Source organism: Rosa chinensis, chromosome 6 (genome assembly GCF_002994745.2).
Source record: "Rosa chinensis cultivar Old Blush chromosome 6, RchiOBHm-V2, whole genome shotgun sequence".
NCBI lineage: Eukaryota > Viridiplantae > Streptophyta > Magnoliopsida > Rosales > Rosaceae > Rosa > Rosa chinensis.
The window spans coordinates 38,734,234-38,791,672 of NC_037093.1; the positions used below are offsets into that span (position 1 = coordinate 38,734,234).

At 41.2% G+C, this 57,439-nt stretch overlaps 4 protein-coding genes and 1 pseudogene across 4 annotated transcripts; 4 read left to right on the forward strand and 1 right to left on the reverse strand.

The window, feature by feature from the left end:
- The first annotated feature begins 10,070 nt into the window (after positions 1 to 10,070).
- LOC112170196 lies at positions 10,071 to 14,458 on the forward strand (annotated as a pseudogene).
- Positions 14,459 to 14,866: 408 nt separating this feature from the next.
- On the forward strand, positions 14,867 to 16,309 carry LOC112170197 (protein MITOFERRINLIKE 1, chloroplastic). Its single transcript, XM_024307392.2, has one exon. The coding sequence runs from the start codon at positions 14,896 to 14,898 to the stop codon at positions 16,024 to 16,026; it is 1,131 nt and encodes a 376-aa protein (XP_024163160.1). The 5' UTR covers positions 14,867 to 14,895; the 3' UTR covers positions 16,027 to 16,309.
- Positions 16,310 to 21,930: 5,621 nt separating this feature from the next.
- Positions 21,931 to 22,956, forward strand: LOC112171302. Its single transcript, XM_024308505.1, has 2 exons — positions 21,931 to 22,290; positions 22,432 to 22,956. Exons 1-2 carry the CDS (start codon positions 21,931 to 21,933, stop codon positions 22,954 to 22,956), a joined length of 885 nt encoding a protein of 294 aa, XP_024164273.1.
- A 17,392-nt stretch (positions 22,957 to 40,348) lies between these two features.
- On the forward strand, positions 40,349 to 44,508 carry LOC112171937. The gene is made up of 3 exons (XM_024309055.2): positions 40,349 to 40,469; positions 41,353 to 42,269; positions 42,346 to 44,508. Exon 3 carries the CDS (start codon positions 42,667 to 42,669, stop codon positions 44,347 to 44,349), a length of 1,683 nt encoding a protein of 560 aa, XP_024164823.1. The 5' UTR covers positions 40,349 to 40,469; positions 41,353 to 42,269; positions 42,346 to 42,666; the 3' UTR covers positions 44,350 to 44,508.
- A 370-nt stretch (positions 44,509 to 44,878) lies between these two features.
- Positions 44,879 to 56,517, reverse strand: LOC121050006. Its single transcript, XM_040508530.1, is given in 4 exon segments — positions 44,879 to 45,579; positions 45,679 to 47,363; positions 47,366 to 55,853; positions 55,981 to 56,517. Coding segments are annotated over 3 exon segments (7,713 nt in total). The 5' UTR covers positions 52,767 to 55,853; positions 55,981 to 56,517; the 3' UTR covers positions 44,879 to 44,952.
- Between the last annotated feature and the right edge of the window lie 922 nt (positions 56,518 to 57,439).

The following is a 57,439-nucleotide window of genomic DNA, read 5'->3' on the forward strand; positions in this document are numbered from 1 at the left end:
ACCAACTTGCGGACATTTAAATATCTCATTATGTTGGTTGACACGTAAACACGCTGGTCACGTGTTGTTCCATTGTCCACTTGTAAATGCTGCTTATGCTACACTCCTAGCACATATCATATAACAACGAGCTCACTCCCCTGATCATCCTATTCAGTCAATTGGATTTGACATTTCTAGAGAGTTTACATCGAAGACTTTTGATGGTTATTACATTAGGACTGATGTTGGACATCATATTCCCATGAACACACCCAAATGGTCTCACGGAAATGACTACAATGGTAGTCCGGACATTGGTAATGCGCACCGATCTCCTTACATCTGCTTGGGGTGATGCAGTATCTCATGCAACTATGCTCATTCGTCTACGACCTACCACCACTCAATCTACCTCTGCGTTACAGTTAGTGACTGGGTACAAGTATCGTACTTACGCATATTTGAGTGTGCCACTTATGTGCCAATTGTATCACCACAGCGCTCTATGACAGGTCTTTACAGACGAATAGGCAACTACGTTGGATTTAAGGCTCCAACAATCGTCCGCCACTTAATGCCCTTGCTAGGCAATCTCATTACTACTAGATTTGCGGGTTGTCACTTTGATGAGACAATATTCCCGTCGTTAGGGGGAGATAAGAACACGGATGTTCAGCAGGAATGACATGAATTTTCGTGGCCTGTCCTTACTATGTCTCATCTCGATCCCTATTAAAGTGACGAGATCACACAAATATGCTGCAAACATGTCTGAAGGAAGGACGTCCCTACGAGGGGACGTAGTGCCACCCTACACGGAGGTAGGCATGGTGCCAACGCCATAGAGAGTGGTACTTTGGCGTTATAGGCCATGGCCCCAGGTTGTATGCCTAGTAGGCCCGTGGGTTCGAAGGATACTTTGACACATTCCAATCATTTTGTAACGCCCCAAACTACACCTCACCAGCTTAAGTATGTTAGAGTGCCGCGAGTCTCTAAAACAGAAACCAAAAATTCGATTTACATTCTAGAAATTCGCTAGGCAAATTTGTTCAAAATAAATTTTGACAAAAATTAGCAACGGAAGCTTTTAAATTCTTTTGAGGTGAAAACCTTTCTAAACTTTAAATTCAAATATTAGTCCAGGACTTAACGTTGCAAACAACCGAGGGATAAAGGACTTAACATATAACAAACAAATTGTGACAAGTTCCGAAAATACAATTTTAAGGAACAGGAATAAGATTGGAACCTAGAACCTGACTTCTATTGAAATCTGCACACCCAGCTCCGTCCTCTCCAATCCCGTTCCTAGTGCACAGTACCTGCAACCACACTATTGTAGGGGTGAGCTTTCGTTCTCGCTACTCAATAGGGGCTTCACCCGATTAGGTTAGAAAACCGACACATAAGATAATAATTTGGGATCCCAATATGAAAAAGTTAAACCATTTCTTTAAAGAACGACAAACTTTAAATATCTTTCGGACTCAAAATCCAATGCATGAAACTCAAAGAAATGCATAATACCTGATGGCCAGTCCCATGGACCAACTACACGGCCTTACCTCAAATAAAATCATCACCAGGTAAGCGTAGTGAGAGTGTCCACTTATGCCATATCACTTAGAAATAGTGCCACACCTCAGAGGATGTCAGATACCATTCCGTCCATACGACCCCTTCGGAGGTTTAGGGGATCGAAGCCCAAGGAATCGCTATGTTCCACTCACTCTCAAGACATCAATAACCAAACCATGCAACTTAAATATGCATAAACATTTAATTCAAAACGGAAAACAATTAACCGAATGAGTCCCGAGTCCCCTACCTGGATTCCGATGCTTTAACCTTTTACATCGTCCAAGATTCACAAACCTTCTGTTCCTCGAGTAACTGGAAATCCTAGATTCCGACATAATTAACGTTAATAATCCGTCGAACAAATATTTAAAGCCAACCCTTACTGGTTTGACCTGTATTGACCATGCTTTAACCGAAGTTGACCAATCACTACAAGTTCGATAACTATCCCAACTACCAAACATCTTACTTGAGATTTACGATATCGACCAATAATATTAGGTGCACCCGAATTTACTAAGGTCACCCAATATATTAATTCATTTTCTTTACTTGTTATCATTTCACATAATGCTCAAGCAAGCGAAAGTTATATCAAATTCTGAATATCGTCAACGAATACGATCAAGTTTACTTAACGATTATTACTATGGACACCCAATTTGAAATCCACACAACCCATTATAGGTATTCCAGCATAGGCACATCCTCACAACCAATTCAAATATCCATACAACTAATTATTCAACATCACAATATCAATTTATCAACTCATCCAGATTTTCCAACTAATCCAAATACCTTCTTAATTCACAAAAAACTCAATACACCTCCCTCAAAACATGATTTCACAGTAAGCACACTCAACACATGCAACTATTTTCTGCACTCGTAAGCAGTCCAGAACCCGAGTTTACCTTTGCTAGTACAACTCGTAGATGAAACTTCGGGCTTCGATTCGACCAGCTACGATCCGTGTTCCACCTCCTAATTTCTGAGATTGAACACAACTGAGGTTCAGTTCCAAGATTCAAGTCTAACTCAACACGGCAGTCTCACAAGGAGTTCAAAAACAGTCGTCACGCACAGCAACGCTGGCGGTGATCGACTGAACGCAGAATGCCAAAGCTTGAAACTTTAACCAGATTGGAGAAATCACTTACCTAGACGCGTAGAGCTCGAAGACCTGATTGTCTTTCGGGTAGCAAGCACGCCCAGAAGGGCCGGAAGAGTCACTGACATCGAGGAACTGCAACGGACCCGAGAGCACCCAGAAACCAAAACCATCAAAACTTGATCCAATTTAAAAACCAAGTATATAACCGTGCAGAGCATGACGAGGGAGTCGATTTTCATACCACTTGCAGCTCAGACGGTGGCTGGAGTACCCAAAAATTGCAGAACTCGCCGGAGAAGTCTTGGAGCTTCTAGTTGTCGAGTCTCCTTCTCTGTTCAGTGCATGGACGATCAGAAGCTACAGGGAGGTAGGCGACGCAGAGACGAAGGGAATGGAGCTTGTGCACCGTCGTGGGGTGGCCGGACGTGAGGGTTTCGATTTTGTTCCCTTGCGGGTCGTTTCCGGGTCGGAAGACTGTAGTCCTCTCTCTCGATTTTTGGTTCATTCCTCTGATCCCAGACCCATTTATAAACTCCCTTAGTTAATTTTCGATGGCTGTGATCAAGCGGTGGCTAATGGATAGCCACGATTGCACCTTTAATTTTCCTTTTTACTTAAAATGAATTTCTATAACTTTCCAACTTTAGAAATTCATAACAAATAGTTTCCATGTCCGAAAAAGTTCCCGAAAATACTCACGGATTCATGACATTGTGTACTTTAATATCAAACCCTTAAATCGAAGATTCAACATTGTGAAAAATTTCAAAAAATAATCCCAAGCATCTTGCTTATCATCGGGATTATAAATTAAATATCGAATAACTCCACTTTACAAACTTAAATATTTTCGGGGCTCACACCTTTGATCATCAAGACTCAAAATCTGTCTCATGAGAATCTTCCGAGTTAGGGTTATCGTTGGGGAACGCCTCAGCGTTGGAATATATTCTTGAGAATATAGAGCTCTATGAAAATTACACTAGTGTACATGAGATGTGGGATAGAAACTCCATCATAATTGATGATGTAGTTACGCATGAATTTGTTGAGTCTGACGATATCGAACCACGCTCCATTGATGAATGAATGCCAACGTAGAGAAATCTGGCCTAAATGGAAAGATGCAATCCAGGTTAAGTTGGATTCTCTAACGAAGAGGAAGGTTTTTGAGCCAGTGATGCTAACACCTCCTAACTTAAAACCTATTGACTAATGGGTCCTCATTAGAAAGTGTGATGAGAAAAAGAGATGACAATCTCGCCTTATGGAGCAATGCTTCTCACAAAACGCCCTGGAATCGACTACGATGAGACATATTCTCTCATAATGGATGTCATTACATTCCACTACCCTGTCAGTTTGGTAGTTTCCGAATAACTGATTATGCAGCTTACAAATGTGGTCACTACGTATCTCTATGGGGATCTAGATACAGAATATACATGAAGGTTCATGGTGAACTTCATTTATCCAAATCAAGTGGCTCTAGACCACGGAGCGCGTTTACAAAAAAGTTGAAACGCTCACTAAAATGACTACTTAATTGGGAAGGGATATGCCCACGCGTTTCCATAACAAGTTTCGGATTCTATCGCGGTTCATGTTGGACAAGAGCTTCATTAGAAGCCCTTAAAGAGTTAAGGGAAACCACTGAACACTTGAAATCCGAGTTTGAGATGAAGGATTTTGGGAGAACACGATTATGTCTTGGTTTGAAACTTGAGCATCGTGTTGATAGATGCTTAAGCATTTTGACAAGGTCAAGCCTCCAAGCATCCCCATGATCGTCCGTAGTCTTGATCCTAAAAAGGATCATTTTCGTTCAAAGGATGATGACGAAGATGTGCTAGAGGCAGGAGTGCCTTACTTGAGTACAATAGGCACATTATTGTACTTAGTTCAATGCACAGGACCGAACATCTCATTTGCAGTGAACTTGTTAGCTAGATATAGCTCTGCACCAACGCGACGCCATTAGATTGGTGTAAAAGATATATTTCGGTACTTGAGATGTACGATTGATATGAGCTTGTTCTATCCCTACATAGAGATGATGGATTCAGACCCATCACACACCAGGATCGCCGCCAACACTGGCCTGCGTCCACTATTCCCATCCAAAAACAACATGTGTTTTGGAAGGTTTTGCTGATATTAGGTATCTCTCTGACCTACACAAAGGTCATTCCCAAACTGGTTAAGTGTTCACTATGTAAAAGACTGTGATATCTTGGAGGTCTACAGAACAGACCTTAGTCGCTACATCTTCAAACCATGCAGAGATTATTTCTCTTCACGAAATGGTTCGTGAATGTAAATGGTTCTTGAATGTTTATGGACTGGATCTATAATTACGCATGTTCGAACAATTATGGTTTGAAGTCTACCACAGATGAGACTACGAGCATTTTGGATAATGCTTTTTCGTTTTGAACAAATGAAGCAATGTTACATCAAAAGCGACAACACCAAGCATAATCAGCAACAACAGACTCTCCTCAAGATCAAAGTGAACGAGGTTCAATCTGAGGACAGTATGGCAGACTTGCTCACTAAGTCATTGCCTAAATTCCACTTTCGAGAAACATGTTGATAGCATCGTTTGCAGAAGTTATCCGAACTCCAATAACCGTAGTCATCAGGGGGAGATGCAGACATCAGGGGAGGTGTCTACATGTATGGTCTCGAAATGTGAAGGGTGTGTTGTGCTCTTTTTCCCCTTCGACTGAGGTTATTTTTGTCCCACTGGGTTTTTGTTACTCGGCAAGGTTTTTAGCGAGGTAACGAGAGAAGCACCGCGTTTAGGCGACACAAGGGGGAGTGTTCAAGTAAATCCTTATTTGTGTATTTGGCCCAAACTCTAGGTTACTTGATCTAGTGGTAATAAGGTTTAATTAGAAGGATCTAGATATTCCTATTCAATGTATGATTACATTTCCTTTTATGATTCGGATTCTATGCATTGTAATTCTCTATATAAAGAGGCCCCTATTATCAATGAGAATATACTGCGATTTTCTCTCAATTTCTCGTTTTCCTAAAACAGATTATGATTTCCTCTGTATTAATAGAAATTGGAAAAGGAATGTATCAAACATTAAAACCGGAAAGTAAAGAGATAAAATTATGCATTTAATTGGGCTTTGTAAAGTTGAAAAAGCATTATTGTCATTTGTTAGGACTTAATTGGGAGGGTCATTATAATATTATATTATATTTTTATATAGAAAGTTCAACTAATAAACAATTAAGATGGAAATATGAGAAGCGTTAGCTGAGTAGCTGACCATTCTCGCCCCCCTCTCCCTACGCCCTTGCTCATGGCTCAAGTAAGCTCATGCATATAGCATTTGAAGGTTCTTAAATTGCCACAAAGTTATGGGCTTTTCAATGGCTTCCATTCTTGTGTCAGCCATGATTAAGAGATTTGGGTGTTGGTTTCTAAAATTGGTTCTTCCAATTGAAATTAGGGGTATGGGTTTACCTTTGCAATCTGAAATTAAGGTTATGGTTTTACCTACTCCAACTGAGTTTAAGGGGCTCTTATGTGAATTGATTTTCTTCCTCCTCTATATATATGGAAAGTTTGTTCCATCTTTGATTTATTGAAAATAGTTTTGGATTTCAATCCCTTTGTTATTCAAGAGTTATTCTCTCTGGTTTTCTGTTTTTAAAAGTGTCCTGTTCCATGTTGAAAACAATTTGAAAAACACAAACCATTCATTCATGCATATTCATCTCTTGCATCTTATTAGGTAATTTGGGTACTACAAACTTCAAAGGTGAAATCTCCAAGAAGAACTTGCTGCATTCATTGTTTATGTCTTTGCTGAGATTTTTAGGTGTATCGATTCACTTGTGTAAACAGTTACTAAGGAATGAGTTCACACGGTCTAGTAAGGATTGCAGCGGTCAGTGCAATCCTTGTGTTGTAAACTTGTAATTTGTTTTCCATTAGTGATTTAGTTTTAGTCTTTCAAGAGTTGAAAGCCATGCAGATGTTTTCCCTCGATAAGGTTTTTACTGCATTAACAAAAACTTGTGTTTATTACTGCTTTAGTTGGCTTGTTTGATTTAACGTTCATTCTAATCAATATCAATACTCATGATTGATCATCCACTTGCAATCCCTGAGAAAGTATTTGAATAAAAAAATTAGTTGTGAGCCTATTCACCCCCCTCCAGGCTTCATCTAGGATCCTTCAAAAGGAATAGAACCCGTGAAGCAAGAAACAACTTAGACTACTTGATACCAAATGCTCACACTGGTTTTCTCTGGTACATGGCTCGATCGAACGTGTAGTGGGTGCACGATCAGTGATAATGAAAGTATATATGTTGTGATGAGAAATATCATTGTACACCGACTTAATTATAGTGAATTATATTAATATTTAGAATATGGTTAAACAATGGAAAATGAGTCGATATTCCCCTCGTAACATGCACATTTTCCAGATCGAGGCAAGGAGGACAATATTGACGAGTTATGAGTAATTAGTCGGGCAGCAAACCTTGCTAATTATTTAACATGAAATGTTAATAAGTTGGACAGTGAGAATATGAAGTGTTGTTCTAAATTGGTGTGTTGATTTCACGATCTATCAATTTTCAATTGATTTTATGTTGGATAGCCAAATTTCTTTAGCATGTATTTGAAAAATTCAAAACATGACACGATGTTATGCTAAACAATTATTAGACTTCAAACATTAATAAAAGGATAGGTACATGTGATCGAAACATATAACTCATTAGTTAGAATTCCCTAGCTCCCACTATACATGTACACATGACAAAATAAGACTCGAAAAGTTATAATACTTGAACAGTGCCGCATGGAAGGATTTCTTTGTTCTCACTTAGAAAAACTAATCTGTATGAAATCCATGCCCCATAGTGAACTTAATACACCACCATTTAAATCGATCAACCACATATATTCTCCACTCAATTACTATTGTATGATTTTAATGATACAGCAGATCCCACACTAGCTATCTGCTAGTACGTACCACATATATTATGTGGTTTCTAACATACTTCGTAACACATATCTTTCGTCCATTGATTCTTTTCTAATGGAGACTACTGGCAAACAGAATTGTCGAGTTTTTGTTGATGTCCATATGTATAAAACACAATATTGATCAAGAAAATAATCAAAATATATAACCTTGGCATCGAGTGATTAGGCCTCACTGCTTACCAGGGTATATTCGTGGGGATATAGCATTCCCTTTTATTGAATCCCGACTTGATCTTGATTGGATGTTACCATAGTGATCTAGTAATTTTGGAAAAAAGTATGAATGTATTGGGAATCCGAACAACTTGTGAACTTCTGGAAAAATAGTCATATTGGAGCCACCAACTATGAGTTAGTACGTTGCTCGGTTTTCTCTCAACTAGCAACCATGAGTCTCAACTTTGGAGCTATATAAAGTTTTCTTTCATCGTGGTGACGGTCAATGGAGTTTTGTTTGATGGTTTGGGACAACGCGCGGCTACCTGAGACGGTGATGGTTCCAACAATCATTTTTCGTGGTCTAAGGCATAAACGTGGATGTCCCAAAGGTGTTTCTCTTCATCTTTTTTATTGAATCTTTTCACAACAACGTTAAGTTTTGGACGTCAAGGTGCTTTTGAGGTTGGAGGTAATCGAGGTACACGTGTTGCCTCTAAGCTGTGGTTGCATTGTTGTTGTTAAAGGTGCACAGTCGACATCGATCGCACATTCGCACTCGCTCAGTTTGTTAGGTTGAAGATATGTCTATGGATCAACAAAACCAAAATATCGGCCCATATATGGCCATCACAAGTCCACTAACAACATCTAATTACGCTATTGGGTTTAGCCTAAATCACACCTTGTGCACTCCGTACAGGTGTACAGCAACAGAAACGACACCGTATCTATCCCATTTCCACGGTGCTTAAGATGACACCAAGATAGAGAAGGAAAATCGAGTCCAGCCATGGAGAGCAGACTCTCCGCCTCTCTAGGCCTCCCCTCTCCAAACCCAGACCACCACCACTCTCAAACCTCCAATGACTTCCACAACCTCTTCACCCACTTCGCCTCCCCAACCACATCGGCACAGTTTCCAAACTGACCTGGGTCACTTTGCCTGTCTAGGCCTCCCCTCTCCAAACCCAGACCACCACCACTCTCAAACCTCCAATGACTTCCACAACCTCTTCACCCACTTCGCCTCCCCAACCACATCGGCACAGTTTCCAAACTGACCTGGGTCACCAGGTCAGCTTGTAGGTCAGGAAAGTGACCCAGGTCAGTTTGGAAACTGTGTCCGTGATACAGAGGGTGAAAATAGACACTAAAAAGCAGTAAATAGTGGGTAACCCGGTGACCCAACATGTGAACTTGCTCTAATGGGATAGAAGACTAGAAGTAGAACCATTACCTTAGGCCTTGTTTTGTGGACCTGATTGTATTCAACTAAAATCATTTATTCAATTCTAAGGAGCTATGGTAATCTTTGTAGAATTACTAACCTTAACTACCCCAGATCGCCTCTATGGTGCTAGCTATAAGCCTATAACGTAGGTGGAAGAAAAGGTCAAGATAGAAAACACGTTGCTACTGCTAGGTCCAAGACATCTTATTAGATATGGGGAGTGAAATTTGCACTCCCCATTTTGTAAACCACACTCCCATTATCTCTTTTGTTTATTAAATTTTCTAAATTACCCTTACCATCTTTCTATATTTTCCTTGCCCCTCATTGCCTTATGCAGCTCCTCTCTCTATAATCTTCTCTCTCTTACTCCCATATCAACTCATAGACCAAAAAGATCATCTAACCACCGGTGGCCATCACATTTGACTTGCCTGTTCATGTGAAGCGACCCTGAGCTGCTATACTCAGAGAGCGAGAAGCTTGAACCAATTTGCTCCACGAGGGCCTTTGAGGCTATTGCATGTATGCAACGGCTAACTACTGTGAGCTCATCATTTAGAGGAAGTAGAGTCTCAATACGTTTGTTATAATCACACTTTACACCCTCTAAGTAGCTTGGTAGATCCATGAACTCTGGTTTCGATTCGATCAAAACCGGGGTTGATTGAAGTTCATCAAGTTGGGAATGAGGTCATTTCCAGCTTAAATTTAGGCTCATTAGTGGTCTAACCATAAATTAGAAATTTCAATTGTTAAGCAATGGCAGCAGAGCCTTCATGATTGAAAAGGACAAGAAGAAAATGTTTTCCCATAGAACTCGATCACAATGTGAGAACTAAAGAAAAGAAATGAAAAGAAGAAAAAAGAAAAGAAGAGAAGAGATGAAGAACTAGATGTATTTTTGGAATAAACAATAAAGGAAGTGTGGTTTACAAAAAGGAGAGTGCAAATTTCAGGGAATATTCCTTCAATATATTCCTTCAATTTCAATTCACTCTTCTCAGATTGACTCTCTCACTTCATTTCCCTTCCTACAATTTGACTTTCTTGGTCTTCTCCTCAAACCTCTCTCGGGGGTGCTTTTTCAGAGTGCTTTTTTCTTGCTTTGGCTGGTTTTTCAATGGCGATGAGCACCCAAAGAGCCTCATCATCTTTACTTTTAGCTGAATCGGCTCCTCGATGGAAGCACGATGTGTTTTTGAGTTTCAGGGGTGCAGACACCCGCGTGGGGTTCATATCCCATTTATACCATGAACTCCAGTACTGGCAAGCAATCAGGACTTTCAAGGACGACAAAGAGCTTGAAGTTGGAGCCAGTATTTCGCCTGAGCTATTGAGTGCAATCGAGCAATCACATCTTGCCATCGTTGTTCTCTCACCAAATTATGCTTCTTCTGGGTGGTGCTTGGATGAACTTGCAAAGATATTTGAATCCATGGAAACAAGGGATGACACAATCCTGCCCGTTTTCTTTCATGTGGATCCGTGCGATGTACGGTATCAAAGGGGAAGCTTTGCTCAAGCCTTTGCCAAGCATGAAGAAAGATATGGTAAAGACAGAGACAAGTTAAACAAGTGGAGAGCAGCTTTAAGAAAAGTGGCCAGTCTCTCTGGATGGGATTCAAAAAATTATGAGTAAGAATACATAACCACTTCATTGCTATGATTTGATTTTGAAATCGACTTATGTATACAACTAACTAGTTACATTGATCGATACTTTGATTTTTATGTACATGTGTATTATTTTGTCCTTAATTAGATCTGAGAGAGAGCTCATCAAGGTCATCGTCAAATGTGTTTGGAGTAAGGTGCGTCCTACAATCACATTGTCACATTCCACAGACAAGTTAGTCGGAATTGTTTTTGGACTCGGGGAACTGGGTATTCTATTAGCTCCTGAGGCGAATGATATCCGATTTATAGGGATATGGGGTATGGGTGGGATTGGCAAGACAACCCTTGCTAAGCTAGTATTTGAGAGAATTTCCCATCACTTTGAAGTCAGCAAGTTTCTTCTTAATGTTAGAGAGGTTTCTTCAAAACTTGGCACTCTAGTTGATCTTCAAAAACAGCTTCTTTCCCCAATCTTGAGGGAAAATACTGCACAAGTTTGGGATGAACAAGAAGGAACCTTTTTCATTAGGACATGCTTGTTTAATAAAAAGGTTCTTCTGATTGTTGATGATGTTGATCACTATAGGCAACTCGAAATATTGGTCGGAAATAAGTCTTGGTTTGGTAATGGAAGCAGAATCATCATTACAATTTACAACTAGGGATAAACGCATCCTTGTCCAACACGATATAGAAAGATCATATAAAGTTGAGGGATTAGATCCCAATAAATCTCTTGAGCTCTTCAGCCAAAATGCATTCCGAAAAGATAAGCCTGAGGAAGATTTTTTACAAATGTCAGAGTGTTTTGTAGATTATGCCAAAGGGCTTCCATTAGCTCTTAAAGTTTTGGGACGTGCTTTGTATAAGAGAGATCTAGGTGCATGGACTAGCACATTGGATAAACTGAAGAAAATTCCTAATCCAACAATTTTTGATACCCTCAAACTGAGTTATGATGCACTAGAGGAAATGGAGAGGAGTATTTTTCTGGATGTTGCATTTTTCTACATGGGAGTAAGGAAGGAGCGATTAATTGAAATACTGGAAATCTGCGACTTTTCTGGCCGTATTGGGCTAGACATTCTCATTGAGAAATCTCTCTTAACTATCGGGAGTTACAGCCAAGTTGAGATGCATGATTTGATAAAAGAAATGGCTTGGGAAATTGTTCGTCAAGAGTCGATTAAAGAGCCTGGTCTACGTAGTCGTTTGTGTCATCGTAAAGACATCTTTCATGTATTCACGGAAAATACGGTAAGAAGTTAAGTATAATTTTTTGTTTTTTTGTTTGTTTGTTTTGTTTAGCAGGATATATATTAGACGTGAATGTGTAGTTAACTTTTCATTATTATGAATTAATATTAGGGAACAGAATCAATCAAAGGCATCCGCTTACGCTTGCCTAGATTAGAAGAGGCAGGCTCAAGCTGGAATTGTGAAAACTTCTCGAAGATGCTCAAACTAACGGTTCTCGAATTTAATAATTTAAAGATTAGTTCGGGCCCCAACTTCCTCCCTAATTCTTTGAGAATTCTTAGATGGGATTGGTATCCTTCTAAGTTTCTTCCAGCAAGTTTCCGACCACATTTGCTTACTGAACTAATTATGACGGATAGCAAACTTGTTCAGCTTTGGGACGGAAAACTGGTAAGACTATTGTACAACTTTTTCAATATTAAGGTTTTTGGAAGGTATAGTTCTTTACATTTTTGCTTTTGCTTTTGGTTTTTTAATTTTTTGTTACTTTTTTCTTTTTTTGTACAGGACTTGCCTCACTTGATAGAGATGAATCTTACTGGGTCCAAAAACTTGACGAAGACCCCAGATGTCAGTGGTATTCCGAATCTTGGGAAGTTGTATCTCACTGGCTGTACGGACTTAGTTGACATACACCCATCCATTGCAGTTCACAAAATGCTTACAATTTTGCAGCTTTTGGGATGTAAAAGTATTGAGACTTTCCCAAGTGAGATAGAGATGGATTCTCTTGAGCTGTTTGGACTTGATGGTTGCTCAAAACTGAGAAACATTCCAGAGTTCGGAGTTCATATGAAGAATTTGTTCCGTCTTGAATTAGGTGGGACAGTTATTGAGAAACTTCCTTCATCAATGGAACATCTAGTTGGCCTTCGATTTCTGGAGATGACTGGATGCTCCAAACTTGAGAAACTCCCAGAATTCTTGGGGAAGATGGATTCTTTGCAGGAGATTTTGATTAGTGAGATGGCTGCCATAAGGGAGCCACCACCTTTCCTCTTTCTTATGGAACATCTGAAAAAACTACATTTTGAGGGGAAATCAAGTATGACAAGGAAGCGTGATGTGGGATTTTGGGGATTATTTGGAAGCAAGAGTCCAAAACCTTGGGGCTTTGTCTTGCCTTCACTAAGGGCTTTACGCTCTTTGGAGTCATTAAATCTTACCGATCATGGTCTCTCTGAAGGAGCTATTCCTGATGATATCGGCTACTGCATGTCATCTCTACGATTTTTGACTCTGAGTGGAAATAATTTTGTTAGTCTTCCTGCAACCATTAAATTCCTTTCTAAGCTTGAGAGGTTTCACGTGGATAGATGCCAAAGGCTTCAACGATTGCCAGCTCTTCCATCGAATCATCTGTTACACGTAATAACAGATGATTGTGCTTCCTTAAAACTGTTGTCAGAACCATCGAAACTATTGAACCCATCTTCCACCTCGTTTTCTGAGTTTATTTTCAGTTCTGTCAATTGCTATGGACTCGTTGACGATGAAGGCTGGAATAATGGAATACTTTCAATAATAAGGCGATTGGCTAATCAGGTACTTTAATATTTTCTTTGTTTTTGTTTTTTCCCTCGGGTTGGTGAGTATATATAATTCCTTCTAAATTGGTACAGGGAATCCCTCCGGTATTTGAGAAATTCAATATTGTAAGTCCTGGAAGTCAAATTCCAGAGTGGTTCAGCAATCAAATAGAGGGTGATTCACTAGTTGTGCAGATACCTCCGAATTCATGTAGCAAATGGATGGGGATTGCTTTTTGTGTTGTTACTGCTGATCTGGGAAATCCAGCCCCCCTTGGATGTGAGTTTCTCGAAATGAGATGTTTTTGGGACGGAAATTGCTGTAACTACTGGGGTTTTAAAGTAACAGGTCATTTGGTGAGAGCACACCTTTGGATATTCTACATGAGTCGTGAAGATATTGTACACACGTTTACTTACTATAACTATAGCAAGAGATGGCTCACAAACATGGTAGATGTTGTGTTTTCATTCCAAACAAGCTACAGAAGCTTTGGGAACGAAAAGATGTTGAATATGAAGAAATGTGGAGCTCGTTTGGTGTGCCAGCAAGATTTGGAACAACTCCTCCACGGAACAGTGAACAGACTCGAGCGGACTCGCAAGTACAGCGACGAGGCAGGTCCAAGTGGAAATGGTGGCTCTAACGAAGAATCACTCTTCAAAAGATTGAAAGGAAGACTATTTTCTTAAGCTCGATTGAATCTCTCTGCTCGAACAAAAACTCACTTTGTTGTAACATTAATATTGGGATGCTCTTCTCATTTCGGAGGTATTTTTTGTGCTTAATATTCTCTGTTTGAAGCTTCAATTAGTCAATCTCCATATCTAATCTAGCATCCTAGCTACCTCAAAATAATCATGGATTGGAATAGGTAAATCATGGCTTTTCCTTATTTTCTTTTGCGTCGTGCGCTTTTTTGGCACTGTCATTTTTAAATTATAATCGGTTAATCGGTTGGATGTGAAAGACATCAATTGTTTAAATTCAATTGTTCTTTATTATATCTCCAGCTATCTATTCTCTAAATTACATTCCTCTCATCATATAAAAAAAAGAATAGCCTATTCCTCTGTATCTCATAAGGGTTTCATAATTATAGGAATTAGTTCTATAAGTGATACAGGGCTCAATGGGGTCATTTTACAAATAATTTCTCACCGATTTATTAGTGTTGCGCTTTTATTCTTGGCCGGAAAAAAAAAAAAAAGAACCCAAAAAACATTGGCCCATGTTTGGTCAAAAGTCCAGTAAGGTTTAGCTAAGCACACCAACCTTACTTTGTACACTCTGTACAGAAACAGAAACGACACCGTATCGATCCCATTTCCACGGTGCATAAGATGACACCAAGATAAGGAAGGAGAATTGAGTCCAGCCATGGAGAGCAGACTCTCCGCCTCTCTTGGCCTCTCCTCTCCAAACCCAGACCACCACCACCACCACCACCGCCGCCACCACTCTCAAACCTCCGATGACTTCCACAACCTCTTCACCCACTTCGCCTCCCCAACCACATCTCACATCCCATTCTTCGCCTCCACCACCACCACCACCAAATGGGCCTCCAACACCCGCCCGCCCAAGGCCAAGTCCATAATGAAGAACCTCTCCGTCTTCGAGCGGGCCCTCATCGGCGCCGGCGGCGGCGGCATCGCCGGAGCCTTCACCTACTTCTGCCTCCACCCCCTCGACACCATCAAGACCAAGCTCCAGACCAAAGGCGCGTCCGAAGTCTACGCCAACGCCTTCGACGCCGTCCTCAAGACCTTCCAGACCAAGGGCGTTCTGGGGTTTTACAGCGGCATCTCCGCCGTCATCGTCGGCTCCACCGCTTCCTCCGCCGTCTACTTCGGCACCTGCGAGATGGGGAAGTCGTTTCTCTCCAAATTACCCAACTACCCCCCGATCCTCATCCCTCCCACCGCCGGCGCCATGGGCAACATCGTCTCTTCGGCCATAATGGTGCCCAAGGAGCTCATCACGCAGCGGATGCAGGCCGGGGCCAGAGGCAGGTCCTGGCAGGTGTTGCTGAAGATCCTCGAAAACGACGGCGTTTTGGGCCTCTACGCAGGCTACTCCGCAACCTTGCTCAGAAACTTGCCCGCCGGGGTCTTGAGCTACTCTTCCTTCGAGTACTTGAAAGCCGCGGTTCTGAGCAAGACCAACCAGGCCCAAATGGAGCCCATTCAGAGCGTGATTTGCGGCGCCTTGGCCGGAGCTATCTCGGCCTCCATTACGACGCCGCTGGATGTTGTGAAGACGAGGCTGATGACTCAGAATGTGAATAAGGCGGCTGCTTTTGTGCAGAGTGGGGTTTCGGAGACGGTGAAGCAGATTCTGAAAGAAGAAGGGCTGGTGGGATTCACAAGAGGAATGGGGCCGAGGGTTCTTCACAGTGCCTGCTTTTCCGCATTGGGGTACTTTGCTTTCGAGACGGCTAGGCTTGCGATTTTGAATGAGTATATCAAGAGGAAGGAGTTGCAAGAAATTGGTGATGCTCCGGCTTGATGTTTTTATGGGGTTTGAAATCTTCTCTTCCATTTTCGTTCTCCTTCCTTCTGCTGGTTACATTTTATTCATAGTAAGTGAATTCTTGTTGCAATTTTCACTATCGGTTAATTTTCGTTTTCTATGAGTAATGAGTAGAAGACTAGAAGTAGAACCATTACACCTCATTTTGTAATTCCAATAGGTACTATATATATAAGTTCCTTCTTTTAATGAAATGTTTACGGTAATAAGGTCCTAATGCCTATCAATAATTCAATCTCATTACATTTATGACTGTGTATGCTTATTCATGTTTAAGTAAGAAGCTTCTTTACTTGAGTAGCTTTGTCCATAGATGCTTAATTTACCTCAGGGAATGTGACTTTGTATTTCTGGATTCCTGGTTATTTTAGTAAGAGAGATATGGGTAAATGATTATCATGGCAAACGATTGAATTCGACCTCAGGGCCTTGTGATGTGCGGACTGTAGATGTCTTATAGGGAACTAATTAACTTGATTATATTCAAAACAGTTGTCAATGGTACAATTTCCTCATTTTCAATATAAATGGTATATTATCTTCAACTAGTACTACAACGCATCATTCTAAGGAACTATGAAAATAAGCATCGTAAGTGTTTCATGCTGTAATAAAAGTACATTATAATAGATTATTATCTTTAATTTGCCGTACCAAATTAATTCCCGAACAGAAGAAGAAAAGAGTCAAACAGAAGAGTCTTCAGTTTAATTGATTCCTTAGCTGATCTCCTGCTCTCCTTTTTATATTCTCTACCTCTTCCCATTAATCTGCATTATATCTCTAATTACATTACCCTCTCAAGGAACACCTTTCTTTTCCAGTTATGTACTTGTCTGCCATTTGTTATGCATGTAGAAAATTTAATATGGTATTTGTGTAATTTTTTAGATCAGTGAAATAGGATTCAAGTATTTACTATCTTTGGGGAATATTGCTCTCAACCAAAAGTTTGGTAAATTGCTTACATAGTAATTTGGACAAAACAAATTGCAAGTAATCAGTTTCTAATGGCTCTGAGTAGTTAAAGAGCATCATAGTCTAAGCTACCTGATTGTGTTATACAAACAACTATATATAGATAGGCCTACTGTTGTGTACGGTCAATGTCTTATAGAAAACTAATTAACATAGTTGTTTGGTACAATTTCATCATCTTCGATGGTATATTTTATCTTTTATTAGTAATGCAGCACATATTTCTGTGGAGCTATGAACTTTTGTAGGATTTGATACTGTAATAATAATAATCAAAAATGGAAAAGTAAAATTTATTTCATTTTCCCCGCGGGAATTTTCCAAAACTTGAAAAGGCTGAACTCTTTTTCCAAAACTGGAGCTCTTTAGAAGAACATGGACTTCCTTCACTGTCCTATTGTTAAACTATGCTTCTTCTATCTGGTGCGTGGATGAATTTTATTATGTGCATCCCTCCTACTCCCATCCCAGAAAACAAAGAGGGCCTATGATGAAGCCTTCAAAAAAGCACTCATAGTGCAACGGTGGGGAGCTGCCTTTACACAATGACCCAGTATGGCTATAGGAGGTATTCTTGCATGATTAATTGTTGAGTTAATTTATGTCTTATAAACCTCGCCTGATGATTACTTTCTTTCTTGGTTGTAGGCATGAAACTGAGCTTATCCAAGAAACTATCAAGACAGTGCTGTAACAAAATACTCCTGCATTCAAATTGTGGTCGTTCTAAAAAGAAGTCATTTGAATTGATTTCAGTCTAAAGATGGTGCATTTTATATGAGGAATTGTGGTACATTTGGGGTAGGTATCCCCTTGCTAGAGTTCCTTGTAACCAATTTCCCATAATTTAGAGTTTACTTGGTAATTTCTTGCCAGCGTCAAGAGAGGTTTTCTGCAACACATGGTCATCTGCAAAATCAACTTCTTTCCTCAATCTTGGAGGAAATGTTATGGAACAACTAAAAGGTTCTCGTTGATCAATTAAAACAGCTGGGAAAATTGGGTAGAAAGACTACTTGGTTTGTGGGGAAGATTCAACCAGAAATAAACATTTTGGGGAAGGTGATATAGAGAAACCATATTGTCAGCTAATCAATTGGGAAGCTTTCAGAAAATCTGCCTGCGGAAGGTTGTGATTTGGGATTGTGTAATGCTGCTGCTTGAGGGTGTGAATTTCAACAAAAGGTTGATGATGAAGAATCTGCCAAACTAGTCCAGTCGAACAACAATGTTGTTTGCCAAAGTACAATCCAACGAAGATCAACAACTTGCAAGGGATTTTCAAGTTTGAACGTGAATTCTTCTCTTAAATACATGCAAGTACATTGACTACATTCTGACCTAATTATGCTCCATTCACGGTTTCTGCTGGCTGCAGAAGGGGGATTGACCACGCGCATCTTCCCTGCTGCTTGGTATCCCAAAAGTCTTTGTTTCTGTATTTGCCATCTTGCTTATTCTTGCAGTTACTGTTAAAATGCTTTGGGTGGTTTGGGGCTCATCCTTACTGTAAACCCTGCTATAAGGTACAGGTTGGTTTAGAGAACACTCTAAATCCTCTCATCAGCATGACAGGACTCTGTTATAGCACTGCAAGAGTGGAGCCAGGGAACACAAGATAGTTTTGACTTGATGTTGACCGAAATCTATGTCTTGTGTGTCACGAATCAGCAACTATGGATACTGAAGGAGGCTAATTTCTATACCTTCAAGTAAATTATATGAAGAATATGAAGTAGAGCAGCAAATTTATGTACAGTTGGTCGACAGACAAACATTTAACATGATCACGGAGTGAGTAAATAATGGTCACCACCACTGGCTGGTTATTAGAGCGCTCTCTGATTGTCGGAAGAGCGGATTTTTATTATTTCTCAGAGATAGAAACAGGGTGTGAACGAACAGGTATTCTCATATGGAATGGCCTTCCTAGGTTGCTGAAATGCCATACATGGGTAAGGTTTTGATAGGAGAACAAAGTGTGACATTTTTAATATGTATTTTTCCTCATTTGGCTAAATTATTCTCTTAAAATTAATAATTATAATATAGTTTATGTTTTTAGCTACTTCATGGTCGAAAATGGTGAAAATAGGTAAAAAAGGGCATAAATGAGCATAAATTAAGGACATGTCATTTTAGAAACTTTCCTCTTTCATTTTAGGAAATATTTCCTATTTTATTTTAGGAAACTTTCTTCATTTGAACTTTTCTATTTCTGATTTTCCTATTTTAATGAGAGTCCATCCCATTAGAAACTCTTTAGTGATGAAATCAAGAAAAAATTGAAGGATTAATCAGGAAGAATTCGAGGAGTTAAATGGATTGTTGTTAATCAATATTTATTCCTAATTATCTTATTTCTTATTGATTATAAACTCTAATTAAATTCTGATTTTTCTCGATTGAAGGAGTTTATTGTGTGCACAATTCTTGGAAGAAATTAGTGCAAATCAAAGGAGAAGAATAAGTGATGTATCTGGTCACTATTCAAGGCATATACAATGAGCCATTAAGGGGAAAAGAGATCAGAAAATTCATGACTTTGTCAAGAGAAAATCAAGGAAATTTGGAGGAGAAATCACCTCTTGATGAATGGCCATGATTACATCACAAGATAGGAGAATTCCACTATAAATAGCAGCCATTCTCAACACCAAGAGCATCACTTCCTGACCAAGATCACTTCCTGACCAAAAATTATTCCATAGCTCTGTTCAATTCACTTCTCAAACCTCCATCACATACAAGACTGTGACCATCATCCTTCCATCAATCTACGAGTTCTTAGGGGCTGAGTCAAGGACGCTCCACCACCATAGCAGAGACGAGTTCATCACCTTGTTGCTAAGTCGCTGAGGAAAGCTTCAAAAGTGTAACTATGACTCTACTTATAATTATTGTTTCGGTTTTGTGTGTTTGGATTTGTAAGTTGTGTAATTGGAGACATGAGATTTTCAGAATATTTTTATTAATATTTTTGAGATTTTCAGTTTATTATTGAGTTAATTTCGAGAATTCTTTGATGATGCATGTTATAATCTTGTGCCCTTTTAAGTGTTTAGGTAATTTTCAGAGTTAGGTTAATAAGTTTGCATGCTAGAATCACGCTGAGTATTCATGTGTGTTTGCTTAATTTGTCAAGAGTAATTATTATTTGTTAAGGCGCTGAGTTAAACAAGTAGTAATTAGTTCTAAAGAGTGGTAAAAATCATGCTTTAATGATTAAATGATTCAGGAAATTACGTGTTAATTGTTATGAGTAATGGTTAATTTGCATGTGTGAGCTGATTCAAAGAACGGATCAGATAAATGGATTGGACCGTGACAGCTTTTCATTTGGGCTCTTATCTAGCATTTAAGATGGGCACGTTTTAGTAGCATGTTGAAATGAATTTTCTGTTTTTATACTTAATAATTTTCAGAGTGGTAGTGGTTTAGGTTAGGGAAGTCGATCATTGTAAATAGTTTTATTTGTTTGTTTTTATTTTAAGTAGATTAGAACCAAATTTCAAAACCCCCCATTTTTATTCTTTTATTTGTTAATTGACCTTTTAGTGTAGGTGTACCCTACAATCCCCGGACTGAACGATCCCTGCTTATCCTATACTGACAACTACATTTTGCAGGGTTAAATTGTGAGGCTGTTTCAGCTCCATCAGGCTTAGCCGCTGTTTGAATTTGAGACCAGATAGAGGACTCATAATCTCATATGTTGCTCAAGTCTAAGATGTATTCTGGGTTTGAACAAAGGTCACTATCAGAAAGAGTGGGAGAATTTTAAGAAACATGGAATGCAGTCTTCAGTTTATGGGGCGAAGCATTGAGGATAACTGGCAAAGCAGTGGTGTTGACGATAATGCTTGCAAAGAGAAGAAGCTTGGAGTACAAATAGCAGATTAGTATTATACTGTTACCACATCAGTCCATCCTTGGCCTGTCAAAAACCAAAAAAAGGAAATAGAAACTCAGAAATGCTTGTATCTTGGGTCAATTCCCAGTTTCTTACTTGTTCTTTTTTTAGTTCTTGCCTTCTTGGTTATTTTTCTATCTTGTACCGAAGTCGTCAGGCCTTATAGCCTGTACTGTAATTTGCATCTTTCGTGCTAATAAGTGTTTCTTATGAAGTTTGATGTGAATGGTTCCGTCTAACTTATGAAGTCTCTCGTTTTTTTCCTTTTGTTGTGCGACTAAAGCTCGAGATGTTGCAGAAGATTGAGTTTTAATGTGCCTTTTCCAAACGAGGTTGTGTAGCCTAATTGTAATAGGGCTCTAATATTCTAAGATTAATTCTAGTAGGATTCTGTATACCAAGCAAACATGTGTAAACCTCTATTTTAGAGGTCTTTATCATGAATGAAATACAAAACGAGGGAAGAAATAATCATGTTCTCTTAAATACGTTATTAGCAACCCCGCACCCACGTCCAGCCTCGCCCTGCTACCTCCTTGCTGCCTAGTCTCGCACAACCCCTGCCCAGCAGTTAGCCGCGGTCCCAGCATACCCAGCACCCTTGCGCTAGTCCTGCTCACACAACAGCCCAGCAGCGCACAGCCCGCCTGCGTCGCATCTGCACGCTTCCCCTCGCTGCCTCACTGTCGACCACGCTGCTCGCGTACTGCACTCCTCCAGCGCCCAACACCTCGCTCAAGCAGCCCAACGCTAGCAGCTTCTGTAGGACACAGCCCAGCAGCCCCTGCATTTATAAACATCATTGTTTGCCTCGCCAGCAAGAAAGAAATTTGTTCCTGACCATTTATAAACATCATTGTTTTGGTTTAATCCAATAAATTCTTGGAAATCAATTTCTTGGCAGCGAATTACGCTTAGAAATTTATTTTGTTTTTCGAGGAAGCTTTTTTGAGCTCCGAAACTAACCTATTCTTGTTTCCCTTCGCAGAATGTCAAACTTGAACAAGCTCGAATTTGCTCCATTGAACTCAACCGGTGTTGGATATCACAAATGGGTTCGTGATGTCCAAAATCATCTGACCACCCAAGGGATCTTAGCATCGATCCATGCACCTAATCCTGATGTGATCGCGCAAAATGTCCCACCCATGGCTGTAACAAACAACGCCAAGGCACTCATTATGATTACGCGCCATATGGACAAATCGCTTCAACTTGACTACATGAATGAGTATAGTGCTAGAAACCTATGGGTTGCGCTTCAAAAACTTTTTGGGAATGTTTATGACTCCCTCCTTCCGGATTTGGAAGTGCAATGGCCCAATCTCCGTTTCTTTGATTACAAGACTGTTATGGAGTTCAATTCGAAAGCTCTCCGCATCAGAACCTTGATGCACTTATGTGGAAAGACTATCACAGAAGCTCAATTGATTGAGAAGACCCTCTCTACCTTCCCTGTCTCTGCATTGATGGTTTCTAAGATCTATCAGATTGAAGTAAATGCGAGAAGGATCACAAGGTTTCATGAGCTGATCACAACTATGTGTGTTGCTGAAAAACATGACAACATTGTTGTGAAGAATTATAATTCCCAACCCGATGGCACTAAGGTTATCTCGGAGTCGAATTATAATGACGCCTCTAAGGGAGGCTGTCGCGAGCGAAACCCTGAACATAAGGGTAATCACTTAGAACGTCCTGGTCCATATGATCACTCTGCTCAGGAAGGAAATCGCCGGAATGACCAGCACAACAACCGCCGCTGTCGCGGACAGAGAGGAGCGGATGGCCATGGTGGAGTCGCCGCCAGCCTTAGGTGCCATGGTTCTCGCGCAAATCCGCCTCAACCAAGGGAGAATCCTCCAACTCATAATGAAGTTTGTTTCCGATGTGGAGCATCTAATCATTGGGCCAAAATTTGCAAAGCACCTGAGAATGTAGCTGCTGCCTACAAGGCATATAGAATTGTAAGGGAAGCTCATCTCATGGAATATAAGATGAAGATTTCGAGCTGAAGGTTGGCGACTTCAAATCCAGCAATGAAGACATGGATATGGATCGATGTCGTGGATTTTGATTAAAGTCTATTTATTTTCCAAGAACTATTGTAATGACATTTGCCATAGTTTTGTTGTTTTGTTTTGTGTTTTTTTTAAGTTGCCATTGGTATGAACTCTTCTTCAAATAGGCTCATCCAAGGGTGGATACGATGTCTAGGCTAGAGGTGACATATGGTACTTAAGCGAGCCTCGCTCCACCAACATCTCTTCTTTCTTACCTGGTCATGTTTAATTTGGAGTTACCGAAAGAAGTTGAGTGACTACCTTTGTTTGCATAGATAGTTATTTTTTTTTGGATTAGGTCTTGTTTCAGAAACTTTGATATAGTTTGTTGGCCTTATTGTTGAATAAAATTTTAAGTTTTTATTCTATCTCTCTTGATTCTACTTTAATTCGAGCATTTATTTATAGGAATGGACTCCAGAGAACTAAAATGTCTCAAGCGGATAGTGCAATTACGCACACTATATTTCGCCATTGGCAATTATGTTTAGAGATGTTGCATGCACATTCCTCTGTGACAACAATGGTAGGAGAATCAACTTGGTTTAAGGTCATGGAATGTCCCAATTCCTCTTGCCCAACGACAGCTTGATTGCTGTCACACATACTCTCTATGCTCCTAGAGCTGGAAGAACCCTCTTGAGCTTTAGATATATTCAAGCCAACAAATATCATGATGAAACGCATAGTGAAAATGGGAATGAATTCCTTTACATAACCTCTAACGATTGCGGACATAAGCGCCCTTAGAGAAACTTATGTGTCTTTCTAGTGGATTGTATGTCACCACTATTTGAGCCATCGAATCTAACAATGTCATACAAAATGACTTATGAGATTCAGACACGTATTGGGTTTGGCACGACAGATTAGGATATGCTGGTCGTGATATGATGATCCGTATTTAAAAGATTTTACACGAACATCATTTCTTCTGAGATAAGCGAAGCAAGGATCAAAAGTGATCCAAGAAAGCTCTTGGACCGCTGCCATCCCCTTGCAGCCCACCGCTATTATTCTTAACACCAAAAATGGTGCCATCACCTCCCATTATGCTTCCAACGCCAATAATAGCGTCCTGACCCAACCAAAATCCTCATTGGTTGTTTCTAAGGCCCATTGCGTGTTCTGCAAAGTTTGTTTCTTAGGAAAATTAAGACCGAGACCATCCTATGCAAAAGATACTAAAGAACTTATCTCATTTTTACACAGAATCCAAGGGGATAGTTGTGGACCTATTCAACCACCTTGTGGACTATTTAGATATTTTATGGTATTGGTTGACGCGTCGACACGCTGATCACATGTCACGCTATTGTCCACATATAATGCTGCATATGCTAATCTCCTAGCACAAAGTATTCGACTACGGACTCATCCTATTAAGTCAATATGTATTGACAATAGGGAGAGTTTACATAAAAAAATTTCGATGATTATTGCATGTCCATCGGCATTGATGTTGAGCATCCGGTTCCCCACGTACACTCTCAAAATGGTCTCGCAGAAGCCACCATTAAGAGACTTCAAATATTTGCTAGGACATCGGTAATGCACACCAATCTCTCTATTTTGCTTGGGGTTATGCAATTTTGCCTGTCCTCAGGGGTAGATGGAGGTAGGAGCCCAGTAAGTCCTGTGTTCCACTCAATTTTTGTGAAAAAAATTTATAATATTATACTATATATTATATTAGAATATGATTTTGTTATATATTTTTAAATTAATTTTTCAACTTTGACTATTCCATATGGACGTTTACATGCTTTTTTTTTGTTTTTTTTTTTTTTTGGGATTATTTGAGGAGATGGACCAGCCTCCCAACCTTGATAATTAATCACACTAATTTTGTATATAATATTTTTCTTTCCCAAATTATTTTAACATAAAAAATGCAATTAATTATTAGTTAATGATTCTTATTTTCTTATTACTTACAGATTTTCAAGTCCAATACAAAAATAATTTAAAAAATATTTTATTATATCAATAACATGTGTGTATAATAATTGCATAGACATGTGCCAAGGATGGCTCTCCGTCTCCTAACTAACCCTAGCCACCATGGCTGGGGAATCGATCTCCGGTGTTCGTCACCATCGCCAAGCAGTCCCTTTTCTGCCTCTCGTTGTCTTGCAGCAATTCAACGTCAACTTGTTTTGACATTTCTTCAACCCCAGTTCCATCTAAAGAAGGAGATCACCTTGGGTTTCACTTTGTCTCACCGAAAGAGATTCAGACCTGATGAAAATCCGGGTCGGATTCGACCTCCCAGAGGGCGACTAAAGGACGACGGCGTGTGGCGTATGACTGCACAGGCGGCTGAGGTCTGGTGTACATGTGCGGCGGCGATCCGAGCTGCAAGAGTGGTGAATGGCTTTGCGGCGTTGCAGTTTCGATATGGTCCTAGTGGCTCTGTCCTAGCGGCGCTGATGGCTCAATCATGGCGGAGGAAGATCGAGATCCGACCGGAGGGTGGTGCAACGGTGGCGGTGGTTTTAAGGCAGATTACCGGCGACGTGGAGGCTGCACATGCGCTCAGGCTAGAGGTCTCGACGGCAAAAGCGGATGGGGGCCGGCGGAGAGCAGCGACAGCAGTTCGAGCAGGCAGAGGGGTGTCCAGATCAATTTGGAGACCCAACGCAAGGGGGAGGCCCAAATCAGCCTGGGTGCCCAACTTAGTTAATTTGGTGCCCTAGCTGGTGTTGGACAATTCTGGACCTGGGCCCTAGTGGGGCTGTTTACGACAGCAAAAAGTGGACTTTCTGAGTTGGTCTTCGCTATTGCTATGTGGGCTACTATGGGGCCTACACATTTCAGGTTTTGCATTTGGGATCCAGGCGATTTTAGTCTTTTGTATTTGGCCTATTTACTATGTCTTAGGGTTATCATGGTTTATAGGCTTATATGTTCCTTATGGCGCACTGAATGTTTAATGAGTGGTCTATCCCTATGTACCACCGTGGTGCCACCACAACTTCTTGTCTGCTCTTAGATGACAGCATAAGGGTATGTAATGGTCATTCTGGCTTGAGTATTAATGGCAATCATTTATGGATTGATTCAAAAAAATAACATGCGTGTATATATATCATCAAGTAATGATTCTCAATTAATTTTTTTGTGAAGAGTATTTTCTACTATAAACATTGTGAATACTCGTTTACGCAGTCAAATGAGTGACGAGTGTATGAATGATTGCTTGATTTCATATATTGAGAAAGACTTTTTTAATAGTATAGATGATGAGTCTATCATGCAACGATTTCAAAATATGAAATCTCATTGAGGATAATTAACATTGTAATAGATAGAAATTATATTTAAAAATTAAGTATGTTTTTATATTATTATTATTTTTTGTGCCTGTAAACTTAAATTTTTAGCTCCGCCATTGGCTGTACTTATTCGTCTACGATCCACTACCACCCAACCATCTTCTGCGTCACAGTTGGTGACTGTGTACAAGTCTGATGTCTCACACTACACATATTTGTGTGTGCGGTTTATGTGTCAATTATGCTGCCACAGTGCACCAAAATGGGTACTAAACGATAAGTGGGTATCTATGTTAGCTATGAATCTCCAACTATGGTCTAATATATAGAACTTTTGACAGGTGATTTCTTTACCGTTAGATTTGTGGATTGTCACTTTGATAAGACAGTTTTCCCGTCGTTAAGGGGAGATAAGAATGTCAACGTTAAATAAGAATGACAAGAATTATTGTAGTCTATCCCCACTTTATCTCATCTTGATCCTCATATCGTACAATTCAAAATTGAGGTGCGATGAATTATAGATCTTCAAAACGTAGCAGGTTCTATGCTTGATGCGTTCGCTGACATTGCTAAAGTGATGAGATCACATATACTTGCTACAACGTGCCTGCAAGGATTGATGGCCCCACAAGAGAACATGGCACCGTCAGAGATGGTGCCATTATGGCCACACAGGCTGTGGGTCTCGCTAGGAAGCGTGGGAGACCTATAGATGGATTCTCGCCCTAGGAAGAGAACAAGTTTGGCACAACCCGATCCATTATCATTAATACTTAAAATCTGTCTCATGAGAATATTTCGGATTATGGTTATGTCCAAGAGACATCGTTGGGGGACGCTGCAACGTTAGAGCCAATTCCTGAGATAGAGAGGTATCTGTAAACTAAACTCGTATACTTGGGACATGGGGTAGAAACTCCATAATCCTTATGATGTATTAGCGTAGTCTGTTGCACATGAGATTATTTATTTTAATGATATCGAAGCTCGCTCTGTTGGAAAATGTCAACGAAGAGCAAACTGGCTTAAATGGAAAGATGTGATCCAGGCGTAATTGGATTCACTAGGGAAAAGGAAGATCTCTGGGACAGTAGTGTCAACACCTCCTAACATAAAACCTGTTGGATATAAATGGGTCTTCGTTATAAAGCGTAATAAGTAAAACGAGATTGTGAGATATAAAACTGGCCTTGTGGCGCAAGGCTTCTCACAACATTCGACTATGAGGAGATATATTCTTCCGTAATGGACGTCAAAATGTTCCGCTACCTTGTCAAGTTTGGTAGTTTCTAAAAAATATGAACACGCTGCTTATGGATGTGGTTATAACGTATCTTTATAGGGATCTAGATACAAAAATATATATGAAAGTTCCTGATGGACTTCAAATTCTTTAATCAAGTAACTCTAGACCACAAAGTGCTTTTTAAATTAGATTGAGACGCTCACTGTATGGGTTAAAACAATCCAGACTCATGTGGTATTACCGTTTCTAGTGATTACTTGATCAAAAGGGGATATGTTAACAATGAATTATGCCATGCGTTTTCATCAAGAAAACTAGTTCAGGGTTTGCTATTGTTGCAGTATATGTCGATGACATGAACCTAATTAGAACTCTAGAGGAATTAGAGGAAACCGCAAAGAAACTCAAATCCGAATTGGAGATGAAAGATCATGGGAAAACACGGTTTTGTCTCTGTATAGAACTTGAGCACCGTGGCAAAGGAATTTTATTCATCAATCGGCTTACACTTAAAAGATGCTTAGGTGCTTTAATGAAGATAAAGTGAAGCTTGCTAGCACTTCCATGGTCGGCCATAGTCTTGCCCCTAAAAATGATCTATTTCATCCCAAGGATGATGACGAGACATGTTAGAGGCTAAAGTGCCTATCTAAGAGCAATAGGTGCATTACTGTACTTGGTACAATGCACAAGGCCGGATATCTCATTCACTGTTAACTTGTTAGCTAGATATAGCTCTACACCAATGCGACACCATTGGACTGGTGTGAAAAATATCTTTCGATATCTAAAGGGTATGATAGATGTGAGCTTTTTCTATCCATATAGAGAGAAAACAAAGAATGATATGATGAAATCAGACTCTTTTTTTTTTTTAAAGGGAAACCAGACTCATTATACCCTAGAAGTGTCGCCGCCACTTCCACCGCAGGCAGGTGTTCTACCTCCCTCCGCCAAAATCCAAATGTTGTATTGGTGGGTTTTGCTGATGCAGGGTATCTCTCTTATCCGTATAAAGGTTGTTCCAAAACTAGTTATGTATTCACTATGGGAAACAACACAATATCTTGGAGGTCTACAAAGCAGACCATTGTTGCTACTTCCTCGAATCATTCAAAGATTATAGCTCTTCACGAAGCTGCTTATGAATGTATATGGTTTAGGTCCATAGTTAGGCATATTCGAGATACATGTGGTTTGAAATCTACCACAAATGAACATACATGCATTTATGAGGATAATACTGCTTGCATTGAACAAATGAAGCAAGGTTTCATCAAGGGTGACAATACCAAGCATATATTGCCCCTAAGTTATTCTACAATTAGCAACAACAAACTCTCCATAAGATCAGAGTGATTCAAGTTCGATCTGAGGACAATATGACTGACTTATTTACTATGTCATTGCCTAGCTAAATCCACATTCATGAAACATGTGAAAAATATTGGTTTGCGAAAATTATCCGAATTCCCATGATCACTGCCATGAAGGGGAGGCTTGATGTCTACATGTTTTGATCTCAAAATATGAAGGGCGTGTTGTGCTTTTTTACCCTTCGACCGAGCTTATTTTTGTCCCACTGGATTTTTGTTACTTGGCAAGGTTTTTAATGAAGTAACGTGAGGAGCGCTATGGACATTACGTTTGGACGACACAAGGGGGTGTGTTGTAGAATACTGAGTTTTAATGTGCCTCTACCAAACAATATTATGTAACCTAATTGTAATAGGGCTCTAATATTCTCATTGATATCCTATCGATATATTAGATTAATTGTATTAAGATTCTGTAATTGTATTCCAAGCAAACATCTATGTAATCTTCTATATATAGATACTCTTATTCTGAATGAAATACACGACAATTTCTTCCCGAATCATATTCTCTTCAGGGGAGTGAAATTCATATTTCCCATTTTACAATCTATGCTCCATATTTCCTTTAGGGATTGAAATTCACACTGCTCGTTTTACAATCCATACTCCACGTTTCTTTTTTTAGTACGTTTTGTCTTTTTGTAGTGTGGATTGTAAAAATATGATGTTAAGATACTCAAAAAGGAAACATAGAATGTGGATAGTAAAATTAAGAGTGTGAATTTCACTCCCATTTCTTTATTAGTATCTTACGTTTTGTCATTTTGTAATGTGGATTATAAAAAGCGATGTTAAAATATTAAAAAAGGAAACATAGAGTATGGATTTCACTTTCCAAAATTTATTATAGAAAAGGTCCTCTTGAGATTTTAACAAAAGTTTATCAACTGTGTTTAAGGATATGTGTATTGAGAGAGATTGATGAGAGAATTGTGTGTATTATTATTGAGAATAGGAGCCCTATATATAGGGATTACAAAGTGCTAGTTCTAATGTTACAAGGAATACCAATCCGTGTAGGATTGGGAAATCTAGAACCTTCTCTCCTATTGCTACTCCTAGTTTGATAAGGCACACTAAATCGATATTCCTTCAACACTCCCCCTTGTGCCGCTTCAAACTTGGTGGTGATGCTTCATCCGTTGCCTCGTTAAAAACCTTGCCAGGTAACAAAAACCCTGTGAGACAAAAATAACCCTGGTCGAAGGACAAAAAGAGCACAACACGTCCTTCACTTTTCGAGATCGAACATGTAGACATCATAACTCCCCCTGATGTCGATATCTCCCCCTGATTGCTACAATCGTGGGAGTTTGGATAACTTTCTCAATCCGATGCTCTTCACATGTTTCTCGAAGGTGGATTTAGGTAACGACTTAGTGAATAAGTCTGCTACATTATCCTCTGATCGGATTTGATTCACTTCAATCTTTAGGAGTGATTGTTGTTGCTGATTATAGAAGAACTTAGGCGATATATGCTTGGTGTTGTCGCCCTTGATGAAACCTAACTTCATTTGCTCAATACAAGCTGCATTATCCTCATAAATGCATGTAGGTTCATCTGTGGTAGACTTCAAACCACAACTTCCTTGAATGTGTCGAATTACAGACCTTAGCCATACACATTCACGTACAGCTTCATGTAGAGCAATAATCTCTGCATGATTTGAGGAAGTAGCAACAAGGGTCTGTTTTGTAGACCTCCAAGATATCGCAGTGCTTCCCATTGTAAAGACATAACCTGTTTGGGAGCGACCTTTGTGAGGGTCAGAGAGGTACCCTGCATCAGCAAAACCCATCAAGACATCATTGTCGTTTTGATGGAGGGAGATAGGAGGACGCCGGCCACCATGAGCGGCGGCCATTCCATGGACGGGGGCGTTTTGCCTTTTGGGGTCCGATCCCAACTTTCCGTCATTCATTTTCTCTCTGTAGGGATAGAATAGGCCCATATCAATCGTACCTCTTAGGTATCGAAAGATGGTCTTTACACCAATCCAATGGCGGCGTGTTGGCGCAGAGCTATGTCGAGCTAACAAGTTTACTGCGAATGAGATATCCGGCCTTGTGCATTGAGCTAAGTACAATAATGCGCCTATTGCACTCAAATAGGGCACTTCGGCCTCTAATGGTTCTTCGTCCTCATCCCTTGGACGAAATGGATCTTTTCCGGGCTCAAGACTACGGCCGATCATGGGAGTACTCGCAGGCTTCGTTTTATCTTCATTAAAGCGCCTTAGAATTTTCTGAGTATATGCAGACTGATGGATCAAAATCCCATCACTACGGTGCTCGAGTTCTAAACTGAGACAAAACCGTGTTTTCCCAAGATCTTTCATCTCAAATTCGGATTTAAAGTATTTAGCAGTTTCCTTCAACTCATCTAGAGTTCCAATTAGGTTCATGTCATCAACATAAACTGCTACGATTGCAAATCCGGAACTTGTTCTTTTAATGAACACGCATGGGCATAATATATCCCTTCCCAATCAAGTAGTCACTTAGACGGTTATACCACATCCGTCCGGATTGTTTTAATCCATATAGTGAGCGTTTTAATCTTATTGAAAACGCGCTCCGTGGTTTAGAGCCACTTGATTTGGGTAATTGAAGTCCATCTGGAACCTTCATATATATCTCTGAATCTAGATCCCCATAGAGATATGCTGTAACCACATCCATAAGCTGCATGTCAAGTTTTTCGGAAACTACCAAACTGACAAGGTAGCGGAACGTTATAACGTCTATTACGGGAGAATATGTCTCCTCATAGTCGATTCCAGGGCGTTGTGAGAAATCTTGCGCCACGAGGCGGGCTTTATATCTAACCACCTCATTTTTCTCATTACGCTTTCTAACAAAGACCCATTTATGGCCAACAGGTTTTACATCTGGGGGTGTCTGCATTATAGGCCCAAATACCTGTCTCTTTGCTAGTGAATCCAATTCAGCCTGGATCGCATCTTTCCATTTAGGCCAATCCGCTCTTCGTTGACATTCTTCGACAGAGCGAGGTTCGATATCATCATATTCTATGATTCCTTTTGCAATATGATATGCAAATGCATCATCAATTGCCATAGAATTTCTATCCATCATCTCATGTACACTAGTGTAATTTATGGAGATCTCTCTATTCTCTGGAGTTGGTTTTGACATTGGAGCGTCCCCCAATGATGTCTCTTGGACATAACCATAATCCGGAATGTTCTCATGAGATGGATTATTTACATCGATGATTAATGGATTATTTTGTGCCAAACTCGCTTTCTTTCTTGGGCGAGAATCCATCGAACCTATTGGCCTCCCGCGCTTCCTGGCAGGAGCCGTGGGCCTAGCCACAACGTCACTACCACTGTGGACGTTGGCGCCATGCTCAAGTGCCCTTGAGGTGGCGTCATGTCCTCTAATTTTAGGGACATCAATCCTTGCAGGCACATTTGTAGCAGGTATGTGTGATCTCGTCACTTTAGCGATATCAGAAAACGCATCAGGCATCGATTCTGCTACGTTCTGAAGATCGAGAATTCTCCGCACTTCAATTTCGGACTGTGCGGTTCGGGGATCAAGATGAGACAGAGTGGGGACAGACCACGACAATTCCTGTCATTCCTGTTGAACATTTATGTTCTTATCTCCCCCTAACGACGGGAAGACTGTCTCATCGAAGTGACAATCCGCAAATCTTGCGGTAAAGAGATCGCCTGTCAAGGGTTCTAAATAGCGGACAATGGTTGGAGAATCATATCCAACATAAATGCCTAATCGTCGTTGAGGACCCATTTTGGTGCGCTGTGGCGGCGCAATAGGCACATAAACTGCACACCCAAATATGCGTAAGTGTGAGACATTAGGCTCATACCCAGTCACCATCTGGGACGCAGAAAAAGGTTGAGTGGCAGTGGGCCTCAGACGAAGAAGCACAGCTGCATGCAATATAGCATAGCCCCAAGCAGAAATAGGGAGATTGGTGCGCATTACCAATGCCCTAGCGACCATTTGTAGTCGTTTAATGGCGGCTTCTGCGAGACCATTTTGGGTGTGAACATGAGGAACTGGATGTTCAACTTCTATCCCAATGGACATGCAATAATCATCAAAAGTCTTTGATGTAAACTCCCCAGCATTGTCTAACCTTATAGACTTAATAGGATGATCAGGGTGGTGAGCCCTTAACTTAATTATTTGTGCTAGGAGTTTAGCAAATACAGCGTTCCTTGTGGACAATAGCATGACATGTGACCAGCGTGTCGATGCATCAACCAACACCATAAAATATCTAAATGGTCCGCATGGTGGTTGAATAGGTCCACAAATATCACCGTGGATTCTTTGCAAGAATGGTATATTTTCTTTAGTGTCCTTTGCATAGGATGGTTTCGATCCTAATTTTGCTAAAGAGCAGGCTTTGCAGAACGAATGATGGGCTTTAGAGACAACCAATGAGGATTTTGGTTTAGCCATGAAGTCACAATTGACTTTAGAAGTAGAAGGAGGAGTCAAACAATGATCCATGGCGTCAATGCCATGTTGTTGCCGTAGGGGGTAGACGGTGCCGGCCCTAAGTGGCCTGTCTTGCACAGTCTTGGCACCGTGAGGCGCAGGTGCATCTCCTCGAACCAATTTTTGGTTTTTACTTCTCTTCGTTCTGAAGAATGGATGTCCGTGTGAAGTCTTTAATATACGGATCATCATATCATGACCTAGGTGTCCCAGACGGTCATGCCAAAGCCTATATGTGTCAGAATCCCATAAATCATCTCTCATAACATGATTGGATTCAATTATGCGAATAGTGGTTGCATACAACCCACTAGATCGACACATAAGTTTCTCTAAGACTCTTTTACGTCCGTAGTCATTAGAGGTGATGCAAAAGAACTCTTGTCCATTCTCACAATGCGTTTCCGCATGAAAACCATTGGCTCTTATATATTTGAAGTAATAAAGTTCGAAAAATATGTACATGACATGAGATAAAATAAATCGATACTTTATTAATAATAGCCAATGATTACATCAAAGTTTCGTGACCATAATCTAATCCAAAGAAAAATCAAACATTAGACAAATTGTAGTCACTCAATTCGTTCGGTAATTCCAATTAAATATGACCAGGGAAGTAGAGAGAGATGTCGGTGGAGCAAAGCTCTCTTAAGTACCACTAATCTCAATTACTTTCCTAGACATCATACTTAATTGAGTACGCCTAGAGGAAAAGAGATAATCCAATAAGTCATTTTATTGATTAAGGCATAATTGCCATTACATAATTCTTGGAAATTAAAAGACTATTCTAAATAAAAATCTGTAGCATTCTATCTTCATCGCCAGATTTAAAGTCTTTTATAGCTCAATGTATTACCATTGATCAGGTACTCCATAAAATATCATGAAGAGGATTGACAGGACCCACCCCGAATTTCACCCTGAAACCCGAGGTGGCCCTGTGGGGCCCACCTTAGGGATAACTTTACCAAAAATTCGGCAGAGTCACCTCTAAAATGGACTACCCAAAAACCTGTAAAACACACTAAACACTTCAAGCAAATCAACCTTATACTCCTGGAGCCACCCTGCTCCCAATTACCAACAACTCCACTTTCACAAAACACAAAACTCAAAAATACCAATCCCAAGGTTATGCAGAGCAATACTACTATACACAGGGATATAAAAGAAGAGTAAAGGATCAATCGATCCTACACTGCGGAAGTAGTGACAACTATGCCTCAAATGTCATGTACGCCCGACCTCCCCTAATACGCCTGCAAACTGGGCATTAGAAACCGAAAGGCCCAGGAGAAAGTAGACGAAAAACGTTAGCGTGAGTGGACAAAAATAAACAATTTAAAGGAAAAAGGATTTCATACTTTCCCACATTTATTTTCTTTAATAACCGATGCATGCAACAATTAGAAAAATACATTTAGCTTTAAATCCAAAAATTCCAAAACGATAAATCGACTAGCCTCGCTAGTCACCACATTCGAAAACTATATCGTAAAACCGAAGTCTCATTTCTCAAGAAAATACGACCAGCCCCGCTGGCTACAGTGAAAATCGGACTAGCCCCGCTAGTCAAGCAACGATAAAATATGGGGAAGAAGTTTCACCATACAAAAGAAGGGAGCCTTATTGGCTCGGGTCGGAGTGTCCCACACTCTAGAGCATCCCATGCTCTCCTCTACTCACCTACAAACACATAGTAAGTAGGGAGGAGTACTAATAGGCTAGCCAGTAATATAATATGTATATATAACGACCCTGGGTATGGTGGTTAAAAAACCGATAACTCAATAAAGCTTCCCCATGTCCCACGTATAAAGACAACACGGGTACGATTCCCAACCGTACCCGGAAATACTCAAAGAGTCGTATAAATTAACAGCGTGTCCCACACGCTAAAGAAATAAGTAGATTGTCAATGAGGCATTCCCAATGCCAAAAATCGAATAAATAAACAAGAATTTATTCCATCGAAATCCCATTTCGAAAATCTTTCAGAAATCTCAAATCGACGATTATAAAGATAATATAAACAGTATAAATCTCGAAAATCACATCGAAAATCAATTCGTCGAAAATCAACATCATTTATAAATTCGAATCCGAGCATAACAACTTCATAACCAAAACTCACAACCGGTATACAACTTAAATACTTCATGAGAATCATTATTTAAAAGTAAATCCATGAGATAATTCGCAATTAACTTTATATGCTCGGAAATTACGTTAATAAAATAGAACATGCTTTAATAAAATAAATGCATGCATCACTTATTTAAAACAAACGTCCACTCACAGTACTATTGGCAACCACGCAAATGAGTTCTTTCATCTAACCGTAGCTCGCGACATTGCCCTGTACACAATTATATTTCCGTAAACGGCAATCCGATAAAATAATTACGAACTTAAACGAAATCCGAAAATCCCTATCTCCATTACTTCTTAAATTCAACCCAAATCTCTTCCACAATTCTAATTCCTCAATTTACATATTCCATAATGAAAACGAGGGAAATCCGACGGCCGGATTTCCCATAATTCCACCACAAAACTCCAAACTTCGAAAATTCACAAACAATTCCAAACTCCTCCAAAATTCACCAAACTTCACATATAAGCTCTATGATAATTATAGAATTTAACTAGCTAAAAATTGAAATTTATAAACTACCCTAGCCGCCGCTACCGCCGCCCACAGTGGCGGCGCCGCCGCCACCATCTCCGATGGCCACCAAAATTTGACAGTAGCACCTTCTCAACACACTGATTCAACTTCATAACTACAACAATTCCAAATAACAACTAGAAACAGTCGAAAACAATTAATGAACAAAAACCCAGAAATCCTCAAGAACCCTAGAATTTCAATTCGTCGATTCGGCATCTACACAACAAATCGTGATACAAGGCCATAGGGGAAATGATCAGTGATGAAAACCGAACCTTCGACGGCGAGATGGGGACCGGAGGTGGCCGGAATCGCCGGAAATCGATGAAACCTCCGTTCGGCTACAGTGACCGTCCTCTTCTTCTCATTGCTGCACCTTCCACAGTTCATATTAGGCTACCAAACGAACCCAGAAATCAAGAGAATGAAGAGAGCTTTCCAACGACACCTTACACGTCAAAATCCGTCGCCGGATGGAGGAGATATGGCCGGAAGAAGGTGAAGGGGTCGGAGAGGAAGAGAGAATCGGGGAGAGAGAAGAGAGAGCTCGGTAAGTTTCCGAAAATGGAAACTTACCACAGTAACTCGGCTATTTATAGAAACTTACTATATGAACAGTAACTTTAGTATTTCGCTTATAACTTTTGCATACGAACTCCGATTTTTACGTACCACATATGCACGCGCTCGGTTTAACGTCCTCTACAACTTCCATGAAGAACTTTTTCTCAAATTTTGATTCGAACAAAAAGTCAACTTTTAGGGCCACTAAAAGTACTAAACCGAAAGTAAAAGTGAAAGTAAATGTCGTTTACCGTCCAAATGACTAGTAAACACGTGGATTTAGGTTCGGGACGTTACAAGGATGCTCTCTTGATTGAGGTGTATTGACACAATACATATGGTCCCTAGAACCAATGGCGTTGGAATAGTGCAATCATGGCCAAAAATGGCTCCATGGTGTCCAACCCTATACCCTCAACGTCATGACTCCTATGGTCATGTTAGGGTTTTCTCAATCAATTTGTTATTTTGTGTTTTTCCACAAGCATGCATAAATAATATGATGCAGAGAGCCTCCGAACAATATTTCATAACTCTTTCAAAGTTATAGTGAAGCAGATATTATTCCATCGTGCTTCTATGTTCGGAAAGTGTTGAGCAAAAATAGTAAATAAATATACTCAACACAATCTCACTCTATTTCATTAACGGAAATAGAGTTTTATTATGTTAAGTTCGGACCCATTCGAGATAGATAATATCCCTTAATTACAATCCCTTGCTTCAAGGGAAGACCCTTTGATTCCAAATACGAAGACAAGAATTCCATGGAGAGGAGTGTGTTTGTTTGATTTTGTGGCTGTACCCAGAGTGTTTATCAGGCTGCCTACGTACCCCAGAAGGGATCAAGCCACTCGTAGTTCAGATTTTTGGAAAGGTTTGGATGCTTCGATGAGTAAATGACCCACCAAAGAATTTTGGTTAAGTGTTTGGGTGATTTGAATTCGGAAATTTGGATGACTTCTGTGGTCACTAGGATTTGGTGAATTTGGTTTAGGGAAAACCAGGGATTCGGTTAAGGTCGCGGTTGCATCCAGATTTAAATCTAGACTGCCTACATACCCCGTGAAGGGATCAAACCACTGTAGTTCAACTTTTGAGGTTTAAATGGGTAGGTGACCCATTTATTTGGGATTTGTGTTTGGGAGAGGATTTAAAGCCCTTGAATTTGGTTCGGACTTTACTTGTGTGATTTGGAATGGATTTGATTTTTGGGAGAATTTGACTGGTGGAGTCAGGGATTCTGTTTGGAGTTGTGGTTGCATCTAGTGGGTCGCTAGACTGCCTACATACCCTGTGAAGGGATCAAACCACTGTAGTTCATCAAATTTGTATTTCGGTTTTGTACCAATTTTTACTCAACGGGTGTACATTTTGAACTCGTCGAGAAAACATATTTTGGTGAACACCCAATTTTAGTTGAATGTCCACTGATTTAAATTGGGCACCCGAATGTGCCGAGCTTCATAATAGGCCCTGAAATTTTAAATGGGCTTTTTGCTTGTCGATGAATAATTCAACCGAGCCCGAATTTCTGACTTGAAGTGGGCCTTGTAGAGCTTCGAAACTTGTGGACAAGTGATCTAAGAGAGCCCAAAAGAAAAATCTACGGCACATAGATTGGTTCAGCCCATTTGATTTACTTTTGCACCCCATAGAGCCCAACAAGCCTCCACATCGTGGGCACTGATCTGAACACCCATGATCATTGGCATTTAACTTGAAACAGTTGGTGACTTGGTGTCTTCTCCCATCTAAAACTCCAGAAACCAGACGTTAGACGTCATCCCTCCTCCCTTGGCCGACTTGATAAGTTTTGAATCCTTCGGATAACATCAACTTGTGATAAAGATGACATTTAGGATGAAGCTTGGTTCCTCTATTTCACTTTGGAGAAGGAGTCTGGACTCCGAGTTCTGTATAAATAGGAGTACCCATTACTTGATTCTGCATTCTCCATCAAGAACGTACATTGGGTAAGGCTTCTTTGACTCAAAGAGATAATTTTCTAGTAGTAAATCTCTTCAATTTATCAACTCTCTATCTCGCAAATTTGGGGCCTCCTTGTTCTTCCCCCCTTTGTCTCTGCTGTGATTTTTACTGGGTAACTAGTGATTGCATTTGTCTTGTAGCTACCAGCTCACATATGAACCCCAATATCAAACTGAGGTTTTTATTTTATGCAGGCCTCTCGAGTTGAACTGGATGTGGCTTCTCCTCGAGGTAATAGCTGCCATCCCAGGGAATTTTAATCTAACTCTTTATGATTTGCTGACAACAGCACCGACTGGCCGGCCTTTGTTGTTGGCTTTGCATCGACAAATTTGCTGCATATTTGCTTAATTGCACATGATACATTTTTTTTTGTCTTGATGTGTACGAATCGGTTTGCCACCGCTTCAATTGCTTTGTCTGTCAATCATTAATTCTTTGCATGATTTTCTTTTGATTGACAAGGAAACGTGCAGCTGAACTTTACTAATTAAGAGAGACTTGCTGCTCATTTGTTTAATTGCAAAGCTTTTGCCTTTAGTTAATGGTTTGACAATCATGCTTAATTGCATAGGAATTGTTTTTGTCTTTGATGTTTGGTGATCGGTGCCCACATGATCATGGCCTTTCTTTGATTTTCTTTATTCATTGTTCCACCATGACTCAATTGCTTTGTGCTTCATTGTGCAGAGGTTGTTCCCTTTGTCTTTAGCTCTCATTTATAGACAAGGCTGCAGCATACTTTAATTATAGATGAGTCATGATCAGCTTTCCACCGTCAAACAAAAGAAAAGAATATGGCCACTATTTTGTCTTCTTTGTTTCAAGCTTGCAGCACATCTAACAAACCATTACTTATGTTGCTCTGACTTGCAGCAAATGTGTTTAATTGCATATTTTTGAAAGCTATGACTTTGACAGACATGTGTGAAGTAATTATCTGCAGGTTTTTGACATTTCTCCACCGCAAAGCTTCGTAGCTTCTTGAGAAGTGACCTCTGCTTCTTTAATTAGATGCAGTTGCTTGCTTCCTGATCTTTTATTTTTGGCTTGTTCTGAAAAAGGACTTGCAGCATAGCTGCCTCGATTGTGCATATTCTGAAGCTTTTGCTCTGCTGCAAATGAGTGGAAATAAGCTTCCATTTTTCTTTGTGTAGCCGTGACCATGAAATCAAAACCGAGGACTTCATTCTTCTTCCTTGCTGATTATGAGATTGTTTTTCCATTTTGCAGACATAATTTTGAAGCAGAGCATTGCAGGCGGTGTTCGAACCATTGCTTTACAGAGGTGAGTTTCAACTCCATCAAATGTTGCAGCTTGGCCACAGAATGCCTTTCCGTAACAGATAGCAATTTTTCCTTCTGTGATACCACTCTGATGATGACTTTGCTGCAGGTGGAGTAATTTATTCCTTTGGTGCTGCATAAAGATTCCTCCAGAGCAGTTTCTTCACTTTGTGAGCCCAAGAACTTTGCAGATTTGTCCTTGGCGTGAACCAACAGCCCGAGGCTTTCACTTGACACTCATCTTTGCCACCCATATGCAGGACGCACCGCAATACAGGCATCAAAGACAAGTGTAGCGAAACTCGGGAACTTCGTAGAGCCGTACTTGGTGTGAACTGGCAGCCCCCCGGGCATTCACTTGACACTCATCTTTGCCACCCATATGCAGGACGCACCGCGATACAGGCATCAAAACAAGTGTAGTGAACCCCTCTGTTTCTCTTCTTTTGCCATCAGAAAGTTGTCGAAATCCCTTCTCTTTGCACGTGCTTCTTTCATTCTCTGAACCTGCACTTGTCGTCAACATAGAAGGTATTTCGAAAATGTTTTCTGGTTGTTGTTTTATGTCTTTCTGATTTCTGGTGGGCAGCAGTAGAGTTTTGGGGTTTTGTGGCTTTTTGGTTGGTGTATTTGGCTTTGGGGATTTCAAGGCTTCTTAGCACGGAGGATTTGTTATCGGTGCTGTTTTGGAAGGGTTATAAAACCCCTGTGGAAATAAACAGAGGAAGGACTTTCTGCACTCATGAACCCATCAGCAACAATACAGGAAAAGTACCAATAAAAGACCATGGAGAAATGACCAGCAGGATACCTGAACTTGATGCTCTCCTGTCGTCGGGTTGTAGTCTCCAGGTAACTAAGCACTGTGCACTATTTCTTTCTCTTGAATGCAGCCTCACTCTGATGCACCAATATAACTCACCCTTCTCTCTATTTCTCTCCGTCCCCTTTCTTATGCAGCCTTGTGTTTCTTATATAGGGGGCAGTGAAGATTCTAGAGGGCGGGATAAACATTTGTTTGAAATTTGAATCTCCCGAAGATCACGAAGATAAGCTGTTGATCGGAGACTTCGTCTTTGACTTTGAGATTGAACTTGGACGCCCTCTGCCACTTTGTTCTTATCACAATTTGAATGCTTTCTTCTGTTTTTTTTTTTTTTTTCGTAGCTTATCCCCACCCAAGCTTGGTCAACCTTTGAATTTGAGAAACAGATAATTTGTAAATAAATATTTGTTTAACTGCTGTCATTATCCTCTTCTCCTTTTTTTTTTTTTTGAATAATTGTGACAGCTACATGCTTTGTACATTGTGGGTATTTTTTTTATTATTCAACAGTTGCCCCCTCAAGCATCGTGTGTGTAAAGGCTTTATGCGTACGAGGCTTGACCATTTTGTCATGCTTTCTGTTTTCAGAAAATGAACCCACATGGAGAACTTTGCACTGAACGGGTTCCCGGAAAAGGCGAACGTGTAGCCAAAAACGGTCGAGAATACAAGAGATCTCTTCCTTTAAGTTCGATCAAGCTTACCATGTCGCTTGAGAGTCGGCCAACGTGGGCTACTCGGGCCAGTGTGCGTTCTGGCATTCTTAGATTCGACCCTCATGCAGAGGATGAGGTCATCAAATCGTGTCCAAGTTATGGCAACGTGTTTCAGGCCTATACTCTGGAAAAAGTGAACAATGCTGAGCATGGTGATGACAAAATGTTGGTCGGAATGAACTTTTATCCAGCACTGCACAGGATGTTGCAGAGTAAGCAAGAATGGGGCCATGATTTTAAATTTCGAGGTCGATCAATCTTTGGCTTCGGCGTATTAGAATGGACTGAAACTATCTTGGAGACCTTCAAGGATACCTTATACAAAGCAGGTATATATGGAGCTGTTGCTGTTTCTCGCTATCCTTACGAGTCTTCAAAGAATGTTTGGAGGGCATTTTGTGAATTATGGGGCCCTTTGTCCAACACATTGCATTTTGCCGATGGTGAGATGAGCATTTCTTTATCTGACTTGCAAGCTATCGGAGGTCTGCCCATTTCTGGCGTTCCGTATGAAGAATTTCTTCCGACTAACAAGGATTTGCGGAATAAAGATTTATATCCTCCCACAGTCCTGGAGCTTTTACAGATACATTCTGCATTGTGTATCGAGTATGGGTACGATGCCATTTACTGGGATCAATGGCTTACCCATTTTTTCCGAGGGGAACTCATATATGCTTCACCTGGTGAAGGCAAGGCAGTGCTGCCGAAGCCAAGGACCCCTAGACTACCATTGAGAATTTCTGAGGAAGGGAAGCTTGCTGCTTTTCTTGTATTTTGGTTGTGCAGGTTTGTCCCCTCTCTATTTCATTTTGTTTGCCAGTTTGTATTGGATGCATTTTCCTGACACATTTTTTTTTTACAGGTTTGTCTTACCCGCATGGGATAAAACAATAAGGCCAGAGGCATTTCATATGGCGTGTTTGATGGCAAAAGGAGTTAAAGTTTCCATTGCACCAACAACATTAGGATATATTTATCACCGTCTTGGAGAAATTGCTTCTTATCCGGTAGGGGATGTCCCCCCAAAGTGTGCTTACCCATACATTATGTACTTGGCTGGCTCGGGGAATATTTTCCACAGTTGTGTAAACGACGAGCGGACAGTGAGTTTCCAGCAGATTATCCGCGTCTAGCGAGGTATGCTTATGTTGCAAGCAAAGATTTGTCCATTACTTGTGCCAGAATGGTCTTTCGGGATAACAAGTCTGTAATCTATCGTCCCCATGCTTTTCTCGAAACTGAGGGCTGTTTTTTGTTAGACGATGAGACTCTGTCAGACGAGAGATTTGAGTTTCTTTTTGGCCTACGCTCTGCATGCCTTCCTGTGAGAGTTGATGGTCAGCTTATTTTAGAGCCGTATTATCCCAACAGATTTGCACGTCAATTCGGCTATGATCAGAGTGTTCCCTCTAACCGCCTCTCTTTTAGTGTGTCGAAGAGGAAGCAGTGTTTTGTTGAAGATTTAGCGAGAGCCCAATCTATTCTTTACAGGAGGAATACAACAGCTCAAATTTATATCCCGAGATCGACACGTGAAGGAGAATGCACTTGGTGGTACTGCAAGTGGTGGTTGAAAGCTTGTATACCTTATTTAGGGCTTTCCGTATCGAAGACTTTCAAGACTTTCACTCAGAAATCTCCTGAGCCTGATCATCGTGTCTTTATAGTGAACAAACTTGCTGAAGTTTCTGCGGATTTGAGAAAAGAAGTTCAGATTTCATCTTTACCAAGGCCAGAGAGTCAGAATTCTCAAACGAGCCTTAGCAAGGTTGGGCCAAATGGTGATAACCGTATCAGTAGTAAGCACATTAACCATGAGAAGGTGGCGACCCATAAAGGGACAGTATCCAGAGAGGTGAGTCTTCCCCAGACAGGATTTGGCACTCAAGATGCTCAAAAGGCACTCAAGAGGAAACCTGACAGTTTACATCCTTCTAATCCTTCAGCAGCTGTTCGAAATGTCCAACAAACAGAAAGTGGATTTAGCTCTAATACTGATCCTTCTAGAGCAGAGATTGTAGCTCGAACTTCTAAAAGGCAACCTGTAGAGCGTCAGAGCAACGGGCGTCCCCAAAGGGCTCAAACCACTATTGATCAAGGTGTTAAGAAAACAGTTGTGCCTCAGAAAGCTTGTATTTCTAGCAAAAATCCCTCAACCAAGTGCATGCCAACTGTAGAGGATGTGGGGAGCTTTCTATCAGCCATAGTCGATCCTGGGCTGGCTTTATTCACGAGGAACTATCTTATTGGTCATGTGAGTGACATTTTTGTGAAAGTTTCTTCCTCAAAGACACCAGAAGATTTATTGGCCCATCATGAAGAAATCCAATTAGCTTTGGGTATGCTCCATCCCGTTATTGAGTCTTTGAAGTCTGGTAAAGATCTGTTCGAGAAATTTACCTCTACCATTAGAGATATGCTAGCGGCTGCAGTGGATTCTTCGAGAACTATTGCACTTCTGAAAGAGAGCACAGGAGTTGATGTTGAGTTTGCTGATAACCTGATTTCTGACTATGAGGCGTGTATGAAAGTCAAACAGGACTTAGACTCCCGGTTGGCAGATTCTTCCAAGAAGCTCCAAGACTTGCAAGCTACAGAACTTGATATCAAAGCTGACGAGGAGCGGGTTAGGAAGCGTCGTCGGAAACATGACAGTCAGAAGGCCTCTATTGAGAACACCATAAAGTTGCTGAAGGAATCCATAAAAGAGCAGGAGGATCAAGGGCGGCAACTTCTTAAAGAGAAGTCAGACTGTGTAAAGGACAAGCTTCCAGAGATCGAACAGGCTATATCTTCAAGCAAGCTGGAGCGAGAAAAGTATCAGAAGTCATTTGATTCTTTTATTTCCCTTTTTCCAACTGCATAGATGTTCGGATGTTGTTTCTTTCTTTATGATTTTGTTTGGGACTCTTGTTCTCCCTCTCTTTGGTTAGCCCTTGCTTTAAATGTACTTCAGTTTAACTGCCTTCATTTTGTGATTGCTTTCATTCTCCTGTAATAAAAAGAACTGAAGTTATCATGATTACTTATTTTTCCTCTCCTTGATTTGCTTGTAGACTTGTGATAATTCAACCTGTGATCATTGATAAATTAACCACAAATTAAAGGAAATCAGATGTGTTGGAAAAGATGGCTGAATCTAGTTATTACCAGACTGCCTACGTACCCTGTTAAGGGATCAAGCCAAACGTAGTTCCCCTGATTGATTCAGGAATGGAGATATATATATTTTTTTTGATTGGGTGGCTGCATCTAGTTTTTGAGGCTAGACTGCCTACGTACCCCGTTTGAGGGATCAAGCCGTCGTAGTTCTGGTAGTTTTGTGCTCTAGGTTTTGCCTGGACCGCCCTTTCGGGTTTTCAATCCAGCGAGCTCTTTTTTTTTTTTTTTTTTTTTTTTTTTTTTTTTTTTTTTTTGTGCTCAGACTTTGCATGGGCTACCCTTTCAGACTTTCAGCCCAGCGAGCTTTTTAGATGAAGAACTTTTTGACGAACTTCCCATTCACGCAGGGGTAGATACAGTCTCCGTCTGCATTTGAAAGCTCATATGCACCTTTAGTGAAGACTCTGGTGACAACATACGGGCCCTCCCATTTCGGCTCAAACTTGCCTTTTGACTTTCTGGTAACAATAATAGGCCTTCGGATTGTTAGAACCAAGTCTCCTACCTTGAAGGATCGGAATTTAACTTTCTTGTTGAAGGCGCCTGCAACCTGAGCCTGGTAGATTTCGAGCCTCTGTTGGACTGCAAGTCTTTTTTCATCGAGTGCTTCGAGTTCTGCAAGTCTGATCTTTGCATTTTCATCTGGACTTGCAAGCTGAGTAGCAATCCTCAGTGATGGCAACTGGATCTCTAGTGGTAACACTGCTTCAGACCCGTATACCAAATTATATGGCGTGCACCCCGTTGCTGTACGAACAGTAGTTCTATAGGCCCACAATGCCTCAGGTAGGCGTTCATGCCAATCTCTTTTATTTCCTGAGACCATCTTCTTTAAGATGTTGCAAAGAATCTTGTTGAAAGCCTCGGCTTGCCCATTAGCTGTAGGGTTGTAGCTTGCAGAGAATGCATGCTGAATATGGTATTTCTCACACAGCTGGACCATGGCCTTGCACTTGAAGTATGAGGCGTTGTCAGATACTATCTTTGCGGGTACACCGAAACGGTGAATGATGTTGTTTCGGATAAAGCTTGCAACATCTTCTGCCTTGACTACTTTCAGGGGAATTGCTTCAGACCACTTAGAGAAATAATCTGTTGCAGCCAATATATACTGATGCAGGCGTGAGGATTTAGGATTTATAGCACCTATAACATCCAATCCCCATGTTTCGAAGGGGTATGAGAGAGTTGCAGGATGAAGAGGGACTGGAGGTTGATGTATGAAATCTCCATGTAGCTGGCATGCCTTGCAGGAGCGAGCGTAATTTACTGAATCCTGTACCATTGTCGGCCAGTAGTAGCCTACTCGTTTCAGCTGAGCTGCAAGTTTTGGACCGGCCTGATGAGCTCCACAAATACCTGAATGGGTGTCTTTAAGAGCTTTAGCTGCCTCTTCTTTAGACAAACACCTTAGTAGTACTCCATCAAAGGACCTTTTGTACAAGGTGTCATTCAGATAAACAAACCGAAGGGCTGTTCGTCTCACGTATGCTCTCTTCTTTGGATCACTAGGGAGCTTTCTGGTTTGGCAATACTCAATCATGTCTTTTCGCCAATCTGTTTCTTCTTCGACTTCGAGCACTGAAACTGCATGTATTTCTTGGGATCCCTCCTTCCGTTCAAATGCGGAAGGTAATAACCGACGTTCTCCAACTGTGATTTGGACATCTCTCTCATCTGGGAGGGTCAAGGACGCTGCCAAATTAGCCAGTGCATCTGCTTTGTCATTCTCGGACCTGGGAATGTGGCTAATATGTACTTCTTGAAACTGCCCCATGAGATGTTTGACCCTCTGATGGTACGGGATGAGGTTCTCATTTTTGACTGCATATTCGTCATTTATTTGTCTAACAATCAGCTGGGAATCTCCATAGGCTTGTAAAGTGTCAATCCCCATTTCCAGTGCTATCTCAAGGCCGATGATCAACGCCTCGTATTCTGCAACATTATTTGAACATATGGCTATGAGAGAGAATGAATATGGAACTAGGCCCCCAAATGGTGTAATGAGCACAACGCCTGCTCCTGCTCCCCTTTTCCTAGCTGCCCCATCAAAGTAAAGCTGCCATGTAGACGTTTCTGTTGAGAAAACTTCTTCATCTGGCAAGTCCTCAGGTAATTCCATATGATCAGGCACAGGATGTGCTGCTAAGAAATCAGCAAGTGCTTGCCCTTTGATGGCCTTTTGGGACACGTATTTGATGTCAAACTCTGATAGGTACAGAGACCATTTTGCTAAGCGTCCGGATAGCACGGGCTTTGACATTAGATACCTGAGTGGGTCAGCTTTGGAGATCAAGGTGATGTTATGAGCAAGCAGATAATGTCGTAGCTTCTGAGCTGCAAAGACCAAGGCTAGGCAGACCTTTTCAATAGGAGTGTAATTGTGTTCTGCCCCCACAAGTGTCCTGCTTAGGTAATACAGAGCGCTTTCTTTCCCCTCATCATTATTTTGTGCGAGTAATGCCCCCAATGATCGCTCAAGTGCTGCGATGTAAAGAATTAGGGGTTTTCCTTTGATGGGTGCCATTAATACTGGAGGTTTAAGCAAATACTCTTTAATGCTATCGAAAGCATTCTGACAGGCTTGATCCCATACAAAGGGAACGTCCTTCTTCATCAATCTTGTGAAGGGTTGGCATCTTCCAGAAAGGTTTGAAATGAACCTTCTTATATAGGCCAGTCTTCCTTGTAACCCTCTTAACTCTCGCAAGTTCCTGGGGGAGGCATTTCCCTGATTGCCTTGATCTTTGTGGGGTCAACCTCTATTCCTCGGTACCAGACAATAAAGCCAAGGAACTTCCCAGATGTTACCCCGAATGCGCATTTTAAGGGATTCATCTTCAGTTGATGTTTCCGGAGCCTTTCAAACACCCTTCTCAAGTCGGCTAGGTGATGCTCTCTTTTCCTTGTCTTGACTACCAAGTCATCGACATAACACTCGACAGTGTTGTGTAACATATCGCTGAAGATGACTGTCATGGCTCTTTGATAAGTTGCGCCTGCATTTTTCAAACCAAAGGGCATTACAGTGTAGCAATATACGCCTTTTGGTGTACGAAATGCAGTGAGTTCCTCGTCTTCAGGTGCCATTTTAATTTGATTATAGCCAGAGAAACCGTCCATGAAGGACAATGCGCCATATCCTGTTGTGGCATCAACCAATAGCTCCGTGATTGGGAGTGGGAACTCATCTTTTGGGCATGCGTCATTAAGATCCCTGTAGTCAATGCAGATGCGGATCTGTCCATTCTTTTTCTTCACTGGGACGATACTTGCCAGCCATGTGGGATATTTAACCTCTCGGATGAAACCAGCGTCGATGAGCTTGTCAACTTCAGTCTTAACTTGAACTGCGAGCTCTGGGCGGAAGCGTCGGGGAGCTTGTTTTACCCAGCGTTTCTGATCCGAGACTGCTAACTTGTGAACTGCCACTTTTGGATCTAAACCAGGCATGTCTTGATAGCCCCAGGCGAAAACGTCTTTGTATTCCTGGAGGAGAGATCTGTAGCCTTTTAATTCATCTGGCGTCAACAGAGCACTCACAAATATCGGCTTTGGGTCCTCAGCTGTCCCAAGGTTGATCTCTTGGAGGTCGTCAATGGTTGCTTGTCCTCCCTCCTCCATTTGTGGGGGAGCAGGCTGGGCGGTATCAATGAATTCTGGAGCTTGATCTTGGTCTTCAAACGAAACACAGTTCACTGAAACTGATTCTTCCAGGTTTTTGTCCGGCTTAGAACCCACTGTCTTTTTGAAGATCACCCTTGTGTGTCGTTTAACCTTCCATTTCTTGCTTGCTTGTGACTTGTTGGATGGTAATGAAGAAGTGTTGCTCAGACGCTGGAAAGCTGAGACACGGGGTTGCTTTTGAGTTTCCAACCGCTGAAAGATTGGGACGCGGGGTGGATTGTTCGTCCCTAGGCGTTGAAAGACTGAGACACGTGATGGCTTCTCCATCACCTGTTCTTCCTGAAAAACAGCCCTTTCGTGATTTGTAAGTATGTCTGCTTCGGGAACTTTTGCTTTAAGCATGCCATTCACATGTTGAACTGTGATCTTGAGTGCATTGTTCCCTGGCCTGTTCCTGAGCCTTCTTGATTTGACCCTTAGTGGAGTAGATGCTGTATTTCTGAATGAGACAATGCGCTTGGTCTGGCCTTGCTTGTTCCCAAATTTTGTGGAAATGACCAAATTGCCCCGTGGGATAGACTGATCAATCTTGTGAAGAGGCTTAGTGTAACTTGTCATGAGTGCCTCAATTGTATCTCTTATTGGAATTAAAGCCTTTTGTCCAGGTTCTCGCTGGTCTTTCTTTGAATATTTGAAGATCACTTTAGGTCGTATTGCTGTTGAGCTTGAAGGCTTATCATCTTTTGGGGTCGTTACCTTGACTCGGATGGGCTTTGGTGGCTTAGCAACCTCAGGTTTTTCAGACCGTTGTTCAACTACGTTATCCTTCAGTATTCCAGTGTTTGGCTGCTGTGTCAGACTAAAGGTTGGAGGCTTGTAGAATTTGGCATCAGAGTAGTTTACTTCTTCACCTTTAAAGGGATTTACATCTGCCCCTACTTTCTTGGCCTCACCATCTGCCAAATACTTGAAGCACTGATGTAATGTCGAAGGAACAACACCATATGTGTGGAGCCAAGGTCGACCCAATAGTACGTTAAAAGATGTCGGAGCATCAATCACATGAAATAATGCGTCCGAGCATAGCCCCCCAATCTCCATCTGAAGTGTAATAGTGCCCATGGCCTTCTGCCCAGATTGGTTGTATCCCTGGATTGTCAACATGGATGGGGACAATTGTTTCACACCCATTCCTATCGTGCGAAGCGTCTTGAGCGGTAGAAGATTCACAGCTGAACCACCATCTAAGAGGATCCGGTTAAGCGTCGTGTTTCCCACAAGTCCTGTAACATAAAGGGGTCTATTGTGGTACTCAGACCCTAATAAGAGATCCTCTTCACCAAATGTGATGCACTCCATACAACTTGCACAAACCTTTGGTGTGGTTATGGCAACCTCTTCCTTGTACATGTCAGGGCTCAATAAAGCTTCAATGAGTGCTTCCCTCAGCTCCCTTGACATCTGTAATGCGTCATAGACACTCAATGTAGCTGGGACACGTTTCAGGTGAGCCAGCACATTATATCTGTATTTCTGTGATGACTCCTTTATTCGACCCTCGTTCTGCTTCGGTTTAGAGTTCTTTGACGTCGAGGCTTTTCCAGTCTTGTCCGTCGTGTTCTCTGGAACGTTTTTCGACTTTAACTTTTTCGGGCTATCAGATGGTTCATTCACTTCTTTCTGCTTGTCAGCTCCTGGAATGCTCAAACCAGAGCGTAGAGTGATCTTATTAACCTCGGGTTCCGATTTATCAGAGCTTTCCTCGTCCGCCTCTGTGTCTGATCCCTTAGGGCCCTCAGTGGTGACCATGCAACACTCAAGCACTTCCTCACCATCCTCTTGTTGTTCAGCTTCGAGAAGTTCCTTAGGTAAAAATTCCTGTAGAGTGATTGGCACCCTTGGTGGTTGTTCATACTCTTCTTCATCAAGGATCTGAACTTTCTTGGGTGCTCTCTTCTTCTTTTTCTTGTTTCTTAAGGACGGCCTTCCCCTGATCTTAACTCCGGATTGAGTGGAGGACCCAGTGTTGATAGGACGGTGCTTGAACACTTTGGTCAATGTCTTCCACTCGTCTGTTGACCCATCTGAATTTTCTGAATCTTCCCAAATGTCAAAACTCGGTGCGGTCATTAGCTCATACAGACTAGGAATTTTCGGATTCCCAGGGCGAGGCATATCTGGGTGCGCATGAACAATCTTGACTTCATTGTCCACCTGGAAAGTGACGCGTATAGCACCCTCTGGTAATGAGACTGTTGCAGCCTTTGTTGGTGAGGGAGCCACTGCAAGACTTTCTTCAACCACATTTGCTGATGCAGTTCTGTTTGGGGACGAGTCGATCTCTATTTCATGGTTATTGATCATCTCTTGGACTATATCTTTGAGGACGTAGCAGTCCTTCAGTGTATGGCCAACCAGACGATGGTACCTGCAGTACTTGGGGTCATTGGTCATGTTCATCTCAGCAGGACGCTTCGATTCTGGGAGTTTGATGGCTTTTGCCGCGAGAAGCTCATCAAAGATTGAGTCCACATCATCATCGTCAAAGGAGTATTTGACTTGTTTCCTTTCCTTCAATGTGAGTCTTCGTGGTCGCTCATCTCTTCCTCGACCGTTGCTGGCACCCTCACTCTTCTTTTCAGTTTTGATGAAGGTGGCCATTGACTCCCCCTTCTTTATCGCAGGTTTCTTAGGATCAACTTTCTTGTCCCCAGCCTGTACTTTTGGAGTTAGCATCTTTTGGCGAGCTATCTGTCTTTCCACGTTGCTAGCCTTTGAAACCAATGCGTCAAAAGTTTGAGGTTCTGCAGTGCCAACAAATGTCGCAATATCAGGAAGCAAGTTGTTGGCGCACATTTGAACAGCCGACTGTTCAGTCAGCTTCTCAGGGCACTGGAGGTTCAAGCTTCTCCACCTTGTGATAAAGTCATTGGCATTTTCCCCCACCTTTTGTCTTGCATCAGCCAAGTCAATGATTGAGACTTTTTTCTTGGAACTGACAAACTGTGCCAAGAATGCTCTCTGCATGTCGTCCCATGTTGTAATGGACCCTGGCTGAAGCTGGGTATACCATGTGAATGCGGACCCTTTGAGGGACTGAACAAATTGCCTAACCAAAAAGGCATCCAGTTGAGAAGTCTCTCCGCAAGCTGAGTGGAAGTGAGCCAAATGTTCGTGAGGAGAGCCATTTATCCCATCAAACTTATCGAAAGTGGGCCTCTGATACCCTTTGGGGAAAGGTATGGCATCGTAATGGAGAGGGTATGGCTTCCTGTACCCAATTACAGGCGGATTCAGCGATAACTGAAATTCCTTAATCCCCTCAGCTATCATTGTCTTGATGTCGGCGGGGGAGAATGTGTTTGAGTCGCCTGAAGAATCTCCACGTTCCTCATGCTTCCGTTCTGTGTATTGGAACATCTCTTTGCCCCTGTCCTTGTTATTGGCCATTAAGGCTAGTTGTGCTACCAATGCAGCTACTTCAGCCTCCTTCTCTTCCAATTTTTTGGTTGCTGCTGCTTCTATTTCAGCACGCCTCTTGGCCTCTTCCTCTTGCCTTCGGATAGCCTCAAGCTCAAGCTGTGCTAACCTTCTTTGCAACTCTTGCATCTGCTCTTCCGGGCTTTGCGGGTTAGCTACCAGCACTTGTGCACCATCGGGCTCTCTACTTTCACTGCTTTCTGAACCCTGTGAGGAGCCATCAGTTTGCAGTTGGGAGACTCTTTCTTTTACAGATGTCTCATAGAGTGGATTATCTTTCCACATTTGCCCCTCATCTTCTGATGCAGTACCCACTGAAGAAGCATCTCTAGGCGTCATTTTGTGAGCCTTGTTGCGGGTGACTGGCCCTGAGTAAGAGTCATCTTTGAAAACAGGATACTCTTTGTTTCTAGCCCCCTTTGGCCTCCCTGCATGCTTTGATGGTGCATCGAGGGCCTTGATTACCCCTTCAGCTATTTGCTTTGGGTCGATATTTTGACCTTCCCGTATGATAACTCTTTGTGAAGAGGTGGTGGACTCTTGAGCCACTGAAGCTTCGTCTTCATCCTTCTCCTCAGTAAAGGTCACCATCACACTCTCAGTGTTAGGTAGATAGACCGGGATAGTGCCAACCATGAAATGAGCTGGCATGTGGACCTTAGTAGCTGAAGGAGTCTTGGGAGCATTGGTGGTTTTGACTAGAGTTGGTGTCAACTGAGCAATTTCCGCCAAGATGGCCTCAATTGTTTTAGCCTCAGCGTCTCTTTTCCTCTGAGCCCTGGCGGCTCTTTTTCTCTGGTTTCTTATGGCATTCTTTGAAGAGGTCTTAACGATCTGAGTCTTGACAACCTTCACAGCCTTGTTGTCCTGTTTGGCTCCAAGCTTGGGCTTTGTCATGCTTCGAGTGATGGGTGCATGACCAATCACAAAGGACATACGATGACCAGTCCTTTTTGTGTTGTCGCCAACTGCTGGGAGCTTGTGAAAGAACACGGTAACTTGTGGTGCCATTGTATTGTTTCCTGAGAAACACACACACAAAATACATTAGTATCTTCATAAAGGAGATGAAAAGGAGAATGGGTCCCACTGGGCGTGCCAAAAACTATGTTGAGCAAAAATAGTAAATAAATATACTCAACACAATCTCACTCTATTTCATTAACGGAAATAGAGTTTTATTATGTTAAGTTCGGACCCATTCGAGATAGATAATATCCCTTAATTACAATCCCTTGCTTCAAGGGAAGACCCTTTGATTCCAAATACGAAGACAAGAATTCCATGGAGAGGAGTGTGTTTGTTTGATTTTGTGGCTGTACCCAGAGTGTTTATCAGGCTGCCTACGTACCCCAGAAGGGATCAAGCCACTCGTAGTTCAGATTTTTGGAAAGGTTTGGATGCTTCGATGAGTAAATGACCCACCAAAGAATTTTGGTTAAGTGTTTGGGTGATTTGAATTCGGAAATTTGGATGACTTCTGTGGTCACTAGGATTTGGTGAATTTGGTTTAGGGAAAACCAGGGATTCGGTTAAGGTCGCGGTTGCATCCAGATTTAAATCTAGACTGCCTACATACCCCGTGAAGGGATCAAACCACTGTAGTTCAACTTTTGAGGTTTAAATGGGTAGGTGACCCATTTATTTGGGATTTGTGTTTGGGAGAGGATTTAAAGCCCTTGAATTTGGTTCGGACTTTACTTGTGTGATTTGGAATGGATTTGATTTTTGGGAGAATTTGACTGGTGGAGTCAGGGATTCTGTTTGGAGTTGTGGTTGCATCTAGTGGGTCGCTAGACTGCCTACATACCCTGTGAAGGGATCAAACCACTGTAGTTCATCAAATTTGTATTTTCGGTTTTGTACCAATTTTTACTCAACGGGTGTACATTTTGAACTCGTCGAGAAAACATATTTTGGTGAACACCCAATTTTAGTTGAATGTCCACTGATTTAAATTGGGCACCCGAATGTGCCGAGCTTCATAATAGGCCCTGAAATTTTAAATGGGCTTTTTGCTTGTCGATGAATAATTCAACCGAGCCCGAATTTCTGACTTGAAGTGGGCCTTGTAGAGCTTCGAAACTTGTGGACAAGTGATCTAAGAGAGCCCAAAAGAAAAATCTACGGCACATAGATTGGTTCAGCCCATTTGATTTACTTTTGCACCCCATAGAGCCCAACAAGCCTCCACATCGTGGGCACTGATCTGAACACCCATGATCATTGGCATTTAACTTGAAACAGTTGGTGACTTGGTGTCTTCTCCCATCTAAAACTCCAGAAACCAGACGTTAGACGTCATCCCTCCTCCCTTGGCCGACTTGATAAGTTTTGAATCCTTCGGATAACATCAACTTGTGATAAAGATGACATTTAGGATGAAGCTTGGTTCCTCTATTTCACTTTGGAGAAGGAGTCTGGACTCCGAGTTCTGTATAAATAGGAGTACCCATTACTTGATTATGCATTCTCCATCAAGAACGTACATTGGGTAAGGCTTCTTTGACTCAAAGAGATAATTTTCTAGTAGTAAATCTCTTCAATTTATCAACTCTCTATCTCGCAAATTTGGGGCCTCCTTGTTCTTCCCCCCTTTGTCTCTGCTGTGATTTTTACTGGGTAACTAGTGATTGCATTTGTCTTGTAGCTACCAGCTCACATATGAACCCCAATATCAAACTGAGGTTTTTATTTTATGCAGGCCTCTCGAGTTGAACTGGATGTGGCTTCTCCTCGAGGTAATAGCTGCCATCCCAGGGAATTTTAATCTAACTCTTTATGATTTGCTGACAACAGCACCGACTGGCCGGCCTTTGTTGTTGGCTTTGCATCGACAAATTTGCTGCATATTTGCTTAATTGCACATGATACATTTTTTTTTGTCTTGATGTGTACGAATCGGTTTGCCACCGCTTCAATTGCTTTGTCTGTCAATCATTAATTCTTTGCATGATTTTCTTTTGATTGACAAGGAAACGTGCAGCTGAACTTTACTAATTAAGAGAGACTTGCTGCTCATTTGTTTAATTGCAAAGCTTTTGCCTTTAGTTAATGGTTTGACAATCATGCTTAATTGCATAGGAATTGTTTTTGTCTTTGATGTTTGGTGATCGGTGCCCACATGATCATGGCCTTTCTTTGATTTTCTTTATTCATTGTTCCACCATGACTCAATTGCTTTGTGCTTCATTGTGCAGAGGTTGTTCCCTTTGTCTTTAGCTCTCATTTATAGACAAGGCTGCAGCATACTTTAATTATAGATGAGTCATGATCAGCTTTCCACCGTCAAACAAAAGAAAAGAATATGGCCACTATTTTGTCTTCTTTGTTTCAAGCTTGCAGCACATCTAACAAACCATTACTTATGTTGCTCTGACTTGCAGCAAATGTGTTTAATTGCATATTTTTGAAAGCTATGACTTTGACAGACATGTGTGAAGTAATTATCTGCAGGTTTTTGACATTTCTCCACCGCAAAGCTTCGTAGCTTCTTGAGAAGTGACCTCTGCTTCTTTAATTAGATGCAGTTGCTTGCTTCCTGATCTTTTATTTTTGGCTTGTTCTGAAAAAGGACTTGCAGCATAGCTGCCTCGATTGTGCATATTCTGAAGCTTTTGCTCTGCTGCAAATGAGTGGAAATAAGCTTCCATTTTTCTTTGTGTAGCCGTGACCATGAAATCAAAACCGAGGACTTCATTCTTCTTCCTTGCTGATTATGAGATTGTTTTTCCATTTTGCAGACATAATTTTGAAGCAGAGCATTGCAGGCGGTGTTCGAACCATTGCTTTACAGAGGTGAGTTTCAACTCCATCAAATGTTGCAGCTTGGCCACAGAATGCCTTTCCGTAACAGATAGCAATTTTTCCTTCTGTGATACCACTCTGATGATGACTTTGCTGCAGGTGGAGTAATTTATTCCTTTGGTGCTGCATAAAGATTCCTCCAGAGCAGTTTCTTCACTTTGTGAGCCCAAGAACTTTGCAGATTTGTCCTTGGCGTGAACCAACAGCCCGAGGCTTTCACTTGACACTCATCTTTGCCACCCATATGCAGGACGCACCGCAATACAGGCATCAAAGACAAGTGTAGCGAAACTCGGGAACTTCGTAGAGCCGTACTTGGTGTGAACTGGCAGCCCCCGGGCATTCACTTGACACTCATCTTTGCCACCCATATGCAGGACGCACCGCGATACAGGCATCAAAAACAAGTGTAGTGAACCCCTCTGTTTCTCTTCTTTTGCCATCAGAAAGTTGTCGAAATCCCTTCTCTTTGCACGTGCTTCTTTCATTCTCTGAACCTGCACTTGTCGTCAACATAGAAGGTATTTCGAAAATGTTTTCTGGTTGTTGTTTTATGTCTTTCTGATTTCTGGTGGGCAGCAGTAGAGTTTTGGGGTTTTGTGGCTTTTTGGTTGGTGTATTTGGCTTTGGGGATTTCAAGGCTTCTTAGCACGGAGGATTTGTTATCGGTGCTGTTTTGGAAGGGTTATAAAACCCCTGTGGAAATAAACAGAGGAAGGACTTTCTGCACTCATGAACCCATCAGCAACAATACAGGAAAAGTACCAATAAAAGACCATGGAGAAATGACCAGCAGGATACCTGAACTTGATGCTCTCCTGTCGTCGGGTTGTAGTCTCCAGGTAACTAAGCACTGTGCACTATTTCTTTCTCTTGAATGCAGCCTCACTCTGATGCACCAATATAACTCACCCTTCTCTCTATTTCTCTCCGTCCCCTTTCTTATGCAGCCTTGTGTTTCTTATATAGGGGGCAGTGAAGATTCTAGAGGGCGGGATAAACATTTGTTTGAAATTTGAATCTCCCGAAGATCACGAAGATAAGCTGTTGATCGGAGACTTCGTCTTTGACTTTGAGATTGAACTTGGACGCCCTCTGCCACTTTGTTCTTATCACAATTTGAATGCTTTCTTCTGTTTTTTTTTTTTTTTCGTAGCTTATCCCCACCCAAGCTTGGTCAACCTTTGAATTTGAGAAACAGATAATTTGTAAATAAATATTTGTTTAACTGCTGTCATTATCCTCTTCTCCTTTTTTTTTTTTTTTGAATAATTGTGACAGCTACATGCTTTGTACATTGTGGGTATTTTTTTTATTATTCAACAGAAAGTTGTGAATGTTACTAAAACGTTCACTAGGCGCAACCCAAAGGTTGTTAGCGTTATCCTCATTCATGTACTCAAACTGGAGGGCCATCTTCATGTGGCGCTTCATCAGGGTAAATGCCCTGGAATTTTCTATCTCAGTTTGTGAGTCTTGAGCGGTTCCTTTAGAACAGGGCTCTTGGATTGTAGGCAAATAAATATCCCGTGCCCGTTGAATCCAATGGAGTAAAATCGAGCCCGTTCAAGTCTTACATCCTGAAAGGAAAGCAAGAACGTATTAGTTTCGGAGTCAATGCTTCCACGAAAACTAATATAAGATTTCTAAGCCTTAATGCTACCAAGAAATCGATTTCCAAGAATATTTGGATTAGACCAAAACAATGATGTTTAAATGGTCAAAATCTATGCTCACGAACGCTCTTAGTCCATAGCTTACGAACGCTCTTAGTTCGTTAAATCGATGCTTACGGACGCTCTTAGTCCGAAGTCTTACGAACGCTCTTAGTTCGTTAATTGCGTGAATCCCCACGATTCCACTTTTCAAGAATCGAA

Excerpts from the sequence above, each read along its gene's own strand:
- LOC112170197 (XM_024307392.2), top strand. The coding sequence starts at position 14,896 with ATGGAGAGCAGACTCTCCGCCTCTCTTGGCCTCTCCTCTCCAAACCCA.
- LOC112171302 (XM_024308505.1), top strand. The coding sequence starts at position 21,931 with ATGTCAAACTTGAACAAGCTCGAATTTGCTCCATTGAACTCAACCGGT. Across the intron at positions 22,291-22,431 it reads GTTTCTTTGATTACAAGACT|ATTGAAGTAAATGCGAGAAG; the intron begins GTTATGGAGTTC and ends AAGATCTATCAG.
- LOC112171937 (XM_024309055.2), top strand. The coding sequence starts at position 42,667 with ATGGTCTTTCGGGATAACAAGTCTGTAATCTATCGTCCCCATGCTTTT.